Below are 61,406 nucleotides of genomic sequence, written 5' to 3'. Positions count from 1 at the left end.
CCTGTCCCCTATCCACCCTGGTCCTGTGGATGCAGCTCAAGTGCCCTGTGTGAAGTCTGGCGCAGAGCCTGGTGTCCTGACCCTGCACTGGTTCCAGAGGTCAGGTGGGCACAGCCGGGGTAACACCAGGACAGACATAGGCAGGCAGGGCTCTGCTCAGTTTCCCATGGATGCAGGTGGTCGGATGCCACTGTGGTTCCTGCGATGAGCAGTTGTCTGTGATCATGAAAACTGTGCACAGGAAATGCACTTCACTTGCTGCTGTTCGTGCATCCAAAGCAGGCCCAGGGCACAGGGGTCTGCTGCGTGGCTCTCAGCACACCCTCCGGCAGGGTGTCACCTCCGAGCAGGCTGTCCCTGTGCAAGGCAGGTGGAGGGAGAGGAAGCCCCTTGGAACATGTGTTCTCTGTGAAGTCAGGCGCAGGGCCTTCCTGAGCACACCAAGTGTCACAAGTCATGGGGAGAGGGGTGGCTGCCGGCTTCAGCAAGAAGTGCCAGTGCTGGGGCCGGAGAAGAGGTGGTGGCAAAGTGCTCTGTGACAGTGCAGCACGTGGGTCCCCAGCGTCTGGGTGGGCACCAGCAGAGAGGTGCAGGGTCAGGAGATGAGTCTCACAGTTGTCTGGCCCAAGCAAGTGTCTTCCCTGGGTGAGCAGTTGCAGGACGGGAGCTTGGCCTGCAGGGCTGCAGCAGCTCCACCGAGCAGAGGCCGGGAGATCCCTCCCGCAGCCTGAGTCTGCCGGGATTATGGGCTGTCTCTCCTTGGGTTGCTTTTGAGGATAAAGCCAATCGGTGGCCTGCTGGTCTGTGAGAATTTCTTCCAGGTGTAAGAGAAGCACGTGTTTTGTGATGCCTCATGCTACCGCAGACCAAAAGTTTTCCAGAGAGCTGCAGTCAGCGCACCTATTCCAAGTGGTCCCGGGCGCAGCCCACGGGGCCTGGGCTGTGTGGACAGTATGTCAGCTGGGTTTTTGCAGTGGAGAGGGAACTTGCAAGACACACAGGAGTGCACAGCACATCACTGTGTAGGCTTTCCCACCACACCGCTCTGAGAAAACCCCAAACACAAACCGCAGACCCCTGCTCAGTCCAGGACACAGGGAACACTGGGCCGGTGTTCAGGTGCATAGACCTTGGCTGGCGTAGGAAGCTGGGCTTCCGGCCAGCAGGGCCTGTTGCAGGGGCCCACATCCTCAGATGTTGTGGTTTTAAGAAACCCCTTGAGACTTTTGGGGCTGGGGTTTCTCCCGTGAGCCAAGCCAGGGGCACCCACCTCTCCTGGCACTTTGTGTGGGGAACCCCACGGCTGAGGCGGGTCACAGCCCGAGGTTCCTTGCTAAGTCCGCCTTCCCAGGACATGCTGCCTGGGAACAGGTCCACCACACAGACTCTGGGCTGAGTACAGTGCTTCTGTGAAGTCCAGACTGATGTCCCCTCTCAGGTGTGTCCCCAGGAGGGCAGCTGTGGCCCGCAGGGTGACTTGACAGTGTCACCACGGTGACCTCCAGGAAGCCCATGCCAGGGTCCCCACACCTCTGCAGCGAGCAGCACCCTGGTCGGGCCTTCCCTGGTGCAGACTGCGGGTCGAGCCACGGGCTCCTGGTGCTGCTGCCCAGCAGCTGGGTGCTGGCCTGCCTCCTCCTGGCCAGGGAGGCAAGGACCCAAGCCCCGGGACTGAGCTGGTGGACCCTCCTGCAGCAGCCCCTCCGAGAGGAGGGAGGGTGAGCACGTTCCTCTGCGGCTGGACTCTGCTCAATGAGACTCATGACATTCTCCCAAACCTCAGGTTTCATAGGACTTTATTCTACAAACAAAGTCATACAAAGACAAGGAATCTATAAAAGGAAACCATGAAGTCAGACTTTGGATGGCTGCAGTGACAAGGCAGGTTCACAAAGGAAAAGCCGGCCGGGGCGGAGCTGCAGCCCGGCTCCCCAGGCCCTTCCTGGGACAAGGCAGGGGCCTTCCACACGGCTCTGCTCTGGCTGCCCTCGTCGGGCAGGTGAGTTGGGCTGCCGAGTCCAAGCAGGCCCACTGCCTGTGTGGGACATGAGCCGAACAGTGGCCACTGGCGAGCTGACCTCCCTGTGCCCTAGTGGCTCTGCCCTGACCTGAACTCTGTGGATGGTGCTTATTCGCTAGGGAGCCCTGGAAGCCAGAGACAGCCCAGGGCCTGAGTGTGGGACCTCTGAGGAAGCAAGCTCTGTGGACAGTGGGGTCACCCCCAAAAGGCCCAGGGTGTTTAAATAAATAAATAACCCACGCAGCGGACAGCGAGGCCAGCAAGGCCAAGTGAGCCCACAGCCTGCAAACACAACTGACCTAGGATCGGAAAGCTCCAAGGTAAAGTGCGAACCAGCAGCAGGTGGTGAGGGTGCCCAGCTGTTGCTGCCTCACCGCACGAGGCCCACGCCCAGCAGGGGGCTCGTCCAGCTGAGGCTGCCTTCTCCTTCAGAGGGCAAGGGGTGGGCCATGTGCAGAATTCCCGGCTCTTAGGTCCCTGCACACCCCCACTGCTGGCCACTCAGGGGCACCCCCACAGCCCAGGCGCACACTGGCAGGGCCCTGTGGGTGCTTACGAAGAGCAGCTGGGACCCCCACACAGTCGCAGCTCGGCAGGGGAGCCCCTGGGGCATGGCCCAGAAGGGACACAGCTGGCACTCACACCCCCACCAGGACACAGGCTCTGCTCAGCCCCCCTGCCCAGTGTGCCCTGGCCCAGCAGTTCATGGGAGACTGGGAGGCACGGAGCCCCACGGCCACACTGACATTCTGCCCTTGGCCCAGGGGACAAGTAGGCTTTGCCTTAAGTGTTCGGTGTGGGGTGTCAATGACAGGCGAAGTCACAGTCTGGCTGAGGCTGGGCAGTGGACAGTGGTCAATCCCAGGTCGCTGGGTACATGGAGCTCTGCGCTGGACGGATACAGGGGGCTCTCCAGTCACTCGCGACCCCTCTCAGCACTTCCTAGAGTGTCTTCTGTGTGGAGGGAGCCCAGGTGGTGGCTCTGGAGACTTCTGCAGGAAGCCAGGTACAGCAGGTCGGGTGGCCTGAGTGACGCCTGTCAGTCTGAGCTGGGCTGGCAGCGTCCCACCCCATCTGGCATGCCACCTCAGGCCTTAGGAGTAGATGGTGATGACCTCCCGGCCACCGCCCCTGACCAGGAGCACCCTGTCCAGCCCCTCAGTCAGGACCTCCAGGAACTCCATGTCTGGGTGCAGAGTCAAGGCCGCTCTCGCTGGGCCACGTGCGGGGAGACCTCTCACAGCGAGTGCACCTGGGAGGGCCACGACCAGCCAGAGACCCCGTTCTGGGGTGGGATGGGGACCCAGGGAGTGGGGAGGACGTGGAGGGGCTGCTGGTCAGGAAAGAGAAGGAAGTGGCCACCAACCCCACAAACCTCAGCCAGGTGACCAGATCAGAGCCAGCACCCACCTAGAACCCAGGGTCTGTCTCTGACCCAGAAGCCCAGGAGACGCCCACCCCACACAGCCGGGACAGGGGGCTGGCTGCAGTCTTGAGGGAGGAGCCCAGCAGGACCCGTGCCTCAGGCGTGCATGACAACAGCTGAACCACTGAGCTACGGTCAGCGGACATGAGCTTCCAGCCTGGGGAGCTGGGCTCTCACTGCCTGCCCTCCTGAGCAGGAGCAGCTGAAGCTCAGGATGGCCCAGGGTACAGCAGGCAAGATGCCCTACCTGGGCAGGTGAGGGCTGCCCCCCACCCCCACCGGGCCGGGCGCTCAGGGCTCGACTTCTGTTCTCTCCTCGCCCTAACTCCATCATGGGCCAGCCACAGAAAGCACCTTATGGACTCGCTACTGTCCAGGCCCAGTGTCCACCCCCTGTAGCCTAGCACTGACCCCCAATGTAAGCCAAGAGCACCTCATGGGGCAGCACTGCCCTGGCCCCCACTGGCTCAGCCACAGCGTCCTCTCTCCAAGCTCTGGAGGGCCCCACCCCACCTACCCATGCCTACTCTCAGGTCTATGCCACCCACAGGCACCAGCCCCTTCCCCTTCTGTCCCAGTCTTCCCCCAGCTCCAGGGGCAGTGCAGGGTACATGCAGGGGACCGTGTGGTCTGGCATGGTGACCCCAGGTGGGCCCCTGCCTCCTTGCCTTGGGGGCCTCTGTTTGGACAAGAGGCAGCACGAAGCCCAGCCACAGCCCCTAACTCAGAAACCACTGGACAGCCCCCATGGTGCCCACGTCCCTGCAGGCAACATCACAGGAAAGGATACAGTTCTCATCCCCCTGCCGGTTTTTGGGGGGCCCCGGCATGTTCAGCAGGACCAGCTGGGCGTCCTGGGACTTGCTGAGGACGACACCATTGAGCTTCACGGCCGTGTGCATCCTCCTGACATTGGACTGATCCCTGCGGGAGGGGCGGCGGCAGTGGGCAGGAGCCTTCAGCCTGGCTGACCCACCCCTGGCTCCTGGTGCTAGGCAGGGCAGGGCCAGGAGGATTGTGGCCCGAGGGGTCCCGGGGGGCAGGCCCCTAGGAGAAGCGCTTGGTGGCAGGCAGGGCAGCTCTGGAGCAGCAGGAAGCACCTGCTGGCATTCTAGACTGAGCGCCACTACCGCCAGGCCTCTAGTCTACGCAGCGGCTGGCGACTACAGAAGCACAGGACATCCACAAAGCAGAGCTCGCAGGAGGAAGCAGGTGCAAGGGAGCGGCTGTCCTACAGGCTTGGGAACGGGCCGCGGGCCTGCGCCTCTCGGGGCTCTGACACAACTCTGCTGAAACCCCTGGCTGAGGGGTCCACACGGAGCAGGGCCGGTGCTCAGGAGGGAAGCGCCCACAGTGCCCCAGCTGACAAGCAGCCACTGCAGGGCTGCCACTTGTGGGCCCCTGCAATGTGGATGGGCTCAGCAGAGAACCTGCAGCCACACCTGGGCCCCTCCAGCCCTGGTCTCAGCCCCTGGGCAATGCTGCACCTTGGCGGATGGTGGACAGGGCTTCTGGCCTTGGTGGTGCAGGCCTGGGTCTGCCCGCAGTGCATTCCCACCGAGTGCTGGTGCTGCGTTCCTCAGCGTCCCTGGTGGCCAGGCCCAGGGGTGACCATGTAACTCTGGGGCACTGTAGACTGGCACAGGCACACGTAGGCACCAGAGAAGAGCCTCACGTGTTTGTTTACCCACCCTTGACTAGGAGGCCACAGTCCCTTCTCTAGGTAGCCTGGGTCAGCTAGCTGCAGGACTGGCACTCCCAGAAGCCACGTGGAGAAGCCCTTCCACAGAGGACTCCTGCCGCGGTGTTTGTGTCTGTGCTAGAAGACCCAGCCAACGGGTTGACCCCTCATGGAGTGGGACCTGTGCAAGCCTCCGTTAGTCTGCCCACCCGGTGTCCTCCACAGCCTTGTGCAGAGGTCACTTGTGCCAGACACAGACAGCCAGGCAGAGGCCACCAGCATGTCAGGGAAAGGCCCCGTGATGTCCTGTGCTAGCGCCCTCTGATCAGCTCGACCAAATACAAGCCTCAAGCCAAAGGCATCTGCTTAACCCACCACCCACCACCCACCTGCAGGAAAGAAGGCAGCAGGCCCCCTCCCCCCTGGAACCTGGCCCGGTCACAGACGGTCTCCCCATGGCACCAGGGAGGCCTCCACAAGAACCCCGAGTCCACAACCTGGGGGCAGTCTCTGTGTGGGCAGACGGGACTCCAGAAGGGCAGGGTGTGCGTCACAGGACCTCCTCAGCCTCAGAGGCCAGCGGGGTTCCCAGGAGGGGGCCTGTGGAAGTCAGAGGACAGGAGAAGCCTCTGCTCCCAGTGACTGCAGACCCACAGCAGGACACCTGCAGGGACCTCTGCACCTGGTGGCTCTCCAGACCTGTATCCCCAGCTGGGAGTCACAGGGGCGGGACAGGGTGGCCAGGGGCAGAGGAGATGAGGCAAGGTCCACGCCAGCAGGCACACGTATGCACACTCGCGTACACCAACACACTCTTACACCAGCATGACACAAACAGAGGTGTGCACACAAAGTGTGCTCCAGAGATGCAGTGAGCCGTCAGCACACCTCACGTCTAGACTGACCCAAAGGGGGGCCGGGGCTTGACCTTCCACAGCATCCTAACCCTTCCCAGCAGAGGCAAGCCCAAGACTGGGAGGAGTCTCGTGTGTGTATGTGTGTGTACGTGTGTGCGTGCACGTGCACACACGCAGGCACCTAGGTGTGTGCACGTGGGCACAAGGAGGGCAGGGGTCAAACGTGCTCCTGCACCTACTGTTTCTAACTGAGCCATCTGAGGCACCTTCAGATTCACAGACAGCAGGACAGGGGGCTCCCCACACATCTGCTGGCCTAACTCCCAGCGGCCCCACCTCCCGGCCTCTCCAGTCACATGGCTGAGGTGCCCTCTCCAGTGCCCAGCTTTGGCACTGCCCTGGGCACCACCTGCCTTAAATCCAACAGCCTAGGAGGTCACTGTAGAGGGGATGAGGACCAGCAGACGGGTGGAGGGACAGAGCAGCAGGCCCAGGCAGGTCCTGCCAGGATGGCCCTCCTGAGACTGGCAGCCTGGACCCCAGCTGTGGGCTCACCAGCTCAGAGACCCTGGCCCTGGTGCTCCTCACAAGCCCGACCACAGCGGGACTCAATCCACACCCCCTCCCTGGAGATGAAGGAGGACGCTCCTGAGGGCTGGTCTGGCCTGGGGGTGTGGGTAGGGTCACTCCTGTGGCAAGCCCACCCTGTGCGCCCTCAGGACCAGCCTCGGGCTGCCACAGGGATCACTCAGGGAATGACATTCAGTGTGCCCAGGGCCATTTTGAGGAGTGGGCTACACAGGACACACAGGGGCCGAGCACAGACATGCAAGCAACTGGACCGAGGTGGCCCACGTAAAGCGGCGGCAAAACCGTGAACTTACAGGTTTCCCCATTCTCTAGAGGGAGAAAAACACGGAGAGCACGTTACTCCACGGAACCCCGCCGACCACGCCCAGGCTGCACCCCCAGCCAGCAGAAGTTGTCCGGGGCCCCTCTGGGGCCCCCCCAGGGCATGTAACACCCCTCTACCCTCCTTGAGAATCCAGGCCCTGAGGGTCAGCTCCACCACTGCAGGCTCAGCTGGCCATGGCTGGACACAGGACCGAGCCACATCTGCACCCCCAGGGACCCACTGCAGCCCTAAGGGCCTTGGCGGGGCCCAGGGCTCTTGGCACAACGCGGGGAGAGGTGGCCCAGAGGCCTGCTGGAAAGTCGGGCACAACTGAGGTGCTGCAGCCGCGTGCGGCCATCACCAGAGCAGGGCAGCCCCAGGGCTGAGACCTGCCTCACCGCCCAACCCACTGAAAGGCAGCAAGAGGAGTCTCTGTGGACCTGCGGGCCCTGGGGGGGCAGGCGGGGCGCACGGGGCAGGGGCTGCAGGGCCTGGTTCTGCCCAAGGCCTCACGACACTCACGGCTTCAGGCTGAAGAGGTCTTTGAACCCAGGGGTGCTGGCCTCCTTGTTCCTGTGCTTCTCCGCAATCAGCTTCTCCTTCGTCCAGGTCATCTGCACCTTGTCGGGCACCGACAGGGCCTGGGGCCTGGTGGCCGCCGCGGCATGGGACGCAGTGTTCCTGTCGTGGATCAGCTGGGCCTGTTGGACGTGCAGGGGTCAGCACAGCCAGAGGCTCACCAGAGCTACCCAGTGGACAGCAGCTGATGAGCCAGGCTGGCCATGGAAAAGGACTTTAGAGCAGTGGCCTGGGACCCCCGGTCACCCCAGCCCTGGGACAGCAGTCCCCCGGCTCTCAGCGCTGCTCACTCCTCCCGTCTCTGAATGACCCCCGCCTTGCCTCCCTGTCCTGACCCCCAAAACCTCATGGAGCCGTGGCCAACCACAGAGGGCCAGCCAGGTGCTGGGGCAGGACCATCGCGTGACCGGTGACCGCAGGGAGCCGACGCTGACCCCACAGAGCGTCACCCCCTCTTACCAGACCTCTGATGCAGGGCTAGGGTGTGGGGCCTGGCAGGTGTGTCCGCAGACCCAGGGAGGAGACTGCCCCTCGGGCAGAAGTCACGCTGCCGGCCATTCCGAGGTGGAGTGGCCAAGAGATGCCAATGCTCAGGTCACTCCATCCTGAGGGCACCGGAGGCCACAGCCGCACCTCATCAACACCCAAGCCCCAGGCTGTGTGCCACACGCTCGGTCATCCATGCAGCCCAGGCCACGTGTGGCTCCCCTGCCCAGCACTCCTGCCAGACTCCACGGGCTTCTGGGGGGGCAGGTGGCACCTCCCTGACCACTGCCCTCACCCCTACAGACGCCTTCCTGGACACACGTTCTGGGAGGGTCTGGCTCGGTCCCCACACACCTCTCTCTCCCGCTCGTTCTTGGACAGCTGCATCTGCTTCAGCATCTGGGACCTCTGCTCCATCACCAGGGTCTTCTCATAGGTGAACGCAGAGATGTCGTTCTCAACCTAGAGGTGCACAGCACGCAGGTGAGCAGAGCATCCCAACAGCAGGCGCACGGGGTCCCTGGCGCTCCGCGGCCTGAGCTGGTGAGCAGCTGAGCCCGAGCCCTGCAGGGCCCCTGGGAACTTGCAGCTGGGCCCCAAGCAGCTTGGGTAGTGTCAGGTGTGATCGGCAGACACAGCAGGCAGGCTCTGCTGCCCTGTGCCCCTCCCGGGCCCTCTGCCATCAACACGTGGACAGCAAGAAGAGAACCTGTCTACACCCTGACCCAGCACCCAGGGCACAGGGTCCTGGACAGGTCATCCAGCTGGTACCTCGGGGCTCACCAGCAACTCGTGCTGCTTTCTACGACACGCAAGCTCACACCACGAGACCCACAGGGGACGGCACTTAGTGCCACTGCCCAGAGACCCTGGGTTCCCCTCCACGTCCAGAGCAGCCCTGCCCACTGCGCTCACTCAAAACTGCCCATCATCCTGAACCATGGCCATCAAAGGGCCCCACTCCATCAGCTGATGATGTCATCTTGGGCCACTGGTGGGGCACAGGACAGTGGCCCTCTGCGGCACTCTGAGCCAGCCAGCATTGCAGGCTGAGGGTCACGCCCACAGATGCTGCAGGGTCAGGGGATGTGGCTGGCTCTGCCTGCCTCCCTGCCCAGCCCCCGTGGTCCTGAGGCCTCATCTCCTCCCAAGCAGCTCTTGTGACATGTGTGCCACTGTTCAGAGCAGCTGGACCCTGAGGGCAAGCCCATAGCAAGGGCTGCGTGAGCTAAGGCCACCATGCAGGCGGCTAGCTCCCAGCAGCTGGATCTTGTCCTGATGCAGATGTGCATGCTGGACAGCGAGCCCTGTCACGAGAACAGGAAGGGGCACTCAACCTGCTCCCAGCATCGGAAGCTCCTTCAGAGCAGGAGGAGAACCACCCAGGGACAACACTGCCCCATGGAGACCGAGAGAAAAACACCAAGGGTCATCAGTGATGCCCGAGGAGGTGCTGAGCTCACTCGAGATCAGAGATGCAAATCCAGACAAGATGCTGGAGGCTGTCCGCCAGCACTGGACCTCCGAACGCCCAGCAGGGGCCTCCCCACATCACTGCAGCGGGAGCAGAGCCCCTCGGGGGCAGTTCCATGTGGTCCCCCCGCAGCTCTACTCCAGACTGGACTGCAGACTCGCCCGAGCTGGGCAGGCCCCATGCTCACTGGGCGTCACCCACGATCAACAATCGGGAATTGTTGGTGTGAACTGCAAAACCGCTACCCCACCCCCGCAAGGGCAACCAGAGGCTCTGGGGGTCAGGCGCCTCACTGCAGGCCACAGCAGCACAGGGCACCTAGGGTCCAGGGGCCGTGGCTGGGACAGATGCCCCGTTGCCCAGGCCGCCTCCACACCTCGCTCTCTGGAGGTGCCTGGGACTCAGTAGACACTGTCCACCAAATGACCCATTTGTCCTACACCTTGCCCCAGGCTGACCTCACTGACTGATGACCTGTGCAGACAGAGATGGCTGGGACCGTGAGGCCATCTCCCACAGGTGGCCACACCCAAGGCCTGAGCAGGCTGGAGGCCAGGGGCAGGGAGCACCACGGGTTGCCTGGTGAGGAGGCGTACCTAGGCCACAGACATCAGCCAGAGGCACTGGGGACACTGCACTGTCCTTGCGAGCCCAGCTCTGCAAGCCACACCCAGCCCCACGGCGCCTCAAGCTGACAGCCACACGCACCATCTCCACCACCTCCACCTCGGCGCTGATCCTCAGGTGATACAGGAACACCTGCAGGTCCTTCTTCATCTGGATGCTGTTGTCGTCCACCTGGGCCACTGTGAAGATGCGCATCCGGCACTTCCGCCACACCTGGGGACGGAGCAGGGGTCCCTAGACCTGGGCAAGCCCTGCCTGCCCCAGCTGCCACGTGCATGGGGAGCCTGGCAGGCATGGCCAACCCCATGCTCCCTGGGCACAGCCCACCTTGAACAGGCACAGCTGCCACCCCACACCTTGGACTAGGCCCACCTGTGTGGGCACGCCCATCCCCCACGATGTCTACCTGTTTGTTATGCCCCCCACCTCGTGCTGGCACAGCAGGAAGGGCAGCAGCATGAGCGTGCCCCTCACCCTGCCACCGGGCATTGCCCACCTTGTGCTGGCACAGTAGGAAGGGCAGCAGCATGAGCGTGCCCCCCACCCTGCCACCGGGCATGGCCCACCTTGTGCTGGCGCAGTAGGAAGGGCAGCAGCATGAGCGTGCCCCCCACCCTGCCACCGGGCATTGCCCACCTTGTGCTGGCGCAGTAGGAAGGGCAGCAGCATGAGCATGCCCCCGTCATGCACTATCCACCACACGTCGATGCTCCCCTCGCTGAAGCGTTCCTGGTTTTGCGGGAACAAGTCGATGTTCTTGGCTACCAGCAAGGCCTGCTGGGCCGCTGTGGTGTCGCGAACAGTGTCTGTGGAGAGAAGTGGCGGCAGCAGGTCACTGAGGGCGGGCTGACCCACAACGGCATGGAGGCAGGGTCTCCATGAAGCCCCCGCCCAGGGCAGGCACTGAAGGGCCCTCACGTCGCCAGGTCCTCCTGGCCCAGATGCAGACACTATGTTCAGAGGCTGGGGACCCCCAACCTGGGGACAGGGTTCCAGGGAAGGGAGAGCCTCAAGACTGCCCAGTGGCCATTTACTTGGCCGGTGACAGTGTGGCTCAGGCCTTCCACGGCCCCAAGGAACACGCTCGGGCCTAGAGCCCGAGACCCGAGTGGGGAGGGACCACACCCAGCAGGGCCGGGGGTGCTGGCTGCCACACCCACCGACGAAGTTCTTCCAGGAGAAAGGGTTGTCTTCCTGCTTCCAGGACCCGGGCCAGGCCATGAGCACCGTGTTGTGCTTCATGCCCCCCAGGCCGGCCGACTGGATCAGGTGCGACATGCCGTCCCGCAGGTTGGAGGACACCACCAGCTGGCAGAAGCCCTTGGTCTTCTCCAGGCCCATCAGGAACCGGATGTTCTGCAGGAGACGGAAGGGATGCCTAAGGGCGGCCAGACCAGCACGCACCAGGGGCCCCCACCGGACCCTGGCCTGCAGCCATCAGCTGTGCACGCACAGTGGGAAGATGGGCACAGCAAGCAGGTGTGCACGACACCACCAGGCACAGGTGCCGAGGAGGGTCACCTGCCCCCAGCGGTTCTTTAGAGCTGTGTCGCCCCACATCACCATCAGGGGATCTGGGCCACGGGCCACATGCCCAGCACACTGACACTACCTGAGTGGGTCAGTAGGACCTAATGACTTCTGCAGAAGAATGCGTGGGGGTCCAAGAACAAGAAGCTGGACAATACCACTTTGCTGCCTTTCCGCCAGGGCTGCATCTGCCCGGCAGCGACCCCCAGCAGCCAGACGTCAAGGGGAGGCTGGACACACACGATTCATGATATGTACCCCTAAGCCGTGGCTCCTGCCCTAGCCGCTGGACTCCTGGGACCCATGGGGCTGGGCTCTGGCGGGCTGGCTCCAAACTCATGCTCCTGGTCCCCCCAACCTCGCCCTGTGAACAGTAGTGCCTGCCACAGGGACCTGCCGTCCACATCTCCAGCACGGAGACCCTCTGAGTCGCAGGACACCCAGGGGGTGCAGAGGCAGGACTGGATGGGATTGCGGCTGAGCTGACGCAGCAGCAGTTGGACCTTTTGGTGACGTCTCAATGTCATGAACATCTTGCACACCTGAGATGTGAACTTGGGGGGTCATAAAGTAGACTGCAGAGGGTTAAATGGTGGCCCCAAAAGAGATAGCCATGTCCCAACCCCAGAACCTGAAGATGTGACCTTATTTGGAAGGTGTCCTTGTAAATGTGGCTGGAATTCTCATGGTGAGAATGCTGATCACCTGCCTGGACCCGAATCCAGCAGCAAGTGTCCGTGTAGGAGTCAGCAGAGACTGGACGCAGAGAAGGGCTGGCAGCAGGGGAAGACGGAGGCCAGACTGGAGGGACCAGCCTGGAGCCAGACATGGTAGGAAGCAGTCTCAGGACGCAGCCTGGCCACCCTGCCCCTCAGACACTGTCTGCAGACCCTCGACAAGCTACTGCAGGCCACGTGAGGCTCACATGGGGCCACAGCCACCTCTGCCTCCTCTGTGCAGTTCCAGCTGCCACCTGCGCCAGCCCTGCAGTGATATTACTGGCCACCTCCAGGCCTCACTCTCTGGATGCCTCTGTCACACACCAACCCCCCAGGGCAGGGCAGAAATGTGGGGACCAGAGACATGCTCCCCCTTAGAATTAGCTCAAGTCAAAAACTGCCCAACACGCTGCCAAGGGGAGCCGCCAGCAGGCAGCCTGGGGTCTTCAGGGATGGAGCAGGATGCCGCCACAGCCGTGTCTCAGCCAGGAGGCCACCGGAGTGCATTGGTGCCCCTGCCACAGGCTCTGGACAGGTGTCCGCAGATGGGGTTCTGGGCTAGGTGAGCAGAGGGACCACACCACGCTCTCTTCGTGCCGTCAGAGCAGGGAAGAGGGCTTTGACTCCAGGGTTCTAACGAGTCACACGGAATAGAAGCTTTTGTGACTTAAAGACTTTCTGAAATTGTTCTCAATTGTATGCCACTAACTTAAAGTCTGATTAGAGCACACAGCTCCTAGGGAAAGCATGTCAGCCCCTGACGCTGGCCTGGGGACAGATGGGCCCTGGACGGCTGCTTCCTGCCTCTGCCAATCAACGAGGAAGCCAGCTCTCAGGTGGCCGGCGCCTTCATACGGCTCTCAGGGCCACCGGCCTGGGCCTCCACTTGAACCAAGCACATCCCCCGCTTAGGCCCTTTAAGGTGTGGCGCAGCGGCAGACGCTTGCATGAGGCTCTGGGTGCCGGCCCCAACACCCCAGAAGAAAGGCCATGGTCAGGTATGGGCCCAGGCCGTTCCTATAACAGGGCTAACTATTGGGCCAGATGCAGGGAGCCACCAGGCTAAGCCACCAGAGGAGCCCCCTGGGACCCAACAGGAGCCGGTCAAGCTCTAGGACCACAGCCCTGGGTTAACTCTGGGTTCACAGCAAGGGCAGCCGGTGTCCAGACCCACAGAGTGCCATGAGCTGAGAGCCACTGGCCTCTCCTGCCTCTCCAAAGGCTCTGAGCCTTGGAGTGGCCCAAGGCTGGTGGAGCGGTGGTGCCTGAGCTCAGCAGCTCCCCAGGGTTGTCCATAGCAACTTCTTCCCAGTCTCCCCTCCACAGGCCACCAGCCTGGACTGAACTGAATGCTGGGCTGAGCACGTGGAAAGCAGAGGGCGCCCTGCAGGACATGCCAGCAAGATCAGGCCCACCTGGCCCCCAAGGAAAAGGTGGACACACCTACCGACCCAGAGGGAACAGCGGAAGGGCCTGAGCCGGTCTGGCACCGAGGCTCCACCAGCAGACCCAGTTCCAAATGAAACACGTCACAGGGAGGGGCCAGCAGGTGACAGGACCCGGGCTGCAGAGGCAGCTGAGGCAGGTGGCCCCTATGCCTTGAGGTTTGTGGCTCCCCCAACACACAGGTGCAAAGGTAGGAAATGAAGAACAGTCGCGGGAACCCAGGTGTCACAGAGCCACCAGACCAGGGCCAGCAGGAGTCAGCACAGCACTGAGCCCGGGAGGCGCGGGTCCCACACCCCACTCTGTTCACGGAGCTGGGTGGGCAGAATCGGGCAGCAGAGCCCTCACTCGGTCAAGCTGCTGGTCCAAAACCCTGGAGGAAGGCTGGGCTGTGGCGAGGGGCTCCAGGTGCAGAGGTCAAGGCTGGGCAGCCCCTCAGGGCTCTGCGCTGCATAGGACTGGGTCACTCAGGTTCTCACGCCTGCCCCTTCAGGCCTGCAACCTGCCCTTGTGACGCGAATGGCCACGCGGCACACAGGACTATTCCCCCCGTCGAGGCAGAGGGCACACTGGTGGCCCTCCGTGTGCCACACCCCGTCCTCTGTGCACACAGCCACCTGCCACGCACCTCCTCAGCCTGCTGGGCCTCCAGGTGCTGGTCCAGGTAGGTGCCCTCCAGCACTGAGCCCACAATGGTGAGGCCTTTGCCGGCCTTCAGCTGTGAGGCGAAGGACAGCAGGCGGGGGTGCTTCACACAGCGCTGAGCGTCCAGGTTCAACATCACCAACACCTGGGGCCTGGGGGGGCAGCAGTGACCATGGCAACATGTAGCTGGACTCAGCCGTCAACGGGAAGGGCAGGGGGCAGGTGCCAGGCTGTGTCTGAGGTGCCTGGAGCATGAGGCAGGGCCTCCACTACTGGCCACACAGGCCAGAGCCTGCAGGGCAGGTGACAGCCCCTGGAGATGGAGGTGGACCACAGGGTGAGCTCAGAGCCAGCCGCCACACCCAGAGCAGGGACCATCAGGGACACTCTGCCCTTCTCCAGCAACTCGCAGGGGGCCTGTGGGGGGTGGGGGGTACTGGGGACCACCCTCGTGACCCAGCCTCTGTGGTGGCCCCAACAAGACCCCACCCAAGGGCTATGGGCAGAAGCTTTAGGACAACAGCTTCCAAGTGAGGGTGGCCTTCTTCCTCTCTACCCCCCAACACGCTCCTCTCTGTCCCCCTTCCTCTGTCCCCACTCCTCTCTGCCCTCCCTCCTCTCTGCCCTCCCTCCTCTCTGCCCCTGGTCCTCTCTGCTCTCCCTCCTCCCTGGCCCCTCCCTCCTCCCTGCCCTCCCTCCTCCCTGCCCTCCCTCCTCTCTGCCCTCCCTCCTCCCTGCCCTCCCTCCTCCCTGCCCTCCCTCCTCCCTGCCCTCCCTCCTCACTGCCCTCCCTCCTCACTGCCCTCCCTCCTCTCTGCCCTCCCTCCTCTCTGCCCTCCCTCCTCTCTGCCCTCCCTCCTCCCTGCCCTCCCTCCTCCCTGCCCTCCCTCCTCTCTGCCCTCCCTCCTCTCTGCCCCTGGTCCTCTCTGCTCTCCCTCCTCCCTGGCCCCTCCCTCCTCCCTGCCCTCCCTCCTCCCTGCCCTCCCTCCTCCCTGCCCTCCCTCCTCACTGCCCTCCCTCCCTCTGCCCTCCCTCCTCACTGCCCTCCCTCCTCTCTGCCCTCCCTCCTCTCTGCCCTCCCTCCTCTCTGCCCTCCCTCCTCCCTGCCCTCCCTCCTCCCTGCCCTCCCTCCTCTCTGCCCTCCCTCCTCACTGCCCTCCCTCCTCTCTGCCCTCCCTCCTCCCTGCCCTCCCTCCTCCCTGCCCTCCCTCCTCTCTGCCCTCCCTCCTCTCTGCCCTCCCTCCTCTCTGCCCTCCCTCCTCCCTGCCCTCCCTCCTCACTGCCCTCCCTCCTCCCTGCCCTCCCTCCTCTCTGCCCTCCCTCCTCTCTGCCCCTGGTCCTCTCTGCTCTCCCTCCTCCCTGGCCCCTCCCTCCTCCCTGCCCTCCCTCCTCCCTGCCCTCCCTCCTCTCTGCCCTCCCTCCTCTCTGCCCTCCCTCCTCCCTGCCCTCCCTCCTCACTGCCCTCCCTCCTCTCTGCCCTCCCTCCTCTCTGCCCTCCCTCCTCCCTGCCCTCCCTCCTCCCTGCCCTCCCTCCTCACTGCCCTCCCTCCTCTCTGCCCTCCCTCCTCACTGCCCTCCCTCCTCTCTGCTCTCCCTCCTCCCTGGCCCCTCCCTCCTCCCTGCCCTTTCTTCTCTCTGCCCCTGGTCCTCTCTGCCCCCTCCCTCCTCCCTGCCCTCCCTCCTCACTGCCCTCCCTCCTCTCTGCCCTCCCTCCTCTCTGCCCTCCCTCCCTCTGCCCTCCCTCCTCACTGCCCTCCCTCCTCCCTGCCCTCCCTCCTCCCTGCCCTCCCTCCTCCCTGCCCTTTCTTCTCTCTGCCCCTGGTCCTCTCTGCCCCCTCCCTCCTCCCTGCCCTCCCTCCTCTCTGCCCTCCCTCCTCACTGCCCTCCCTCCTCCCTGCTCTCCCTCCTCCCTGGCCCCTCCCTCCTCCCTGCCCTTTCTTCTCTCTGCCCCTGGTCCTCTCTGCCCCCTCCCTCCTCCCTGCCCTCCCTCCTCACTGCCCTCCCTCCTCTCTGCCCTCCCTCCTCTCTGCCCTCCCTCCTCTCTGCCCTCCCTCCTCTCTGCCCTCCCTCCTCCCTGCCCTCCCTCCTCCCTGCCCTTTCTTCTCTCTGCCCCTGGTCCTCTCTGCCCCCTCCCTCCTCCCTGCCCTCCCTCCTCACTGCCCTCCCTCCTCTCTGCCCTCCCTCCCTCTGCCCTCCCTCCTCACTGCCCTCCCTCCTCCCTGCCCTCCCTCCTCCCTGCCCTCCCTCCTCCCTGCCCTTTCTTCTCTCTGCCCCTGGTCCTCTCTGCCCCCTCCCTCCTCCCTGCCCTCCCTCCTCACTGCCCTCCCTCCTCTCTGCCCTCCCTCCTCTCTGCCCTCCCTCCTCTCTGCCCTCCCTCCTCTCTGCCCTCCCTCCTCTCTGTCCTCCCTCCTCCCTGCCCTCCCTCCTCCCTGCCCTCCCTCCTCCCTGCCCTCCCTCCTCACTGCCCCCGCTCCTCTCTGCCCTCCCTCCTCTCTGTCCCCGCTCCTCTCTGCCCCAGGGCTGGGGCCCACTCACCTCCAGTTCTTGGTGTGGGGTGGCCCGTGCTCCAGGCGTAGTAGGGCGTAGCGAGCAGCGTTCAGAGACAGGCCCCTGATGCCGTCTCCCCACTCCTTCTCAGCCCTGTGGGCAGAGCGGGTGCTGGGCCCAGCAGTACCTCTGGCAGGGCACCCGTGGGGTCTCTGCGACCCTAGTTAACAGAGGCTTTCGGAGGCAGACAGGGACATGGGGACCCTGGGGGAACAGGGAGGTGGAAGCAGCAGGGACCAGCCCCCTGTGTGGGACTGACCAACAGTACCATCAGGGACAGAGGGCAGTTCAAGTGAAGGAAATGTGCTCTGAAGAGCAGACAGTGACCTTGGGCAGAGCTGGCCAGGGACCCCAGCCCCTGTCTAGCTGCCAGGAAAGAAAGGGAGGACAATTCTGCCCTGGCACCCACCCCCATCAGGGCCAGGTGGGCCATCCAACAGGCTGGGTCTCCTGGGAAAGCCCAGAGGGCCAGGAGCCAGAAGGGGCTGGACCTGACCACAACAGGTCAGAGTTCAAGAGGAAGAAGGCCACCACGTGGGGCCACGGTGGCTACCTCACTTTCTCAAGCAGCCCACTCCGTGCCAGGCTGGTTTCGGGACTTTGGTCCAGGACAGGGAAGCCACAGAGGCAGGTCACAGCTGCGCGGGGCGCCACTCACCCGCGGTACTCGATGTACTTGTAGATGCAGCCGGCGATGAGCATGGCGAAGAGGGCATAGTACCAGGAGCAGATGAACATCAGGGCCAGGCACAGGCTCATGCCGAGGAAGGACAGCGTCCTGGGGGGCACAGAGCTCAGGTGCCGCTGCCCAGCTCCCGGTCCAGCACCCGTGCGGCTGCCCACAGAAACTGCCCTTCCCTCCATGACCCTTCCAATGTGCTGGCCACCTGCCTGTCAGGCCCTCCCAGTCCAGGCTGACCACAGGTGGGCCCAAGAGGCCCACATGTGTCCTGGGGTGGACAAAGAGCTTGGAGGCAGACAGGCCACAGGCTCTGGGCTTTGCAGGCTGGTTCTGCAGGGCAACGGGGCTCCCGGCCCAGGCCGCCGCCAGCCTTGAGGTACCCTTACCAGTGGTAGTACACCCTTACCAGTGGTAGTACACCCTTACCAGTGGTAGTACACCCTTACCAGTGGTAGTACTTGAAGCGTGGACGCCAGTTGGGTGTTCGCAGCAGGGTCTGCACCGCGCAGGCCAGGTTCACAAACATGTAGCACATGAGGAAGAACCTGCAGCAGGTGGGCAGCACAAGGGGCCACTGACCACTCAGCCAACGGTGGCCCCAACCGGCTGCCCTGTCCACACTCTGCTCACTACTGCACTCCTCGGGGTCCCCTGTCCACACCAGGGTCCCCCCACCATGGGAGTCTCACTCATCCCCAAGTCCAGCTCCAGTAGCTGACAGGTCTCGCGGACACATCCCGCCCTGCCACCGAGAGCCACGTGTGGCACAGCCCTGGTGTCCACCCCAGCCGCCTTCAGTCAGCCACGCCAGCCTTGGCTGACCAGACAGCCCGGCACCCACGTGAGCCTGTGGCCTGCTGCCCTGGCTGTCTCCTGCACCTTCCCGAATGCATGATGGCCCTGTGCCCTCACGGGGCCACTCACATGGACAGGATGGGGGCCACACTGTCCAGGGAGGCAATGAGGATGCCCATTTCACAGATGAGGGTGGTGAGCAGCAGGGCCCAGGTGGGCTCCCCGTTGGCCTTCCCATGTCCGAACACCTGCAGGGAGGAGGCAGGTGGGCTGGGGGCAGGAAGGGTCTCCCTCGGGTGAGCCACCCAGCGCCCGCCAGCGGGGGCCGCCAAAGACGCAAGATCAGAAGCCCAGCCTCCACAACCCGTCACCAGGACAGACCACCTGGGCCCGGGAAGAAGTCCCAACAAGAAGAGGCCCTGATAGCCAGCCCGTGCGTGACACCTCGAGCTCAGACGTCAGCCTCCACAGCTCAGAGAGAATGACCTTTTCTCCCGGGTGTGCACATGTGCGCTGGGGCCCGGGGACCACTAAGGATGGACCCAGGTCCACCCATGCCGGATGAGCACTACCGCTGACTGTGTCCCCGACTTTTTATTTTGAGGTCTAACTGCAGGTGTGGTGCACTCCTGTGGCCCGGTCACTCATCGGCATGCCACCAACGTCCTATGCTCTGCAGGAGGTCCCCAGACACCCAGGCCCTGGCTGCCGTGCAGTGGGACAGCAGGGAGCGTCCCCCTCAGGCAAGGAGGACCAACATGGGCCTCACGGCTGCTCGCAGAATAAATCTCAGAGGCATCTGCAGGCCGGGAGGGCAGGGGCTGCTCTGCCCACCACACCACACACTTAGCCCAGCATCCAGAGGGATAGTGACCACTGGTTGGGGTGGATCACGTGTCTGTTCTCTTTACCCTAAGGGTTAGGGTTAGGGTTAGGGAGCAGACCCTCAGGGACCCTCACACACAGGACCCCGACCTTCCCAGGGCTCCTTCCTGTCCACCTACCACAGCCTGGGCCAAGGGCTCACCTGCAGGAAGGGGACGATGCCATCACGGGCAATAGCCTGCAGCAGACGGGGCGCCCCCGTCAGGCTCTGCAGGCCAGCACCACAGGTGGAGAAGAAGGAGCCGATGACAATGACCCAAGGGGACGGCCAGGCCAGCATGCCGATGACCAGGTTCCCTTGCAGGGCTTCCCCAAACCTGTGAGCAAGCAGGGTGGGCAGTTGGTACAGCTTCCCAAGGACCAATCAGAGACCCTGACTCCCGAGTGAGTGGACCTGGTGGAAGGGCAGGGGGGCTCCTCAGGAGGAAAGTCAAGGGACCAGGCCCAAGACCCCTCCCGACCAGAGACCCCACCAGGACCCTGAGGGGTTCTGGTGTCGAGGGCACCTCTCGCTGCCGGGCCACGCCTCACGGGCCGGGCAGCACCAGCCTCCTGTTGGCAACCCAGCAAGGCCCTGAGGTCTCCACTCACTGCTCCCCACCCAGCAGCCGCACCTCACCATCCTGGACCTGCGCCCCCACGCCCCAGCCCGCCAGGCACCGTAGCTGCACCCCGCGGCTCCCCAGGCTCTGGGCCCAAGCTGGTGCCTTGTTAGCGTCTCGCTCAGGCCGAGGGCACCCAACCCCAGCACAAGGCTCTCAGCTCAGACGTGGAGCTGAGACGCTCTAGGAAGGTCGATTTTAAGGCTGAAGCTGCCCTCAGGAAAGAGGGTGCTGACCACACACGCCTGCCCAAGCCTCCGTGGAGAGCAACGCACTTATCTCGCAAGACCACGCCTTCAATGCAGGCCCCAAAAAGCACTATGCAGGAGAGATCTGCAGCCAGGTCAAGGTCGGTCAGTCCAGAGTGACAGCACAGCAGGCCGCGGGGGAGGGTGGCCCACTGGCCAGCAGGGCCCATCCCAGGCTCCAAGTGGGCCTCCTGGGCCAGTGTTCCCAGAGTCCCATCCCCACCCCCTGACCCACTGCTGTGCCCAGACCCCAGGGTCTTCAGTCCTCCTCTCTCTCCATCTCTGTCCGGGGCTTCCAGGGGTCAGGGTGCGCTTGGCCTGCAGTGTGTGTGTGCTCTGGGGAACAGCAGGAGACCTGGCAGGAGGTGGACCTCGGCTCGAAGGAAGGCGCCTGGAGTCCTAGCCCACCCGGGCCGTGTGTGCACGCCAGTCACCATCAGCTGTGGCCACACACGTCCCGTCAGACATGACAGTGTGGGTTGCCAAGCCAAAGGTCAACATCGTGGCACATGGCCACCCTGAGGGAATCCAGCTGTGGCGTTTGGTTGGGCGCATCGCCCCACAGCACCCACAGCACCAGGGAGGGCAGAGGCACGGCCAGGACCCACCGGACCTGGAAAGCCCCCCCAGGCTGCTGCTGTGTAAGTGGGGAGGCCAGGGTCCACTCAAGGATACAGATAAAAGACGTGGTGACAATGGCCAAGATGGTCCCTGTGGGGATGGACTTCTGGGCGTCCCTGAGGTCCCCGGAACGGTTGGATCCTGCCATGATACCTGCAGAGGCAGACAGGAGGAGTGACGTAACAGGCAGCCCTGGCGAGGCACGCCCGAGGCCCTCAGCAAGGGCCAGCCAGGCCACAGCTGCCCCCATAGGCACCCGCAGCCGCTGCACTATGGACGAGCTGGCCCAGAGGGCCCAGGCCTCCTCTCTCCACTCCGCAGGATGGCTGCTACAGGGGCCAGGCTGAGGACCCCAGAGGCCCTCCGCGGGACATGGAGGTCTCAATAACCTCCTCCAAGCTGCAAAGCGAGGCCAGCGGGTCCCCAGCGTGCCCAGGATCCTGCCACCTCAGTTCACCCTCGGTCCCAGGTCACAGACTCCAGAAGACGGAGCCCAGTGCTGACTGACTTGCAGCCTGATGGCACCCAGGGTTGCAGGCACATGGCCCTGAGACAGCTCTGGCCATGCCAGGCTGCCCTCAGTCAGCCCTCTCCCACCAGACCCCCGGGAGCAGCCACCCAGTGCCTGACGCTGCCCCAGCCGCACCAGCAGCTGCACTGCAGCCTGTGTGTGGGGAAACCCAGCTGCGGAGGTCCACGCACCCACAGGCACGCCTGGCTGGCCTGCACCCAGAGGGCACTGCAGGGCCGTGCAGACCCGGCAGCCACCTTGGGCCACTGAGCTGGGTCCTGGGGCTCTGCACTGGCGGGGGAGCGGAGCACGGGAGGGACGGGGAGGACAGGAGACTCGCCTGTCACGGAGGGGAAGTAGATGCCCACGAGCATGGTGAAGTAGGTCATGATGTCCGTGAGGACGTACGGCAGCCCGCTGGCCCGGCTCTCCTCGGACACAGGCACGGACGGCACGCCCTCCTTCTCCACAAATGCCCCCTTGTCCGAGTACGCGCTCCAAAGGTTATCTGCAGGAAGAACAGGTCAGGCAAGGAGACGTCCTCCTGAGACTCTGGAACCCTGTGTCAGGGCTCCTGGGGCCACACAGGCCACCACGGAGGCGGGGAAGGCTCACACTCTCCCCAGGTCCACCTTTAAAGGAGGATGCCCAGTGGGAACCACATCTGGGAACCCCCTCCCCAAACCTCTGAGCCAAGACTCCAGCACTGCAGGAAAGCTCACACATGCCCAGAGGGCACCTCGTCCTGCACCACTAAGTGCAGCAGGACCCAGGGCCTGCACATGCTGACCAGGTGCTCCAGGGACCCCACTATCCGCAGACCTCCCAGGCAGACTTCCCAGGCAGACCCCAGCTGGGCCAGCACAGGTTCATGCCACCTGCATGCGCTGTAGGCCCTCCCCACAGGGGAGACTTCATGGCCAGACTTGCCCCTCTGTGCCCCACAAAGCCCCCGCAGAGGCCTGTTCAGAGGGCCGCCTCCTAGGGGCTGAGCCCAGGCTCCAGCACGGACACATACAGTCCCAGCCAAACACAATGGGGCAGCCGCAGCCCAGTACCAGCTCATGCTGTCCCCCACACACCAGGCCCGTCCCCGGGGCAGGGTACAGACAACCACCAGCCTGGAGTCAACTTGCTGGCCTAACACACATGTGGCTTCTTTGGCTCAGGGAGGGTCGGGGGCTGCACGGGAGCCCAAGGCTGGTTGGCAGCAGCTGGGGAGGGCTGGCCATCCTGGCCATGTCCACAGGATAGCATCCCGCACCCTTCCCTAGCCGGACCTGCCCTCCTTACCCAGGAGGACACCGCTGGCCACACCAGGGATGCCCTGGATCTCAGTGACATTGTTCTGCACAAAGTACTCGTCGCAGGAGGCGCTGGGGCTGGAGCTGTTGCAGAAGAGGCTCCAGAGCGCGGTGGTCAGCGTGCCATTGCTGGCAACGTGCATCTTGGCACAGGCCTCGAAGCTGCGCTTGGCAAGGGTGCGGTTCCCGAGGAGGCAGACCCTGCACGGGGAGGCAGACCCCCATCTCACCACTTCCACAGCTGACCCACAGGATCTCCCAAGGGCTCTGACGTGCCACAGCCACCATGGCAGCCAGGGCCACACACCAGGGACAGCACCTACTCTAGCTGCAGCAGCTCAGGACTCTTAGGGGCTGCCCAGTGCCAGCTCATGCTGACCCCACACACTAGAGGGTCCAGTCCAGTCCTGCCCCAGTCCCTACCAGCCCAGGCCCTGGGCCCCACTCAGCCAGCCCACAGGGCCAGGCTCCTTCAGTCCTGCTCCACGGATGGGTGGTGGCCCGTCCTACAGGCCCACTTGCTCTCTGACGCTGGCCACCCCCCGCAACCTCCTCATCCACGAGGGAGACAAGGAAAGGGCCCAACGGGAGGGCCTTCCATGAGGGTGCAGGAAGACTCTGGAGAAGTCCGCTGCCCAGTGGTCCACAGGGCTGCCGGCCACCAGTGGTGAGCTGGGCCCGCACCAGCCTCCGTCCCTATGGTGTGCCCAGACCCGCTACCTGCACAGGGACCGGCTGCACCCCAGCTTCCTCCAGGGAAGGAGGGACGGCCCAGGGCCACGCCCAGCCCGGAGAACAGCCGCGTCCTAGGCTGAGGGCAGAGGCTGCAGAACCCGAGGGCCTCCCGCCAGGGCCATGGCCAGCGGCCCCCACTCACGGGATGTCGGGCGGGTCGAAGGCCGTCTTGATGACACCGGCATAGATGGCCAGGATGGAGAGCACCACGCAGGCCAGGAAGACCAGGGCCAGCTTGTTGACGTACTTCACGCCCACGAAGACCACCATGGCCATGAGGGCCAGCGTGCAGCTGCCGTACACACGCATGTCGTTCAGCAGCGCCGCGGCCTCGCCGCCCGCCTCCGTGGCCTGGAAGATGGCCGCGCTGGGGGAGATGTAGGTCTGCAGGGAGCAAGGCAGTCAGCAAGGCCCGCCGGCCCAGAGGGCCCCCGTCCAGGATCCCACACAGGGGCTTCGCACAGACCCTTGGAGCCTCAGAGAAAGCACATCAGGCACTGAGACACGGGGACCCTGGGGGAGGCCCACTGCACAGATCACAGGCAGTGGACACCGCCCCAGGTCCCATGTCCTTGAGTCACTCCCGACAACTGGGCCAGCCTGTGACCTGTGGTGTTTCCAGGACCAGGATAAGACTGCCCTTCACCTTCCAGAGTGGTCGCCCTGCCCCAGGCCCTCCCTGGCAGACAGGCCAGAGTGGCGAGGGGCAGGGTCCCAGCCACAGCCCTGGGAGAGGCAGGGCAGCTCACTGTCCTGCACTGTGGCTGCTCTAACTGGCTGCAGCCTCCAGAGAGCCACCAGGTGGCCAGCCTGCCACCCGGGCAGCCACACCTGGGGCTTGACTAGGACCAGCAGACACTGGCCAGGCAGAGGGCGACAGTCCAGAGCCTAGCTGCCTGGGTACGGCCCAGCACCAACTGGTGCATGAGGAACTTGCTAGAAATGTAATAGTGTCCACTTTATGCTCCAAACACAGCCCTTGCTGCTCAGGCCATCTCAGGGGAAACTCATTACCTTTCTCCCCCATCCCAGGCAGAGTTACCTGTCCCTGAGCACACACCCACCATAGGGATGAAGGCATCCAGACTTGGGGGATGGCACCAGAAGATTCAGAAATGTCTGTCTCCCAAATTAACAAGTGGATCACACTCCAACAGAGAACATGGGAATGTAGCCCTGGAGTCACCCCTTAACTGCCCCTGGTCCTGCTGAGGGGCAGAATCACAGCCTCTGGGACAGGAGTCCCCTGGGTCTCTCCTTTGCTAGCAGAGCAATAAACCTTCTTTTTCCCTTTTTCTCAAAACCATGTCCTTGTTCTTGGATTGGCACTGGGGACAAGGATCCAGCTTTGGGTACCAGCAGCAGTCCCAGGCCCTGGCCCAGACCCGAATCAGAATGTGTGGGAGCCCAGGCTCTGTGTGCCCCCTTGAGAAGGCAGGAGGGCCTCCTCTGCAGGGGAGCCGCTCAGAGCAGAGGCCAGCCCCAGCCCCAGCTCTGGGATCCAGCAAGCAGGGGGCGGGCAAGGTCCAGGACTCAAGGCCAACACCCTGTCCCTGCTCAGTCCACACACCCAGGGCGAGCACTCCAGCTCCAACCTGGGGAAAGCCTTGCACTGAGGATGCAGACCACCAGCCAGCGGCAGCCGTGGGCAAACACACCGCCCAGAAGGCGCATCAAGAAGCAGGGACAACAGGGGTGGGGCCAGGGTCCTGTCAAGGGGCCGTGCCTGGGGGTTCCAGGCCTTTCTCCGGAGCACACAGACCACAAGGCCACACTGCCACCCAGGGCTCAGACACGCGGGAAGCAGCAGGTGCTCCTCACGGAGAGGACGTGAGGGTGTCCCGAGGGACACCTGCCACCGCAGAGAGCTGGCACCCAGTGCTCCATCCACAGCCCAAGGCAAGGGGGCAGGGGTCCGGCTCTGGAGGAGTGCAGGGCAGGGCACAGTCAGAGGGGCAGCATGGTGCCAAGGGGGAGGCATGGATGGCGCCCTTTCAGCAGCATGCAGACTGGTCCCTGGGCGGAACGCCTTGGCAAGGGACCACTGCAAACCACAGACTCACCAAGAAGATCTCAATGGTGCCCAGGATGTACATGGCGCCTGCAAAGGTGGTGCCCAGGTAGAAGCAGAGACCCACGGCCCCTCCAAACTCAGGCCCCAGCGAGCGGGATATCATGTAGTACGAACCTCCAGCTACAAGCAGCAGAGAGAGCAGCCATCAGGGAGCGCACCCCTGGGGCCAGATGGCAAAGCGTGGCCCTGCGGAGGGACATGGCCCAGTCCCACCTCAAAACTGCAGGGGACCCTGAGCCCTGGTGCCAGCCCTCCTGTGGAAAGAGATGGCGTCAAGGGCCACTCCACCCAGAGTCCAAGTGGCTCCCACCAAGAGGTCCATGTGACTTTAGTTAAAAAAAGAAATCAGGGGCCCAAGGTCCTTGGGGAGCTGCTTGGTACATTCTGCATCACTCTGAAGAGTCCTCAGTGCATGGTGGTGGCCATGGCCTGCCACCCCTCCCTGGTCTGTCCACCAACAAGTGGGTGCACCCAGACCATCACAGCTCAGCAGGACACCAGGAAGGTCCAGAGCACTCCTGGGGTGCACCCTCCCCCATCCCAATCCTGCCGGCACCTCCCTCCCCCGGCAGCACCACGGCCAGGCCACGGAGCTTTGTCCTGAGCTCAGCCAGCAGAGGCTGGGAGGGGCGGAAAGCCAGGGCCTCAGTGCAGAGCAAGCTCAGCTGCCCACAGAGGGACATGAGGGGCAGCGGGTGGTCACGACCCGGGCTGTGAACTGACGTGCTTGTTAATTATCACGCATGTGTCCACTAGCACGTCACCATTCCCTTATTCATCTGGAGGGGCATCCCGCTGCCCCTCTAGCTGGGACAAAACTTCGCAGGACGCAGGCCCCAGGCCCCATTCCACTCACACTCCCTGCAGGGGTAACTACATGGTGACGCAGGTTCAAGTGAACAGGTGGGACTCCACGGGCTCAAGTGACAAAGAGAAGCAAGAAGGAACAGGACCAGGCCAGCCCGCACACAGGCGTCCCCACGCCCTGGGCTGGTCCATCTTGCCTGCTTAGTACTACTGCATGCTGAAGAACCACGGTCCACGGCAAGTTAAAACTCAAAACCAAAAAGGCGTGGGCCCATGGTGAGCACCCGCCTCTGTCCAGAGAGCAGAGGCCGAGTCCAGCGCCTGCCGAGTCCAGCGCCTGCCAAGCCCGCTCCAGCAAGCAGCCAAGACAGCAGCACTCACAGACGCAGCAACACACCTGCCCCGGCCCGGGCAGGGCACCACAGGCCAGCCACTGCCCGCACACAGGGCAGCATGGCTTTCAGGAGAGTCCAGGCTGCCTCCTGGACACAAAATGCCATCCTCGGTCACAGAGGACAGCAGGCAGGTATAGGTGTGTCTGCACTGAGGTCCCTGAGAACGGGGCCCACGTTGTGTCGTCCCTGAGTAGCACAATGCCCAAGCCACCCCTAGTCGAAGGGTTTAGGTCCAAGTCACCATCACCATGAAGCAGACAGGACTCGACCTCCATGTGCACGTGGCTCAGGTACCACACTGGGCAAGACTCCTCCAGACCAAGGGCAGGCGCCCCTTACCTGGGACCACACCGTTGGTAGCGATGGCACTCATGGAGATGGCGGTCAGCATCGTCTGTAGAGAGACAGGCAGCCTTGGAGGACAACTCCAAGCTGTCCCAGGCACAGACGCTGGGCTGCCTGGGGCCAGCCACTCACTCCCGGGCTCCTCATCTCAGAGGAGCCACTGAGTGACCAGGATCAAGAGGCGCAGGCCCTGCCACTGCCTTCTCTGCCCACCACGAAGCTTCACCTCGCACCCGCAGGCGAACCCTGGACTGGGACACTGCCCAGCCCTAAAGGCAGGGTCCATCTAGGTGTTCACCTCCTCGAGGGACCCAGATAGGGGTCCACCTAGGCCTGCTCATGGACACAGGAGTGTACCCAGCAGGATGCAGGGCCCATCTAGTGCCTACTTCCCCGGGGGCAACCATGGTGTCCAGTTAGCCAGGGAGGGCCCTGCCTCCAGCTACCCGCCCCTGCTGAGGAGAGCCTGTCTCGGGGCACCAGGAGTGACCAGCTGGGGACAGGCAGCAAGGTCTGGGGCGGGGGGTGGTGGTTAAAGAAGACTCCTGCTCAGCTGTGCTGCAGAGTCTTCCCAGAGAGGCCACCCCCAGGTCACCCCGTGACTAGAGCAGCTCTTGCTAACCAGAGCAGGGGAGAGGACTGGGCTGGAGGGCTGGGCACCCAGAGGACAAACTGGACGAGGCAGCCGCGGTGGCAGAGAAGCCAGCGCAGGGAGGCAGAAGCCCTGGCGCCCCACGTCTGGCCTCAAGGGGTTACGAGCCCGGGGACCTGGAAGTGCCTGAGGCCCTTCTGAACTGGACAGCAGCCTTGCAAAAGCACAGACCCGTAGCATCCTGGTGACACTGGCACGTGACACGGGGTGGGGGCTGTAAGCTCCCCACAGTGTGCCGGGCAAGGCTCCGTGGGACAATGGCCAGCCTCTCCAAGGACCTCCCTCCCCTGGACAGAGCCCCAGCCGGACGCACAGGGACCCAGCACCACGGAGGCTCCTGCGGGCAAGGACACCACCCCCAGGCCTCCAGGGAGACCGGCCACTCACGCAGGTGCAGCACAGGGAGACGATGAGGAAGGACTCCAGCACGCCGGCCGCGCCCACGATCCACGTCAGGCGCAGGAAGAGGATGACGCCCAGGATGTTCTGCAGGCAGGGCAGGTAGACGCCGATGAAGGTGCCCATGCGCGGGGCCTGCAAGAGAGCACTGCTGTCCAGGGAGCCCGTCCAGGGGGACTCGTGGTCATGGGGTGGCGGCCATGGGATGGAAGAGAGTCCCAGGCCCTGTGACCCCGAGGCCCTGGGGGTCCTGGGCACACGGGAAGCTCTGGTCTGTGAGTAGGAGCCTAGTTCTGAGCCCCAGGATGACCTGGCAGTGAGGCCCCTGCTGGGCTGGGCAGCTGCACACAAGGGAGCCGGGCCAGGGCAGAGCTGGCCCACACCTCCCGCCACAGGCCTGGGAGACAGCATTTGTGGTGCAGGTGACAGAGGTGGTTTCGCTCTGAGCTCTGCAAGTCAAGTGGGCAGAGAAAGGCGTTGGGATTCTCAGCTGGGAAAAAGCAAGAACGGTGTAAAATGCCCCAGACACAAGGCCACGGCTGACCCCAGGAAGGCTGACCCAGGGTGTGGGTGGCCCACGGACCCTGGACACAGAGCAACCCCTCAGGCAGAGCCATGCTGGGACAGCTCCAGGTCCTAGCATCCCGGAGCTCGTCCTGTGGCCAGCGCCGGGACCCGCGTCTTCTAGAAGAGCACTTTACTCCTGAAAGGCCACTTGCAGAGATCCCTCGACCAGTCACAGCTCAGGAGACGGACATGCTGAGAAGGTGCCCAGACCGATGGTCCTGGCTGGAAGCCAGTGTCCGCCTCCAAACTAGCTGTGTGCTCGGTGGGGGGACCAGGGAAGCCCCAGCCCCTCCATCCCGGGACCTCACTGGTCCCCTGAGCAGGTGACCACCTCAGGACACAGGGGCTCTGCAGAGAAGCACAGGTGGCCCTATCCTGGCATCGACTGAAACAGCCCAGGGACCAGCACCACATCCTCAGGGCACTGCAGCCAGAGCTGGGTGCCTGGGTGGGGTGGGGATGTCCTAGGGCCTGACCTGGGCATCCAACTAGACACTTGCCAGAGAGCTCGGTGGGAGGAGCGGGCACTTTCCCTGGGGGACAGACCCATCTGTCTGCACCAAGCAGGCCTGCGTCCTGAAAGCACTTGGATGTCACGAGGCAGTGCCGGGGCGGGGACGAAACCCCAGAACACGTCAGGCACAGATCCCCACCGTGACTCCTTCCCCCACGCAAAGTCTGTGCCCGGCAGTGGGCAGGCCCCAGCAGGGGACCGCAGGAGGTGTGGTCCAGAGGCTTCTGAGGACACTGCCCCTGTGCCTGCCCCCAGGAGTCACGTGGCCGGGTCCCCACAGCCCATTGGTCCCACGTCTCAGAATCGCGGTGCTGGTTCTGCTGTGTTTATGTTAAGAGGAAGGAAGGGGGACGTCCGGCACTTCGTAAAGGCCTGACTTCCCAGGGCTGTGGAGGCCAAGGTCAGGCTGGACGCTCACGGGGGAGGTGTTCAGGATGTGGCTGGGGAGGGCCTCGGCCGTTGCACACCCTGGGGCCTTGGCCATCACCCCCACAGGGGGGCCACCAGGATGGAAGCACCCAGCTCCTGCCTCAGCAGCCCTCCTGGCACCACAGACCCCACCCTTCACAGGAAACTGGGCCTTGGTGGGCTGAGAGCGAGGTGGACACGTCTCCTCCCAGCCCGACTCGGGGAGCCCGTGCCGACACGGGATGCTGGCCTCTGAGGAGCCTGGGGCCCCTGACCTTCAAGCCCTCGTGTCCTCGGGAGGTGGGCCTGCTCAAAGGCTCTTTGTTGGATCTGTTTGCAAGAAGCCGAGGGAAGGGGGACGCGCGGACACCTGCGTGGATCTGGGCCTCTGCCTCAGGGGTCTGCGGCCCTCCCCGGGGCCAACCTGCGTCAGGGCTGAGGCACCCTCTTGGGCCCAGGGACCTTTCCTCCTACGGCTCCCACATTCAGACCCCCCTGGAGCCGTCCCCCACGAGAACCCTCCCTGGGGCTCCACTCTTCCTTAGGAGGGACTCCTAGGGAGAAATCCTCAAGCAATGGACCCTGGGAAAAGGCATTAGGCTGGGGCAGTGGCTGAGGGAGAACGGTGAGGGCGGAGGGCAGGGGGCAGGGGGCAGGGGGCAGAGGGCAGAAGGCAGCCCTGCAGGACCCTGGGCAGAGGGGAAGAAGGCCGCTCCCCTCTGGGTTGCAGTCTGGACAGACTCAGGTGGGAGGGCACAACCTGACCACACCCAGGTGTGGCCCATGTTCTAGATGTCGGCTGAGCCCGAGGGGAGCGAAGGTGACGGGCACCTGGAGAAAGAAAGGCTGATCTGCCGTGACACTGAGCGCGACACTGAGCGCATCCTGACTAGACACTGCCAGGGCTGCCTGTGGCCAGCAGTCAGCATGGGCAGGGACGGGCGGGGACAAGGCAGCAAGTGCAGGCGGCAGGGCAGCGTGGCGGTACCTTGGCCTCCCTCCGTCGGCTGTCCTCGTCCTCCTCGTGCTCCACCACGCCCTGGCTCAGGTTGGTGTAGTTGGCCAGCTTGTTCAGCAGGGAGGACACCATGGGGTTGCTGTCCATCTCCTCCTGTGAGGCAGGAAGCACCAGGCACAGGCATGTGAGTCAGGTCCTCCGACACCCCAGGCCAGCAGGCCCCTCTGCCCACCGCTGGTGCCGAGCCACAGGCTGCAAGGAGCCAGAGAGGCCCTGGTGGCCTGCCCAGCAGGCCTGAGTCGGGTCAGCACAGAGTAGGGCCAGGGGACCCCGCACCCACGGTGGGGCCAGAGCCTTGAGATGGTCTGGGCTCGGGGTTCAAAGGGCTCCCAGAGGGCAAGCAGCCCAGACCAGGGGCCCGGAGGGCACCTGGCATCTGTGTGCATGAGGAGTGCAAGAGGCCCGGGCAGCGCTGCCCAGCTTCTGCCCACCAGCGTGAAGAGGGGGATGGCCCTGGCCTTGGACCCGCGCCCATCGCCAGCCTGGGGCTGCTTTACTTTTCTGGGTAAAAGGCACTGCCCCGAGCACCTAAAGTTACCTCAAAAAGCGCCATGTTCTTCCCTTCCAAGTGACTCTCTCTCTCCAGCTCCACGCTGTTGAGGAAAGGGCTGCTCTCCCTGGGGTTCCCATCTCCTGCAGGAAAGGGTCAGCGTCCCTCTCAGAACTACCCTCAGCCCCTCTCAGGCCCAAGGGCGACGTGGGCTATGGCAAACTCTCCTTCTGGCCGCACGTCCACATCCCGAGGTCCCCAGGATGCTCCCCCAAACATCTGGTTTCAGGCCCTCACCCCAGCGTGGTCACATGGCCGTGCGTCCCCAGCCTCAAGGGTCTCCCGTGTGACCTAGGTCAGTAAAGTTCTCTCCTTCAAACATCAGAGCTGCTTTCCTGGCCCTCGCTGCGGCCCACTGCCCCCCCTGGGGTTGGGGGGCTCCTGGCAAGTTCCAGGACTCCTGGGGGCCTTGACCCCAAGCTCCGCAGCTGAAGGAGGCTGGACTGTCGCCCCCAGCAGAAACCGATGGGTCAGGACCTCTGGCCACCAGACTGCAGGTGCCGGGAGCCTGAGGTCACAGGCATCCTCAGACCAGAGCTGTGAGCCTTCGGGGTCCTCACGGTGGGACGCAGACACCAGGACCAGACCCTCTGCCTCTGACCTCCAACCCTACAGGCGGGGTCACCAGCCCTGCCCACCCCTGGGGCTACTGAACACGCAGGACTCCTGGAAGGGGACGCATCCTGGATCACCACACTCCAGCCACAAGAAACCAGGGCAACTGTCCCCAGGCCATGCCGCGCCCTGCCCAGCACAAACCCCGGTGGCCTGGATGGTGAGGGGGATCCCGGGCACCCGCTCCCTCCTTGGGTCCATGGAGTGCGAGACTCCCCGTCCCCGGGGACAAGCACAGGCTTGTGCTGCCCAGCGCTCCTCCACCCCTGAACCGCCTCGGGTCCCCACGCACAAGATGGGACCCAGACCACGCGATGACCTCAGCGACCACCCCTGCTGGGCACCGTGACCACTTAGGAAACTGGCCGGACTGGACCATGGGAGGGGCTGGGCAGCACTCCTCCAGGCCCCCCAGGCCCCTGCGTTCACCTCGTGCCTGGCGGGAAGGCGCAGGGAGGCAGCAGGAGCTGCCGGCGTGGCCCTGAGCTTGCAGGGGTGGAGAGCAGGAACAGGTTCAGCAACTGAAGGGGTCGCCCCGGGGAGGCTACGCCAGGGCCCAGGACCCTGTGGGGTGCCCTCAGAGGCACCCACAGGGAAGACGGGAGGCTCTGGCTCACCCAGGCAGGCGGGTCCCCAGCTGCCCCCCCACCAAGCCCAGAGCTCATGCCTGGAGGGGCTCAGACCCAACTGGGACCCCCCAGGGAAGGTCAGGCAGCAGGTCCTGATATCAGCCCGACCTCCGGGGACTTGGTCACGTCACAGTCCTGGAAGAAAGGGGCCACACATTGGGGACCCAACTCCAGTGGCTGCCGTGACCCACTGGAAGGCCCTGGGCACTGCAGGAGGCCTCTTTCGCCCCCTCTGTTTAGGGACAGGGGCATGCGGTTGGGCACACAAGGTCACGAGGGGTGTCCCGCTGCAAGATGAGCACTAGAGCTCCCGGGCAGCGCGGTCTAGCGGTGCACAGAGGAAGCACATCTCGAAGCTGACAGACCAGAGGTGGCGCCCCCTGGGGGCCCTAGGAACAGACTCTGGCCTCACAAAACAAAGACAAAGGGTCCAGGGGGCACCCAGAGGTGAACCACAACTGCAGGGCGGGGTCAGCACTTTGCCCGGTGCTCACAGGCCACCGGTTCCTGCAGAGCGAGCTGAGGCCAGGCTGGACGAGGCAGCAACCCCTGCAAGGGTATCTGCTTGTTGGGCCCCCACACAGCCCTCAGCTGGACCTGAGTCGTGAGGTGCCTCTGTGCTTTTCTGACACACTGGGGACAGACATTTTAAAAACCAGAATCCCACCTGCAGGTGGCCGACCGTCAGTGACTCCTGCGCTACAGCCGCAGGGCACACCCGTCAGTTTGTCTTCTTGTTTTGACAGCAGCTTTGAGTTTCAGATCCCCTAGATCCTGGCAGATTATACTGGCCTTACACTGATTCTGTCTGTTCAGAGCACAGCTTGTCACCAGGGACCCCACGGACCTGACCCTGCGGACCTGGCCCACCCTGATGTGTCCAGGCCCACCTTGGCCTTTGGGGCTCAGGAGAGGCCGGACTGAGGCCCCAAGCCCCAGATGTGAATGATCAAGGCCCGCAGGGGCCAGGCCTCCAAAGAACACAAAGCATCCAGTCCTGAATTTGACACCAAGCCACTCCGAGGCCCAGAAATGTGGCACCTGGTCATATGTCCCAAACACAGGCAGAGCAGGGAAAACCTTGGCAGGGCCAGCATGCACTGACCAGAGGCCCCACCGGGAATCACCGGGCACCCGCTGCCCTGGGCACCCCAGGCTCCCCTCATCCCTGCCCCACGGCCCTCAGGATGGCAGATGAGAACAGGAGGGTAGGTCCTCTGCCAAGAGCTGCCGGCTGGGTGGGGGCCATAGCCATGCAGGGCTGCCTGTGATCTAACCAGGTGCCCTGTGAGGACCCTGCGGGACCTGTGGAGGCACCTTCCCACTGAGCCCAGCCCCAGGTCACCCCAGGACCTGCACACTCTGCCCGTCCTTCCTGGACTGGCCCAACGGGGACCTCAGGCACAGCTCCAGCCCCAGGACCTCCAGGGAGGTGGGCTGTGCCTCACGCCACAGACGAGAACTGAGAACGGGGCTGGTCCTGTGCCAGAGTGAGTGGAAAGTGAGAGAACAGGTCTGCAGACCCACACGTGCACACACATGCACACATACATGCACATATACACATGCACACGCGCACACACGTGCACATACATGCACACACACAAATGCATGCATGCACTTCCATGCATGCCTGTGAGCATGTCCAGGGCTCTGCAGCATGCTTCCCCCGAATGTGCTTCTCCACAGGGACTGCCACAGAGTGGACACCAAGCCAGGCCTTGTCTACGCAGCCACAGACCAGGAACAAGATGCATAAGGTGGGCGTGCTTCAGTCGGATACATGGTAGCAGGGCCAGGCCCAAGGGGAGCCAGGCTGGTGGAGCCGGGGCCAGGGGGACTCAGGAGCGAGGAGAGCAGGGCAGGGTAGACACACTCTGGAGGGACACTGGCCTTCCTGTCAGGCCACCTGACCCCACGTGTGATCCACCCCCACAGAAGCCCACAGCACCAGTAGAGATGCCCTCTTGGGCAGCTCCCAGCTGCAGCTGCCACATGCATGACCCACATGTGGGGCCAGGACATCCACAGAGGACGGTGACCATGTCTGGGAAACACACACACACACACACACACACACACACACGCACACACGCGTGCTCTAAAACAAAGGCACTCTGGGAGAAAGATGCCGGACATGCAGAGCCTGGGTGGCAGCACCCTTGCTGCAGGTGTGCCCCTCCACCTGACACCCCCGAAGGTCCCCAGGACCAGCTGCAGGGACGAGGCTGCCTGCCTTTGGGGAGCGAGCCTCCTCACTCGGCCTGGCTCCCCTCCACCAGGCCAGCTCTATTCTGCACGAGCAGCAGAACCAGGCCTTTCAAGCTGCGCCACCCCGGCCGTCATCCAGGGAGAAGCGTCTTTGAAACGGCATTCATGTCTCATGTGCTCAAGTGAAGTTAAAACCAACATGAAGAGGGGACCCCAAGAGGTCAGGACCCAAGCAGGGGTGAGGGGTGCTGCACCCCGAACACAGACAAACCCCGGCTGGTGGTCCAGATGTGACCTTACAGTCCCCAGTTCCTTGTGCACAGAGCAGTGGGTGAGCCACACCACGATGACCTCGTGGTTGGCAAGGGCGGAGTAGGTCTGGGCTAGTTCCCAGGGCACTGTGGGTAACTGGGCCAGCTTCCACTGTCCAGGGAGCGCAGACTAGAGTGAGCTGGCCATGACGCCACGGCACATGTCAGAGCGACAGAGGTTTTCCACCTCTACACGTGTGCACAGTGCATGTGACCACACACGTGTGTGTACAGCTGCCTAACCCATCGCTGGAGCCAGGCGTGCAGGAGCTACCTGGGCTCAGCTCCCGGAGCCCCTGTGCAGGTAGCCCCTGTGCAGAGAGCCCTGGAGGAGGCGATTCCAGCACTGTGCAGGACACGCGCACCAAGCCTGAGGATGTGTGTGGAGCGTGGCAGGGGCAGTCCAGAGACTGGTGCAGCCACGATGGTCTCCCACCTCCACCCATCCGAGTTAAGAGGTGCACTGACAGGGAGTTCCCAAGGGGCATACGAGGGCACAGGGCGGGGTCCTCCTCACCTGAGGGATCTGCAAGGTGGGGCTCCTCCTGCAGAACACCAGCCATTCCAGCACCGAGTGGCAGAAGCAGAACCCACCAGCAACCACCACGGGTTGAGCCAGAACCCTCCAAGGCCCCAAGGACAATGAGAGGCTGGGCATGGACAGTCCACTGTACCTCCTGACGGGTAGGTGACACAACTGACATCCCCATCAGATTCGGTTGGGCCCCAGAGGCTCCTGCTCTGCCACCCAGGGAAGAGGAGGCATCCTCGGGGGTTCTGGCCAGGGACGACACCTGATTCTGACCACAAGCAAGAAACAAGCAAATCCAAACCAAGGGACGTCAGCAAGACCCAAGCCAGCCAGGCACAGAGCTGGAAAGACAGGCAGAGTGCCGCAGTGGGCGGCCTTACCAGGCAGCGGGGAGACCTCCGCTGTGGCCATCCCTGGGTCAGGCGCCGACACTCTGGAGATTCTCTTTGGTCCTGCTTGTTTCTGGGGACTGCACCTGGGCTTGGTGCGTGCTGGGCAAGCGCTCTGCCACCAAGCTACCTCCCCAGCCTGCTCCAGACATAGTCAGAGAAAACGTGCTGACCCAGGAATACACCTTCCGTCCAAGGAGCCTGCTCTCTGCTGCACTCTCCCCAGGTCAGGGAGAAGCGTGGGTGTGGCGGGGACAGGAGGAAAGAGGGGCAGGGGGACCGAGAGCCAACACAGGACAGCGTCAACGGGAACCCGGGCACTGGGAGATGGAACTCTGTGCTCCTGCAACTCTTCTCAGAACCAGGCCTAAAGGAGATGCCTGCTGTCGGCCGTGGGGCTCAGTGAGCAGTTCAGGGACCTGCAGGCAGCAACCCGCTGGACCACAGAACACCTGGGAGGACTCGTGGGGCGAGCGCTGAGCTCTCAGCCAGATGCTCTGTCTTAAGACAGCCCTGGCCCCGGGGCCCACTGCCCCCATGAAGGGATGGACACAGGGCCTCAGGTTCTCACTGTTGGAGCCAAACCCAGCTCACACCCTTGGACCAAGTCACCAGCTGGCTGGGCTCAGGTTCCTGCCTCCAGGAAGGATGTGGAAGGGTAGGTGGTCTGTAGTCTGTTCCTGCTCTGTCCTCTGTCCTCCATCCCAGCTCTGGGTCAGGGCCACCACTGGCCTCTCTGAAGGGCAAAACAGCTCGCCTGTGGCTGGGTTCTCAGCATGCCACTGAGACTTGTGAGTCACTGCTGACCTGAACCACGAGCCACTCGGGCACACACTGCTGCGGGCGTGTAATCCAAGGACACCACCCTTCCTGGGGCCGGGGCTCCTGGGCAGTACCACACAGCATGCTGGGCACACAGCCTCCTGCAGGGCTCAGACACAGCCCCCGCCCGACACCTTACTTCAAAAGTGCACAGCACGAGGCTGAAGCACAGGAGCGTGATCAAGCTGGGTGAGCGCCTGGTCATTTATCTACTTTAGAGGATGACCATGAAGGCTGACCTTACAAGTCCAGGCCAGGGCCAGCCCACAGGGCGCTTCATGGCGGGCAGGAGGCTCTCTTGAAACAGCACAGTGCAGAAGACGGGAACAGAGCCTCAGAACAACGACACAAACATCGGAATTGGGTAAATCCCTCCAATTTGGGGCTACCCTGAACACACTGCGTTTGCACCAACGCTGAGCACTCTCTTGCCCAAGTCCTGAGCCACGACCCACAGCATTCGGCCTGAAAAGAAGGCATTCGAGCCGGGCACGGGGCCACCTGTCCTCCAGCTATCAGAGGCCGTGAGAGGACGGCCAGTCCCAGCCAGCCCTGGCAACTCTGCAAGACCTGCCTCAAAAGCAGCTAAGGGGGCTGGGTGTGGGTTAGCAGGAGAGCACTTGACTTGCAGGTGCAAGGCCCTGGGCTCGGGCCTCAGCACCCAAAAGGGAAAAAGCAAAACCAATCCCCTTCCTTTTTTAAAAAAAAAGTATCCACTCAGTCACCACAAGCTCGGGTCCTAGGCAGAAAGGAAACACCCACTCCAGAGGCATCTGGGAGACCCGGACAGCAGGTGGACCCAAAGCCGAGGAGGAACACAGCCGCCCCACTCTGCCAGAGTCAAGGGAAAAAAAACCAGATACGTCGGCCTGGGGCACCTGGGGACTCACCTGCCTAATCCGCATCACTGGGCGCCACACTGCCAGGCAGCATGAAGGGCCGCTGGGCTAGGGGTGAATCTGCTCACCTGCAGTGGCCTCAGTGTCCCCGTCCCCATTGGTCAGCACGTCTTCGACAAACGGAGGGACCAGAGGACCAGCCTGAACAAAGGAGAGCTGATGCACAGCTGCCAGGAGGGGGGCTGGGGACCTACCGTGTGCTCTGGGGTGGGCCCCAGGACAGGGCACTCTGCCAGGGTGGCCTCTGCCCACTGAATGACGCAGAGGGATGGCATGCCAAGAGACAGTGGGTGACCGGATGGAGTGTCCTCGACCAAGCACTTCACCTGACCCCACTGCCAGCCAGGGAAGCAGCGCCTGGACGCTGGCTGTCTCCAGGCAGGCTTGAGGACCAGCCCTCCTGGCCAGGTCACTCTGTGAGGACAGGCTGGTAGCCATGGGGGGGTCGAGAGCTCAAGCACGGTGCTGCCGAGAAGTCGCAGGACTGAGCCCAACAGCCCCAAACTCATCCCCACGTCCTACCCAGATGACGACCCCCGGCACAATCCTCCCACACAGGCAGCTCTTGGCAACCCCAAGTTCCCGTCAGAGGCAATGACCAGCCACCCACCCACCATTCTCAGGGACCCCACCTGAGAGGCACCAAGAGAAAGTCGCAGCCACGTGACCCCACCAGATGCAGGTGCAGGGTGCTGGGTTCCCAGGCTGTGCGCCAGGACGGGGTGCACGGTGGGTCACCCTGTCCCTCCTGCCTCGCACTGTGACTGTGCCAGCTGCTCCGTCACTGAGAAACGTGACAAGCAGGGTTTTAAAACAGGGTGAACAAAGGAGAGCCGGAACGTGCAGGATGGGGAGGCCACCTGGACAGGATGGGTCCGGCCAGAGTCCCCAGGGCCACCAGGCTGCAACCAAAGGTACCAACCAGGGGACTTCCCTTCGGGGGCCAGTGTGGGGCCATTTCACCGAGGTGCGTCCATCTGCCAAGCTGCCCCGGCTTGTCACTGCCCCAGGGCCGGCACCTGCAGAGCCAGCACCGGGCAGATCCTGAGGAGCAGCCGTGAGCCTCGGGTGGCCCCTGCGGCCTGGCTGGAGGCGCTCAGGGAGGCAGCCGGGGTCAGCTTCCACACGGCACCTCTGCCCCCTCACTCCTCACCATCTGCCTGTCGGCCTGCGCAGCCACTTCCTGCAATCAGTCCTTGTGTGTGTACACCAGGGAGCGAACCCGGTGCGCACCACCGAGCCACATCCCCAGCCCTTTCTGTTTTATTTTGAGCCAGGGTCTAAGTCTCTTAGGGCCTCAAACTTGAGATCCTTCTGCCTCAGCCTCCAGTCACTGGGATTACTGGGCAGCTTGCCTCTTTAAAGTCCTTAAAATGCATACTGAGTGCTCTTAACAGCTCCTGCAGAAAGTGGCCCCAAATTCCCTTGGCCACCCCAAGGCCCAGCCTGAGTCCTTGGCAGCTGGAGTCGGCCCCCACCCCCTTCCACCCAGCCCCCAACAGTGGGAACCAGCTACGACGCTGACCATATCACTCACAGACCCGTGCCGCTTGCTCAAATAAAGTCAAGGGCTGGGTGGGTGACCACAGGGGCATGAGAGCAGGGCCACTCCATGTGGGGATACCCAGCCGGCCTCTCTGCAGGTGGGTAGGGTCAGTAGTACAAGGTGCAGGGACAGCGTGGGCCCACCCGATGCCAGGGACATGTGTGTGCTCTTCCTCCAAGTCACGCTTGGCTGCAGAGAATCAGACGACCCCTTCAACAGGCCTCTCCAGGTCACCCACAGAGCCCTCACCACGGCCACCGGCCAGGGGAGTCTGATGCCTAGATGTCCTGGGAGACCCCGAAGTACCCCAGGGCACACTGCCTCTGGTCAGCAGGTCCAGCAGAGGCCATGGAGCAGCACAGACAGACCTAATGCTGCTGTGGGAACGCGCAGGGGCTGGTCCTTCTGCCTTGAGGCTGCTGGGTGTCGGGGGCTGGAGCCTCACCTCGCCCTCGGCCCCTCCACTGCATCAAGAGAACCATCCATACTGGAAAGCGGACGGCCCTCCTGCACCCACCTGCCCCTCAGCCCAGGCTGACGCCCACACCCTCCAGGGTGGCAGGCCCATCCACAACGTCGCCGTTTGAGGCGTGCCCATGGCCTCCTGTGGAAACCCACTGGCAGAGACACCCTCACCACCAGAAAGCTGCCTGCCAGGGCGGCCCTGGTCTGGCTCCCCCGGTCTGGCTCCCCACGCGGCCACAGCGGCCGCTGGGGTGTGCGCAGTAGGCGTGGCCCCTCCAGAGGGAGACCTCAGGCCCTGAGGGGGCTCTCTTTAGACAGAGGCGGCAGGCCCCCTGGCCGGGGAGGGGCGGCCACTCTTCTAGACACACTGGGTGTGAGCAGACCTCCGTGGTTGACAGGCACACCCGGCGGGCAGACCCCAGACTCACAGTCCTGCCAAGCCCTAAGCAGCCCCGGGGGGTCTGCTCTGGGACACCTGCTCAGGCCCTCAATTCCCAGCCATGCAGGCCAGGGAAGGACCCCCAGTCAGCAGGGAGACCCCTTCTTGGGTGACCAGCTACAGCCTGTCCAGGCCTCCTCTGGCTGGACACGGACGCTCCTCCCACCCTCGCTCCTCCGCTGGGTCCAGGCTTTAGCGCTGGTCTCTCAGGATGACTGAAGGGAGGGGCAGAGAGCTCTCCAAGACACAGGCAGAAACACTCCCTGTGGTCAGTGGGCGGGCTGGCTAAGGATGCCCAGCGGCCCCCCGCCCCTTCCTGCCACCAAGTGCAGGCAGGAAGTCTGCCTGGCTGGGCAGCATTGGAGGCCTGGCGAGGTCACACAGCGGCCTATCTGGACACAGAGGCTGCAGGCCTGGGGGAGCAGTGACCAGCAGGACCACACCACAGGGCACCCACAGCAGATGAGCTCCACCTGGCAACCTCAGTCGCTGCACTCAGCCCCCTAACGCCAGACACAGAAGTCCCACCCCACCCCACCCCACCCCACCCCAGCACCTCCGGAAGCCACTTCCTGGTGACAGTGCTCTCAGAAGTGTAAGTGCTGGGACAGCGTCTGCAGACTCCAGGAAACGGGGCAATGACGACCTCTCCTTTGTCCCCCAGGCCTGGTACTTTCTGCACCCTAAAACCCAGCAACCTGGCCAATCCCGGCCAGTGAAGCACCAGGGCGCAGCAGAGAGTTCTGCCTTCAGCCAGAAGAGCTGAGCAGCTCCAGCCCAGAGTGTGGGGATTCTGACGGCAAGACTCTGGCTGAAACGGCCACACATTCTGAAGAACAAACAGGAAGCACTGAGAAACAAGAACCACCCACAGCCCACCAGCCCAGAGGGCCAGTCTGCATCTCGGGCATTCCCGGCCAGCATTCCTTCCTCTAGTGAGGGCACCGGGAAGGGTCCGCCCAGCTCCCGACCTCGAGCCTGCAGAGAGTGAAGGGTTACCCTCGGAACACCCCTCTCCACTGCCCCCCTTGACCCTCCCGATCACCCAGGCTCAGACAGGTGCCGGAGGCCCTGGCCCCCGGGGGCACACACACCATGTCAGCCCTGCAGTTCGCAAATCAGACGGTCACCTTCGCACCTACATGCTCCCTGCAGCCGCAGCCTTCCTGCAAACCGCACCCTTCACACCCAGTAGGTGCTGCCCTGAATGGTACCCAGGCAGTCAGCCAGGACTGAGGGGCTCTCAAGCAGAGATGGTGGCTGGGGTGCCCTAACACCAAGGCCGCAATACCCCAATCTGAGTCCAGCCCCGCAGGGTCTGCCCAAGCAGCAGGCTGGCCCCCACCCTCCACAGAGACAGTGCAGGCCAGCAGACACCGGCCAGCCAGGCACAGGGGCAAGGCTGTGGCCCAGGTGGGCAGGGAAGCCTAAGGATGCTCAGCTGGCTGCACAATGCCAAGTGCCCGCTCTGCATACCGAAGTAGAGGACCACAGAGCCCAGCAAGTGGGTGTGCTCACACAGTGTCAGACATGAGAGTTCCCACTCACCCACACTAACACATACGGCAGTCCCTGTGCACACACCCTACACACTCATCCACACACACCCACACAGGCCCGTGGCTCATGTGCCCCCTGTGGCACACACACCTGCAGGAAGCCGCAGACTGTGCCACCAAGAGGCAGGCCCAGGATGGGCCAAGCCCTGTGAGTGCACAGCCGCATGATTCTGGGACTTTCCATCTAGAGGACATGACCCTCTGAGGGGAATGCAGCCTCTGGTGACTTCAGCCCCGACACCCCTCGTCACGCGGCTGGGGCTGGTCCTGATCCAGCCTCTCTTCCCCAGAGACGGGGCTGCGTCAGAGCCATGGAGGTGCAGAAAGGAAAGGGCCCTGGGATACAATGGGGGCAAGGTCACACCTGCGCCTCCCCCAGCCCGCAGGCACCAGCAGAGCCCTCCTGGGGCCAGCTCCCGTTACAGGCCGTCTGGCTGCGGTCAGGACCCTCCACTTATGAAGGAAACCCAAGAGAGGCCTGGCGCGGCCCAGCTCTGCTCCCGACCACACTCGATCCTCCCCGCGACTGCGCTGCCCCCCTCCCTGAGAGCCTGCCGACCCGCCGGCGCCAGGACCTGCAGCCAGAGCCAAGGCACGGGAGGTTACAGCCACCTTCAAGATGGGCCACTCCCGTTGAGGGAAACCAAGGCAGACATTCAGGGCCACTCTGAGGTCCTCAAGGACGCAGCAGCCTGAGGTAGACATCCCCTGACAGAAGCTCAGGTGGGGACAAACCCAGGGACAGTGGCCCCAACCCCTCCAGCATCCCCAGCATGAAGACAGCCCCAGGACACAGGAGCACTGACCAAGCAACAGGCCAGCATGCATGTGACACCAAAGACCCGGCCTCGGGCCAGTTATTCTGGCCACCTGTAAACAGGATGGAGCAGCTGACCCTTCAGACCCTCCCCAGAGGGCCATGTGAGTGGACGTGGCCCTAACGGGATTCTCCAAGGCAGAGGCAGTGAACGGCCCTCCCTGCTGGCACCATGACACACTGGTCCAGACCCACAGCCCTGCGCCATCATCCTCCGAAGACTCCACCCAGGAGAGAGAAAGCAGAACCCGGGTGTGCCAGGGACCACTGGAGAGCGCCCACCCAGCAGCACAGCCCTTTGGGTCCCTCCTGACGTGGGACTGTGACCAGGACCCCTGGACCTGGCTCGGCACTCCTGGCCGGAGAGACAAAGACCCCAGCTGTGGACCCACACAGGTGGACAGCCGGCTGATCTGCAGTCAGACCCCTCTGCGATCTCCGACTCTTTGTGGTCACTCCTGGAGGCTGAGCTCACCACGCCCAGGAACCCCAACCCTGCCCACTCCAGGCCCACTAGGCTGTTGGCTACAGAGCTCCCTCACCCCAGAGGAGGGTCTCCTTCCTGAGACCCCAGCCACCAAGGGCTCCTGCCCCAGAGCAGCTGCACTGCAGAAGGACCACCCCACCCAGCTGCCCAGCTGCCCAGCTGCCCCAGGAGAGCGGTTAATACTTAACCTGAACTTCAAACTTTGCTCTCAGGGCTTAGGCCGCAGGCAGCTTGGCCTCACACTTCAGCAGGCCTGCCTGCCAGCGACACAGGACCCCGGATGGCACACCAGCTGGACCACTCCCTGCTGTTGGGAGGTCACCAGACCCACCACCACCCAACCGACACCCAGCTGTGCTGCAGACAGGAGAATCCTTCCATCCACAGCACCCCAGGACAGAAGCCCCAGGAAAGCCATCTGGCCCAAGGTCACCAGCCCTCAATACAGGGCCCAGGCCTGCCTGTGAGTCCCCAGGACAGGTCCAGCAGGCTGCCCTGTGTCCAGTGGGCAGAGGTCCTGATGAGAGCATCTTCACTCCTCTCTACCTCCCTGAGCGCTGTGGACAGGGTTCACACGCCCAGGCCCCCTGCCAAGGTCTGTGACATTCACTGGCCACAGCAAGAACCTCCCATGACAGCTGTTGCCCAGAGCCCTGGACACAACCTCACCCTTTCTCTGGGCAACCCCTTCTTCAAACGCTGCTGCCGACCACAGGAGGGGACATCTGGGGTCAGCTACCTGAAGAAAACCAGGACCCTCCACTTATGAAACCCAGCAGTACCACCCACAGAGTGATGGGCAGCCACATGATCCCCAGTGGCCTCCCAGGGTCCCTTGAGGCTCAGGGGACGTGGGTGTTCACACATGTGTGTGCATGCTAAGTGTGCACACATGCAGCTGGCTGCCCAGCCATGGAGTCCTCAGTGCACACCTAAGGGGCTGGGGACAGCAGCCACCCGCAGGTCTGCCTGGCCCAGCAGCTGCTCACAGCCACGGCAAGGCCTCCCGCAGATCAGAGCGCCTCCTCCAGGCGGGGCTCCTCTCAGGTGGGGGCCCTGCTCTACAGGGGCACCCTGGGACCCCCGTGGGGTCACATGTGCAGAGGCTCCTCCTGGCGGGCTCCGACCTTCTCTCCCTGGGCACCTCAGCGCCAGGGCTGTGGGCCTGACACACCCCAGGCCAGGGACTTCACACTCATCTGGGGCTGGAGTCTGCACTTCTGGGAGGCCAGCTGCTCATCCTTGTCACTAAGGGATCCCTGCTGGGGCTCTACATGGCACCTCGCCACCCCCACCCGCTCTCTGCTAGCACCTGGCCCACTGTCCCAGCATTCCGCACTCGCCTCCTTGCCCCTCAGGACTCACTCAGGACACCACAGGCCGCGTGAGGTTCTTGCTGTCCCCTAGCGACGGCAGGGAGACTGTTCACAATTGCACTTCAGACCCATGAGGGACATGGCTTTGGAGAAGGATCTTCCTAGAACCAACAATGGCCAGTGACAAGTGGCCAGCCAGCCCTGAGCCTGCCCCACCCGAAGGGGCGTAGGTATCCGTGCAGGACCCTTGGAGGCCCTTCCCTCTCTGCAGGCACCTGAAACCCCTCCCTTGGGCAGCAAACTCTCCCGGCCATGGAGCTCAGAGGTCGGTTCCTGCACAGAGACCAGGAGGCCTGGGGAGAGTTCCAAAGAGGACACCATGGATCCCAGTCCAGGAGGCTCCTTCCACTAGTGATCGGACCATGGCCAGGCACAAGTTCAGACCTGTGGCAGAGGTGTCACCCCCACCCCTGCCCCGCACCAGGCTGCTTACTGGACAGACAACCTGGCCACAGGGAAAGGCAGGGGACAGCATCCAACACATGCACGCCCCTCTCTCTCCTTGGTGTGCACACACGCACACACATGCACGCCCCTCTCTCTCCTTGGTGTGCACACACGCACACACATGCATGCCCCTGCCACGCCTCGAGTCGCAGTGCCACCGCCTCCTAAGGGCACGGCCTGGTGCCTGGAGACAGACAGACAGACAGCCAGGAACACAGGGAGCGCCTCCAGGGCTACCTGCTTCAGGTGCCTCCTTTGTTCCCTTGGTTTGGTTTGGTGCTGGAACCCAGCCTTGGCTGTTGGGCAAGTGTTTGCCACTGAGCTACATCCCAGTCCCTCCTTTGGCTGTGGCAGCAACTTGGTGATGGCACGTTGGACCACCTGTCTGGCCCCATATTCACAGACTGTCTCCCCAGATGCCACCCTCAACCTCAGCTCCAAGGGTTCACCACAGGGTGGTTTGGGGTCCATGCCCGCCTGTCCCTGCTCAGACCACCTCTGATCTCACTGTGACGCAGCCCTCCTGAGATCAGAGCTGCCACTTCCTGACCCTGCTCAGCAGGACAGGACCTGGACCCCTGTGCTGGGTCCCCTGATCCCCACTTCCCTAGCTGGCCAGACAGGCGCAGCCTCTCATCACGGCTGGCAGCACCCCTCCAGGGCAGCACAGGGCATCATCTGCTGCCAGCCTGCCCCCAACAGGACAAAGGTGACCGAGGACTGTGTCAGGGGCAGGGCTCACTTACAGAGGGAGGCAAGAGCCCCGAGGTGACCCACGTGAATTCAATAATGGAGCACAAAACCATGAAAACGGGATCCACGCAGAAAAGGGATCCAGGAAGAGGAACTGGAGCTGGGAGGCCAGGCTGGAGACAGAGCGACCACGTAGCGAAGCCTTGCCAAGGGCCAGCATGGAGGCTCCTTCCTGAGGGGGGGCCTGGGGACACCTTGCCAGGGCCTGGCACCTTCCCGGGCAGTCTCCCCACAATCCCGCACAGAATCCTGAGACCTCAGCGGTGGCACATGCCTGGGGACGGCCAGTCTGTGCAGGCAGCAGGCCCTGGCCCTTCTCAGAGGTCAGAGAGGAAGCGCCCGCCCCAGCACTGTCCTCGCCCTCCCACACTCTGCAACACTCCCACAGAAGCTAAGAGACTGTGCCTTCTCACTTTCAAGAGAGATCTCACACCAAAATGAAACTCAGGAACATTCTGTCCTGCAGAAGTGCTGGTGGGCGTGGGGAGGCCAGAAGGACTTACTGCAGGGTGTGACCCGGGAGCAAGGGACCCCAGGCCATTCCAGAGCACAGAGGGGTGGGCAGAAGCTAAGGATGTGGGAAGTAAAGCATGGGGGTGGACGTCCCTTGTCTGCCCCTCCCCCTCCAAATCAATGTTTTGAGGAGCAGGTTCCTCTGGGGGAGCCTGGAGGTTCCATTACCAACAGATACCACTCAGGCAAAGGGGACACCACTTTCTTGGCTCTTAGGTGCCAGTGGCAGGCCCCACCTGGGTCTAAGCAGCGGGGAGCCAAGAGTAACGCTTCCACCACGGCTAGCTCTGAGAAATTGCCCTGGCCATCATGTCCTAAGGAACAGCAGCTGCCGGAAGCCCCGCAGGGCTGTCCTGTTCCTCCAGCCCTGCACGTCACAGTGCAAGAGGCCCTGGCTTGCTTGAGTCAGCTCACACAGGACCCTGAGTCCCAATCCCCCACAGCATGGTGCCTCCAAGGTCCACCTTCCCCACCACCACCCCAGGAGGCTGCCCAGAGGAGGGAAAGGCCTGCGGTGAACATGGATGACTCCCAGCCTCAGGGGGCGTGACCCTGTCCTGCAAGGACCCCATACCACAGGCCTCTGGAAGGCCTGGCTGGTCCCAGCTTCTGCAGGACTTGCCCACCAAAAAGAAAAGTGTGTGGTCCCTTCCCCTGCTGGCCATGGGGCACACCTGAGCACCAACTCTGAGCTGGCAGCCCTATTAGAAATCAGGACACAACCAAGCAGATTCAAAGACCACAGCACAGCCACTCCCAGGGGCACAGGCAGCGGAGTTCCATAAACCTCTCCATGGAAACGCAAAGCGCCCCAAGCCCCAGATGCAAGTCCTACAGGAGCTCTGCCAAATTTCACAAGTCCAGCTCAGACCATAAAAGGGGCGTTAACAAGCACACAGGAGGTCCACACTTCCCGCCAGCACCCACGGTGAGCGTCCTCAAGCCCTCAGCGGGAACTGAGAGCAGGCAGATGGCAGCTGTGAGGAGAAGGGACAAGAACATGAGCAATGGGAAATGACCTCCGACTGAAACAAACACACTCAAGTTCTGGAGAGAAGTGAAGGTGGCCTTCCCTAGGCTCCTGGATACCCAGGGAGGGTCACTGAGGCTCCTTCTGGGAACCCAGAGTGCAGCCCCAGAGACATGCCAGAGTGAGCTTAGCCTGGACAGAGCATATCCAGGAAAGAGCGGACTCCCAGGTTCTGCCTTGACGCTCACCTAGTTTTACACCTCAGCCAGGCAACAGTCCTGACCGACTCCAGCAAGAAGCATCAACCACTGTCTGTGCAGAAGAGCCTGGACAGCCAATCCCAGGGAGAGGGCACCAAGGGAGGTGGCAGGACTGACCATGTGTGCTGGGCCGCTTCACAGCGTGTACCCCTATCCCACGTCTGCAGGCTCCTGAGGTGTGTCCACAGGAAGCACCCAGGCAGGGGCAACAAAGCTTCTGAGGCCAAGCAGCTGCAGGACCTGTCCCTTAGCGGGCCTGCACTCTTCCTCTGCCACCTCTGGAGCAGGGAGCTGAGTCCCCAGCACGATGTCCACACACTGCACTGGGTCCTCTCACTTCTAAACAGCCCCAGAAGGAAGGCCCTGGGGCCCCAATTTCCAGAGAGGAGCTGAGACCCACAGATGAAGTAGCTAGCCCAAGGTGGCCTACCATCTGCAGCAGGGAAGCCACACTTGGAGCTGGGATGGAGGGAGCTGGGATGGAGGGACTTCCAGGCCATCCCCACCCACTGAAAGTGAAAGTGCCAGAGAGCTGGGATTCCAGAACAAAGCGCAGAAGGGGGACACTGGCGCCAGCGGCCCCCTCCTCAGTCCCCCAAGGACTACTGTCCTTCCTCAGGTGACCCCAGGGGAGATCTGGCTTGTCCAAGGTCGGGCAGAGACAGAGCTGGGATCCCAGCCCGGACTTATCTGCGGCCCTGGCCTGGCCAGGAGTGAGGGAAGGCAAGACAACGGGTAAGAAGCACTCTGGCATGCCACCGCCCAGGGGTCCGCACCCCCTTCCCACCCACCAGGTGCCGCCAGGGGCCGGCACACACACACACACACACACACCCGCGCTTCCATGGCTACCTCCAACAGCTCTGCCCCCCCTCCCCTGTCCCAGCCAGAGTTGAGAGAGAAAAGTGGCTTCCGGTGCCCCCGGCCCGGGTGCCCACGGGCCAGCCACGCTGGGGAGCCTGGGTCCCGGCCCTGGCAGGCCCTGCGCCGGCCGCCGGGCTTGGGGCGAGGGGATCTGCAAGCAGGGGACACCGGGAAAGGAGCCCAGGGAGAGTGGCGGCCAGGGCGGCAGCCTGCGCCCCGCCTCGGGGGCTGCGCGGCCCGGTCACCCCTCCTGCTGGGCCGCCCCGCCAGCCACCGCCCGCCCCAGGCCGCTGAGCGCGGCAGACCGGCGGGAGGCCCGGCCTCCGTCTTTGTCCGGCGGCAGGTGCGGTCGCGCTCACCCGGGCTGGGGCAGTCGGGCTCCGCGCCCTCGGGGACCCCCGGCGCCTCCGCCAGCCCGGCCGCCTCGTCCACGCCGCCGTCGGCGCGCGCCTCCACGGGCACCACGGTGAAGTTGGTGGGCATGGCGCCGCTGCCCTGCGCGCTCCGGCCGGGCGCAGCCGCCGCTCTGCCGCCGAGACTCGGGCGCAGGGGCGGGGTCCGCCCTCCCCGGCCCGCCCCGCCCCGGCCGCACGTGACCTCACCTGCCCGCCCCCGCGGCCCGCGGAAAAGTTTGCCGGCTGCCGGGCTGCTCCACAGCCGGCCCGCGATCCCGCGGCCCGCGCCCGCCGCCCACCCCCACGGGCGGTTCCCCCGCCCGCGCCGCAGGCCACGCTCGCCTCTAGGCCGAGACCCACGCTGGCGAGAGCGACCCCTCCCGCTTCGGACCTGGTCAGGCCCCTGGCCTGGCTCCGGGCCCTCCCAGCCTGCCCGAGCAAGGGATCCTGGGTTAGCCTTGGGGACGGGGTCCTCTGGAGCTTGCCCCGCCCCCGTGCCCTGTTAAGATACTCCCGAGAGGGATGTGACCGGGACCGCCCCGTGCCCCAGACTCATTGTGTCTGCGGCGGGACTGCCCTGCGACCCTGCCCTAAGGGACCCTTGCTCCGTGTCCTGGGGATACAGCTTCCTTCATCTCTTCCCGCCTTGATCTCAAGAAGCTCCACGAAAAGGAACCCCGGGCTCCCGACCCCCAGGTCACACCACTGGCCTTGCCCTGCCGGCACCTGGTCAATTTTTCAGTGAATGACTGGTGGAGAAGTGGGAACAACCAGATGCCCAACAGTGGAGGACTGGTCTAACATGCCTGGCGCGGGGTGCAAGGAAGCGCCCCAGAGACGGTTGGGATGTGTAGCAGGAGTGCAGCAGGGTGGCCAGATGGTGCACTGGGAAGCACCTGTTTGGTGGGGAGCTGTTGGGTGCACCAGAGGCAGCTGCCAAGCTAGCAACTGTCCGGGGCGTGGGAGTAACAGGGCTCTGCATTGTGTTCTCTCTGATGCCCAAACAATAGAAAACAAACTCAGAAAAGCCGTCTCCAGGGAAAGGCCAGGAGCACCCAGGGTGACAGCCCTTCTGCACCCAGCAGGTCCCCTGCCTAGTACCAGCCTCTGCAGAGGCACAGGCCTGGGCCACATGCCCACTCCCACTCTCTGTCAGGAGCCCCTGGAGTCCAGTGGGAGATAGGTGAGGGTCGGCTGGACAGAAAATGGGAAGAACCATATCATGCCTTCTGAAGCTGACTTTGCAGGATGACCTGGGTGCTGAGGGCCCTGCAACAGAAGTGCCCTGAGTCTGGTCAGATCTGCCCTGGGTCACCAGACCAGGGCTCCCTAGTGCAGCACTGACCACCTTCTCCCAGCCACCCAAAGCTATTCTTTTATTTTTTGCAAAAACAAGAATTTCATGATTTATTATGTATTTTACAAAGAACTAGAAAGAGAGAGATTTGAAGTTTCCCAGTATAGAGAGATGAGAAGTGATTCAGGAGGAGGAAAGGCTAATTGCCCTGATTTATCATCACATGGTATGTTAAGAACTATCCTTGCACCCCACGTGTGTTCAACCATGCAGGTCAGTTTACAATAAAAATGAAGAATAAATGAAAGCAAAAAGGGGTGGACAGACCCTCCCAGCAGGAGGGCTGTGGGGACAGGAGGAGCCTTTGGCTGCCCTGCAAGACCTGGACTCCAACTGAGGAGGCCTGCTGGGGGTGGGAGCCTCCTGCCTAAGGCCAGGTGGTCTCCTGGAGCCCTGTGACAGCCACATCTGCTGCAGCTCAGGGGCACAGCAGACAGGTGCAGCAGAGGCCCCCTGCCCGCCCTCCAGCTCCCAGCAGGGATAAGGCATCCTGCTCTCTGAAGTTAGTTGACTGTGGACTCTAAAATTCAGGCCTGCGCTCTGCAGAGCTGACGTCACCAGGGAAACCAGCAGATGAAGAGTGGGCCTCACCAAGGTACTAAGCAGACAGTACTGTCCCCAAGTACCCCAGTTGGGTTGGGGACTATGAAGGTCACCATTGGGACAGGTGATAGAATGTGTGGGTTCACTGTACTATTCCTGTACATTACGGTGGGTGTGAAATTTTTCCAAGTAGAATAATTGCATAACTCCAGGTAAATGGCCCTTATTTCAGTGTAGCCAGTGACTGGGTCCTGAAAACACTGTTCTCCAGGTGCACCCCGCTCTGCAGGCAGGTCTCCTGTGCCTGCAGGACCCTCACTGGGGCGGATACCTAACCTGCTGCAATTGGGGCCCCGTAGATCCACCTGGCCAGAGGTCTCCAGGTGGGCCCTTGAGTAGGGATCAAATCCCCAAGCCAGAGGCAGGAAATAGCAGGAAGTAGAATCTGGACACAGAGGGCAGATCCCTGCCTGCTGTCCTGGAAGACCTTGTCAGGGCTTTACTTTGCATTTGAGAAAAGCAAGTAATTCCAAAAGAATGGCCAGGGAGCCTCCTCCCACTAAGCCAGCCCCACTGCTGCCCTCCTTAGCAGGCCCTGGTCAGGCTTCCCCACCTTGCAGGCCTCTGGCCTTCTCTCCAGTCCTTGTTCACATCGAGTGATTTAAATTTCTGCACTGATATTCGTATCACAGCAGGACATTCGTAAATCGTGGGACAAATTGAAGGCATCTCATTTCTTTTAGTGTCGGCCACCCAAACACTGTTACCTCTGGTGCTGTTCTTGTCTTTCTCCGTCTTACGGTGCTAAGGATGGAACCCAGGACCTCAGGCAAGCTAAGCAAATGCTCTACCACTGGGCTACATCAGTCACTTTTCTCTCTCTCTCTTTTTTTTTTCCCTAAGTTACTACTTTTGGAATAATTCCTGGACAAAGGTCTGCTGTCAGCTGGGGAGGCCACACCAGACAAAGAGTCCAAGGGGCTCACCTGGGTGCAGGGCTGCAGGAAAGGGAGGAATGCCTAGGGCCTGAGATGGGAACTGTGGGACATAGCAAAAGTGCCATCAGGCTAAGAGGGAAGTGCCCAGGAGCCCTTGGGATGCAGGAAGCCCCCATGAACCTTTGAAATGCAAAGCATTTATCAGCAAGCAAAGCAACCCACCTGGTGTCCTTAGCCTGTGCCCCTGGCAGCCCATGCCCCTGCCTGCCAGAGGTAGGTAGCATGAGGCCGGGGCAAAAGGGTTGAGAGTTCCAGATCAGCCTCAGCAACTCAGCAAGGCCGTGTTTCAAAGTGAAAAAAGGGCTGGGGGTATGGTTCACAGTCCGCAGCAATCCAACTACAGAGGACAGTGAGGGCCAGGCACAAAGGCTGGAGAAACTGTGGCCTGTGGGCTCTGCCCAGGCTCACCTTGCAGGCCTTAGCCATGACCCTGCAGATGTAAGCACACCACATGGAGGGTTGCTCCCTCCTCCTGGGTGCTGCCCTCCCCTGAATGTGCACGTTTTACTTTACCCCAAAAATGCTCCTCAGAGACAGCCCCATCTCCCTCCAGTGGGTCCCACGGGTGCGGCTGAAGCTCTTCTTTGTCACATGTCATAAGTCTCACTTGTCCTAAGTCAGGTTCCCCGCACTCTGGGAAGGGACGCTTTACACTTTGAATAGAGCCCTTGCTGCTCTGCCACTGTGACTTATTATGGCTGGGAGTAGGGGGGGACACTGGGCATTGAACCAGGGCCTTGTGCGTTCTAGGCAAGCACCCTACCAACTGAGCCACATCCCCAGCTCTGCAGCTTACTTTTAAAATGGACGCGTTTCTTTCTCCTCCTCTCTCCTGCTCCTCCCTAATCTCTCCCCTCCCTAATCTCAGGGGAAACTCATTACCTTTCTTCCCCATCCCAGGCAGAGTTACCTGTCCCTGAGCACACACCCACCATAGGGATGAAGGCATCCAGACTTGGGGATGGCACCAGAAGATTCAGAAATGTCTGTCTCCCAAATTAACAAGTGGATCACACTCCTACAGAGAACACGGGAATGTAGCCCTGGAGTCACCCCTTAACTGCCCTGGTCCTGCTGAGGGGCAGAATCACAGCCTCTGGGACAGGAGTCCCCTGGGTCTCTCCTTTGCTAGCAGAGCAATAAACCTTCTTTTTCCCTTTTTCTCAAAGCCATGTCCTTGTTACTGGATTGGCACCAGAGACTAGGACAAAGGTTTCGGCAACAGTCACGCAGGCAGTCAAGGGCCTGGAGCAGGCACTGCCCGGGCAGCCAAGGCGGGTGCTGTGCTCCCACACCTCATCTCCACCCTTCCACCCCAGCAGGGACCTAGGCTGGGCCCCACCCTTCTCTGGAAGGCTGCCTCAGGGTGCAGGCCGGCAACACGCCCTGTGCCTCCAGGGTTCCCTGTGGAGAGTTCCTGGAATGGGTGAGATGGGGCCTGGGCAAAGCCCGTGAAGGGCAGGCTGGGGCCACTGACCTCCAGTAGGCCACCTGCTGCCTGTTGCTGCCCCTCTCCTGGCCACAGCACACTCAGACCACTGCCCAGCACGTCTCCAGTATACCTCTTTGTAGCTAGGGTCAACTGTGGCCTTTCCGCCCAGTGGACATGTAAAGCCCTGTCCTCATCCTTGAGGACCATCCAGACAAGGTCTTGGGGAAGGAGAACTAAGTTTTGTGGCTAGCAAAAGAGAGACACAGGGGGCTCCTGTCCCAGAGGGGGCTGTGACTCTGCCCATCAAGGGAACAGGGGGCTGTTGTAGAGGTGATTCCGAGAAGATGGGATTAGTGAGGGCAGATGAGGGAGAAGAAGAACATCAGAGAGGAGAGGTGAGGGAAGAGAAGATCAGGGAGAAGAAGGTGGGAAGAACATGGGAGTTTCAGAGCCACAGGGGACACAGTGAAGCACGGAGTGAACCCCTTCAGCTCTCAGTTTCTCTGCTCAGTGGATGCTCCTGGGCAGAGGGAGGCCGGCCCACCCTGTGGGCTCCATGGGGGGCCCCCTGGAGCAGAGGCCCCCGGGAGGGGCCAGGCTTGCTGCACTCCTGCCCTGGGGGGCTGCCAAACACGGACTCCCTCAGGAGCAGGGCTGCGGGACCCTCTGTGGCCTCCATGCTCCTCCCAGCAATCATCTGGCAGGGGAGGGCCATTAAAATGGCACCCTCTGTACCCGAAGGCTGTTGGGGGCGGAGAAGCAGACACAGGAGCACAGGGCGCCTCCGTGCGGTGACCAGCAAGGCCTGAGCTGGATTCTGCAGAGCCACAAGGAAAAGCCAGAACTGGAGGAAGAGGCAAAACCCCGAAGGGCCCTCCACAGGGGACTCGTGCAGTCGGCTGCTCCCCAAGGTCCCACAGGCCAGTCAGGCATGGCCACAGTCGGGGCAGCTCCCTGCAGCCAGCCAGCCGGGTGAGTGCTGCGAGGGTGCTGAGCCCGTGGATGCCCCTGAACCAGCAGGGCCTCCCCCAAGTGCAGCTGTCCTAGAACACTGTGAGGCAGGGACCCTGGACGCTGAAGGCACCTCTCAGTCACGGCCCAGAAATCCCACCCCCAGCAGACACGGAGACACCAGGACACTTAGCAGCCCAAGCCGGATCCGCCCCACTGGGACAGTGTCACCAGCAGGGCAGTGGCGAGCAGAACAGAGGGAGCCTTCAGCAGGGCCCACACAGTGGTGCAGGCAGGGCCACAGCCACTCACAGCGGGGACTCCCTCACGGCCCCACTGAGGGGTGGCACTGTCCACCCACAGCACAGAGAAGTGGACCTAGCTAGCCCAAGGGCAGCAGCTCCACGGTGGGCGCCATGGCAGGCCAGGGCGATGCTTGGACCTGGGCAGGGAGCTCTTGGGACATGCTTGCAGGAAGGGTCTGCCCTTGCCGGGAGGAGAGGGCAGTGCAGCCTGGGAAATGGTGGTGCTCAACCCGTGCCCTCCAGGGCACTGCCTGCCTGGGGCCCTCACCTGTGCCCTGCACCACCTCCCGCACATCCCCAGAGCCCTCGCTTTCCTGGTGACGAGATCTGGGTTGTTCCTGACACATACCACTGTCAACCAGAAGGGGCGAGTAGCTGATATTGGTTAAGTCACAAAGCCAGCGAGGTGCCTGTCAGGGCCTGGAGTTCCCCACACAGCATTCCCGGGGAACCTCCCCCCAGCCCAGTAAGTATCTGCCCCCGAGGCCGTCGCCAAGTCTGCCAGGGCCTCACCTGCTCCCTGCATAGCTCGCAGCCTCGCTGGCCAGGGTGGAGGCCAGCATCCACACCCGAGTGTCCTGCTCCCCCACTCCAGCCCGAGCCCTGTGGCTTACCAACACAGCAGCACTCACCTGCAGCAGACGCTGCTCCGAGCCCCTTGTGAGCACCACTCAACTAATCATGGAAGAGAAAATGGCAAGCACCTGTAGGCACAGTAATGTGCTTCACTGACCAGCCCCCAGCTCAGTCCTGCACGCAGCACCAGCTCCACGCTGGGCACATGAGTGGGGCCCAGGACCAGGGCTCCATCTGGACTCAGGACCTGTGGGGGTGGCCCTGGCCTCCCCACTCCTGAGCCTTGTCCGCAGGCCTGTGGTCAAGCAGGCAGCCAGACCTCCTGGGATGGCGTCCCCACCTCCATCTGGACATCCTCCAGACTGCGTTTCTCAGATAATCAAATCTGTGTTGAACCACCCATCCTCTCCAAAGGGGGCCTGGCCCTGGATGAGTGGCCCTCTGGCCCTGGGGAGGCCAGAACCTCCTGCTCCTGCTCGCAGGGCTGTGGGAGGGAGGAGCCAGGCCAGGGGACGGTTCCAAACTGACTGAGGGTCAGACCGTCGGCCAGCGTCCACTGCACGGCGTAGATCGTCCAGCACTGTGCTGCAGCCCCTGGGGGATGGCCATGGACACTGTTCCCAGTGCCACCTCAGGTGGTTGCTGAGGCATGTCCACTCACTTGAACTCTGTTTCCCTTTTTTCAGTTTCATTGTTTCTTTTTAAAAATCAGTGCCCAGGGGCTGGGCTGGGGCTCAGCAGTAGAGCGCTGGCCTTGCATGTGTGGTCACTGGGCTCCATCCTCAGCACCACATAAATAAATAGATAAAATGAAGGTATTGTGTTCCCTACAACTAAAAGTTTTTTAAATCAGTGCTGGTCATCAAACATAACAGTGGAACTTGTCACCAGGTATTTGCACATGACCACGAGGTTCAGCCAGTCCCATTCCCAGTACCTCCCTCTCCCTTCCGTCTTTCCTGATGCCCCAGAACACCTCACCAAGAGAAGCCTGTGTCTTGACAAGGCCATGCAAACAGGTGGAAGAGGAATCTCCCAACAGCTGCAAGAACCCAGCACAGAGCCCAGTAAAACACGGAGAACCTGGTGACACGACAGCCCCAAGGTTCATGCTCGCCAGCAACTGACTTCAAGGTACAGAAACTGACAAACTAGCCGAGAAAGCATGATCATGAAAGTGATCGGTGGATTCCAAGACAGCACAGAAAAACAACTAGTGAATTAAGTCCACACAGGATCTGAGCGAGGAGTTCAGTGGAGAGGTAGAGATATTGAAAAGGAACCGAACAGAAACCTTGCAAATAAAGGACACAACAAATCAAGTTGGATGTTCAGCTGACAGCAGAAGACAGAATCTCAGAGTGGAGGACAAAGGGCCAGACTGGGACATTCAGACAGCGTGGAGGAAAACAAGTACTGTGCCCAGAAGGTAGGAGAACCCTGGTTCGAGGCCAAGAGACCAGACTTCAGAATCACAGGCATCAAAGAGGATCGTGAGATGCAGGCTGAGGCTTTCACTTTTAAAAAATCATCTGTTTAATTGCAGTAAATATAAATGGCATGAAATTTGCAAGAAACTTGGGGAAATGGTTAAGAAATCTTCACCGTTCCAGAGTGGACGGTTGTTGGCATGGCCCTGACACCCAGGATCCAGCTGCAGAGAGCTTCGTCTTCCCAAACAGGAACTCTGCCCGTTGCCTTCTCTCCCCCACCTTCTAGGCCACAGCCCTCCGCCTGCCTGCATCCCTCACAAGAGTGGACTTGGACAGCATCTGTCCCTTCCTGGCTGGCCTGCTCTCTAGCACATGTCCTCGAGGCCTGTCATGCTGCAGGACGGTCAGAGTGTCCTTCCCTGTCAATCGATACCCTTCTTCCATATGTACACTCACCCGCTGAGGGACGCTGGGTTGCTTCCACTCCAGGGCTGGGTGAATGATTTTGATTTGATGAAAGATTTCCTGGGGTGATGGCGGGATGATTCCCAAGGTGCGTTTAAAGCATGGGACTGCCTTTGTACAGACTCCCCCACACAACTGGTCTGGGAGGTGAGAGACCCCACCTGATCTTTTCTTAAAACTGGGTATCTCGCCACAAAACCATGAAGAGATAATTTCGGCTTTACTAGAAATTACTGCAAATTCTGAACCTGCTTGGAATGCCTGCCCGTGCCTTGAACTCACCCATGCCTGGCCCTCTGACCAGATGGCAGCCCTCTCTGAAACTTAGTGACACCTCATAAATCTTGGCCTTCCCTGGCCAGACAACGACCCTCTCTGAGGCTCTAATGGTCCTCATAAATTCTGATGTTGGGGCCAGCAAAAAATGTAAACTACCATGAGTGTGATGCTTGTCAGAGTTCTGTTATCTGTAACCCCCTTTGTGTAACTTTCTGGGCTATAAAGTTGGGCTGCAGGAAAGCTGCTGTGCTGTCTTGTTCCCGCCATTTTGGGAGGGAGAGGCAGCCCGGCCGGTGGAAATAATAATCCTGCTTTAATTTGATTTTAATTGGAGTCAGTGGTCTTTTCTTGCATCCTGGTCTAACATGAGGGATGGGGATGCAGCAGGGGCTCTTCCTGCCGAGGGGAAACTGTCCACCCTCCCTGCCCAGGGGCTGACCTCCCGCACCCTCCGCGATCCGTAATGTGGGCCAGCACTGTCAGACAAAGCCCTTCATGACCATTTAAATTAACCAGCTGCCCCTGTCCAGAGATAATCGGGCCCCATCCAGTGCCCCCGGCATGATCTCTGTCCTATTATTACCCCAGCACAGATAAAGTGGCACACATCTGTGCCAAAGGCCACTCCGCAGGCTGTGGGCAGGCAGGGTCAGGGGGCTTTCAGAATCCCTCGAGGGAGGGGGTTCTGGGAGCCACCCAGAGAGCCACCCCCCGGTGTGTAGGGACCCCAGCCAGAGGAGGGGACACGGGAGCCACTTGGTCCTGGCACCTGCAGGGTAGCCCTCTCAGCCCAAGGTGCCCACACCCAGGATCCCAGCAGAAGGACCCCAGATAGTGAGGAGGTCACCTAGCCAGACCCTGCACCCCGAGGCGCAGCTGCTCCGCCAGGCAACAGGGCCAGCTCAGGACGCAGGCACCAGGGTTGGCAGCCTGCAGCAATCAGCTTCACGTCCCTTCCTGTGCCTGGGGCCAGTGGGCATGCTGTTGGCCACGGACACCAACAACTCAGCTGTAGGTGCTTCTGCCAGGTGCCGTCCAAGCCGGCTTCCCACCTCCTCAAGTTCCAAACTTAAAATTTTGCTTGGAAAAACTAAGGAAAAAATAGGTTTTTAAACACTTTCTCCTATCATTCTGTTCTGAGCAGAGGGATGGGAGCAGGTTGCCTCGCTGTGGCTGAGTTGGAGACTCTGGGGGGGTCAGTCACCTTATTCCAACCTTGAACATTTGGCTTGGATCCCACGAGAGCAGTTGGATGAACAAGCTAAATCCACGGCTATTGACGGAGAAATACTCGGGGTGCAAATGCTGCAAGTCGTTAGTTTCTATTTCCTCAGGGCAATGAGTTAAAAATACAGCTTAAAATGGCTTTGATTTCCACTGAAGTCCACCCACAGCATGTGCTGCTCACGGCTGGGACCCAGGACACCAGGCAGACCTGCCCACTAGGCAAACCTGCCCCTCCTTGGAGACGCACTCCACAGTCACAAAGGCCCTGGGTGCTGAGAGTTTCCAGAGAAGAATCTCCTTCCCAAGCAGGGCCGGGCGGGGGGTGGCTCAGAGGCAGAGCACTTGCCCCAGGCAACAGAGCCTGGTTCCAGCCCCAGCACAACCGCAAAAAGAAACAAACCCGGGGGCTGGGGATGTGGCTCAAGTGGTAGCCGCTCGCCTGGCATGCGTGCGGCCCGGGTTCGATTCTCAGCACCACGTACAAACAAAGATGTTGTGTCCGCCGATAACTAAAAAATAAATATTAAAAAAAAAAAAAAAAGAAACAAACAAACCTGGCCCAGGGGCTGCCTGCCTGCCACACTCTGCCTGGAGGAGCAAAGGCACAAGGGGCAGAAAGGCAGGAGCCGTGGGAGGCTGACCCAGGAGCCCTAAGCTACAGGGAGACGCAGCAGGAAGCCTTGGGTGCTGCTGGACACTGACCAGCCTCCCAGGGCTCTCTGGAGGGTGACTGTGGACAGGTTAACGTGCGGCACACTTCCACAGGCTGGAGGGCAGGCTGCACGCTCCACCGTGAAGAACCTGAGTGTTTGCCTTGCGAGATTGGTGTGTTGACTCTGACTTGAACATTACACAAGGCACCCATTAACGTGGCCGGGTCTGTGTTCCTAGGTATCAGTTAAATGGACGTAATTAAAAATAAACAGACAAAAACAGGTTTGTGACTCTAGCTCTGGCCACAGCAGAGTTCCTGCCTGAGATTGTCCCAGAGAGGGCAGAGTCCAGACAAGAATGGAAAGACACTGGCAAAGCACACAAAGGAGACAGCTGCCAACAACCTACATTCCCACCCAGTCAACGTGCTCATTCAAGACAAAGGCAAAGAGTCAGCGAGGTGGCGCCCATCCCAGTGGCTCAGGAGGCTGAGGCAGGAGGATCTCGAGTTCAAAGCCAGCCTCCGCAAAAGCGAGGCACTAAGCAACTCAGTGAGAGCCTGTCTCTAAATAAAATACAAAATAGGGCTGGGATGTGCTCACTGAGAGTGCCCCCGAGTTCAATCCCTGGTACCCCACTCCCAGTGGGGGTGGGGGAGGCAAAATCAAGACATTTCCAGACAAACAAGGCAGCGGTGTATGTGGTGCGGGGGGGGGGGGGGGGGGGGGGATAGCATATCCCAAGCACCGAATCTCTGCGCACAGCCTGCAGACAGGACTGAAACTACAGCCCAGGAGCACCAAGGAGCTCTGGGGTGCTCACCTGCCTCACACGTCACGGAAGTCCTACTTACAGCTGACCTGAGCAAGTCAGGCTTCTGTTCACACAAACGCTGGGCCACAACTCTGAGAATATAGAATGTATGTCAATAAAGAATAAACCCTTAACCCAAAGCAGGAGAGAGGGAGGATGGCCCCAGGAGGTTAAAGCCCCAAATCACACACCCTGGCAGCAGCCCCAACACAGCCGACCCATGCGCTAAGGGAGCTCAGGAGCTCGAAGCACTGCTAACACAGGTCCCAAACTCAGCACCAGGTGGAGTCAGAGGAGCTGGGACGGCACGGAGCAGCAGGGACCCAGCTCACAGAAGCCTCTGGTGGCACCTGGCACCACAGCTCTCACCTCCAGCAGCCCAGAGCCAAGGGGCCATTCCAGCCGGCTGCCAAGAAGTGGTAACAGAGAACACAGTCTCTGGGCATGAGGAATGGAACAGAAAATCAGCAACACCTCCAAGAACCCAGGCTAAAGGAGCCGTCTAGAGCCACACCACAGTGGACACCAGCCTATTAAGACTGGCGGGTGCGTTACAGTACCGTAAAGCTGGGGGGACTGCATGGTGTCTGGCCAGGCACCCAAGGGAGTCCAGCCCCGGGAGCAGTACAGCCCCCAGGTACAGTGACGCACAGCGGGGCCACACCTGACGGTCCTCATAGGCTGGTGTCCACTCTGGTGTGGCTCTAGACGGCTCCTTTAGCCTGGGTTCTTGGAGGTGTTGCTGATTTTCTGCTCCATTCCTCATACCCATATGATGGACCTTGTGGGAATTGGAGTCTTCACAAAGGTTCAGTTGAGATGAGGTCACACTCACACGGGAGCCCGGTGGACCCTAACCCGGGGCCTGGTGCCTTTGCAGGAAGAGCTGCAGACAGAGGGAAGTCAGGGGAGACAAGGTGGATACAGAGTGGAGGCTGGGGCTGCGTCCACATGCTCAGGGCACCTGGAGGCCCAGAAGGGCCAAGAGGCAGGAAGGAGCTGCCCCAGGCAGAGCTGGGCCTTTCAGGCTGCCCCTGTGGAGCTCTGGCCACCTTTCCCTCTGCCCAGAGTTGCGCACTCTAAAGAAGACCCCGTCAATACTGAAGGGAAAGGAGCTGGGGACACTGGTTCTCACGCCTGCGGGGACCCTCCCCTAGCGCCTCAGGCCCAGGATGGGGAGATCTTGAGGGTGCAGCACGGTGGCCCAGGCCTTGCCAGCCTTGTTCTGCAACTAAAAGTGGAATGAAGAGCCACCCCTGTCATCCCGCCACTCGGGAGTCAGGCAGGAGGATCCCAAGTTCGTAGCTAGACGGTAGAGCGCTCTGGGTTCAGTCCCAGCACTGGGAAACAAAAGGAAAGCAGGGAGTGGAGTGGTGTCTAGCTGGCAGGGATGAGCCATGCAGGTATTCCAGCAGAGGGGAGCCAGGCCCAGGAAGAAGGCCACTGTGTCCACAGCCTTCCTGCCCACTGTCCCCGCCCTCCTCTGCCCCGACCGGCCCTTTGCATATGCCCTCATATGGCCTCCCTGCGGAGGGTGGTCCCATCTCCTCAAGTTTCCAGCCCTGAATGAGCTGGCCTCCTCTGCAGGGCCAGGCGGACCATCTTGGGTCTTGGGTCTTTGTTTGGCCGCCCTGGAGATAAGCCCAGGGTGCTCCATAACGGTGCCACACCCCCCCACCTTCACTTTTTAATCTAAATTGCCCGGGCTGGCCTGGATTTGGGGACGGAGAATTCTTTTTCTTTTTTGGTGCTGGAGATTGAACCCCGGGGTGCTTAACCACTGAGCCCCATGCCCAGTCCTTGTCATAGTTTATCTAGAGGCAAGGTCTTGCTCAGTTGCTTAGGGCCGCGCTAAGATGCTGAGGCTGGCTTTGAACTTGCGATCCTCTGCTTGGAGAATTTTTTAAGCAGAAGGAATGCCACTCCACTGTGTGCCACCAGAGCCATACCTGTCACCAGGGCACTGAAGCCAAAGCTCAAGGAGGCACGGGGCAGGTGCAGGTGGCATGGCGAGCAGGTGGCGGTATCTG

General features: G+C 62.2%; 1 protein-coding gene across 3 annotated transcripts; it reads right to left on the bottom strand.

Moving 5' to 3' along the window:
* Positions 1 to 1,779: 1,779 nt before the first annotated feature.
* Slc12a7 (solute carrier family 12 member 7) lies at positions 1,780 to 48,480 on the bottom strand. Of its 3 annotated transcripts, none has more exons than XM_077109493.1 (25): positions 48,308 to 48,480; positions 31,033 to 31,127; positions 30,465 to 30,587; positions 27,976 to 28,122; positions 26,931 to 26,985; positions 25,379 to 25,509; positions 23,458 to 23,699; positions 22,570 to 22,781; positions 21,617 to 21,784; positions 20,820 to 20,918; positions 20,172 to 20,229; positions 19,437 to 19,611; positions 18,539 to 18,657; positions 18,061 to 18,159; positions 17,591 to 17,710; positions 16,921 to 17,025; positions 14,369 to 14,537; positions 11,206 to 11,401; positions 10,682 to 10,851; positions 10,127 to 10,258; positions 8,299 to 8,406; positions 7,402 to 7,580; positions 6,869 to 6,883; positions 4,237 to 4,370; positions 1,780 to 3,206 (listed from the first exon to the last, which is right to left on the bottom strand). In XM_077109493.1, exons 1-25 carry the CDS (start codon positions 48,429 to 48,431, stop codon positions 3,115 to 3,117), a joined length of 3,267 nt encoding a protein of 1,088 aa, XP_076965608.1. In that variant the 5' UTR covers positions 48,432 to 48,480; the 3' UTR covers positions 1,780 to 3,114. The 3 variants fall into 3 exon arrangements, with proteins under 3 accessions (XP_076965608.1, XP_076965610.1, XP_076965609.1); XM_077109495.1 differs by lacking the exon at positions 48,308 to 48,480 and adding an exon at positions 35,723 to 35,774; XM_077109494.1 differs by lacking the exon at positions 6,869 to 6,883.
* Between the last annotated feature and the right edge of the window lie 12,926 nt (positions 48,481 to 61,406).

The sequence above is a fragment of the Callospermophilus lateralis genome, chromosome 5 (genome assembly GCF_048772815.1).
Source record: "Callospermophilus lateralis isolate mCalLat2 chromosome 5, mCalLat2.hap1, whole genome shotgun sequence".
Classification (NCBI taxonomy): Eukaryota; Metazoa; Chordata; class Mammalia; order Rodentia; family Sciuridae; genus Callospermophilus; species Callospermophilus lateralis.
Note: the sequence above shows the minus strand (reverse complement) of the source record. Positions and strands in the feature narration are given on the sequence as shown.

Coding starts and splice junctions, on each gene's coding strand:
- Slc12a7 (XM_077109493.1), bottom strand. CDS start 48,431: ATGCCCACCAACTTCACCGTGGTGCCCGTGGAGGCGCGCGCCGACGGC. Junction 21,785..22,569: donor GGCCAGCGGTGTCCTCCTGG/GTAAGGAGGGCA, acceptor TTCTTCCTGCAG/ATAACCTTTGGAGCGCGTAC. Junction 17,711..18,060: donor CGCTTCAAGTACTACCACTG/GTAAGGGTGTAC, acceptor TGTGCCCCCCAG/GACGCTGTCCTTCCTCGGCA.